The following is a 70,833-nucleotide window of genomic DNA, read 5'->3' as shown; positions in this document are numbered from 1 at the left end:
GCCATTAGCCTGAAGAAACCTGCTGGTAGTATCCAGACTAGGCACCCAGATTTTAGGCTCTTGAAAAGGGAGTGGGACAAGTTTTCTATTGAGGGAGGATTGCTGTATAGGACAGTTAAAAAAGGGGGACCAGCATGTTAAGCAGCTGCTCCTGCCAAAGCGTTTTCACAGTCTTGTCTGTAAGATGCTAAATGATGACATTGGTCACCTGGGGTTTGACAAGTCATACAGCTTGGTGAGGGACAGGTTTCATTGGCCTCGCATGAAATTTGATGTTGAACGGTATTGCAAGTCCTGTGAACACTGCATCAAGCGGAAGACTCTTCCTCAAAGAGCTGCTCCTCTCTCCCACATCCAGAGTTCTGGGCCCATGGATCTAGTTTGCGTTGACTTTCTTTTGATTGAGCCTGACTCTCGGAATGTCGGCAATGTACTAGTGGTCACTGATCATTTCACACGCTATGCCCAGGCTTTTCCCACCAAGGACCAGACAGCTGTCACGGTGGCAAAGACTCTGTGGGAGAGGTATTTTATCCATTATGGCTTGCCTACGCGTGTACATTCTGACCAGGGGAGAGATTTTGAAAGTCGGCTAGTGACTGAGATGTTGTCCATGTTGGGTGTAAAGAAGTCTAGGACGTCTCCTTACCACCCACAGGGTGATCCTCAACCTGAGAGATTCAATAGGACCCTGTTGGATATGCTAGGTACTCTGGAGTCTCATGAGAAGTCTAAATGGAGCCAGCACATTGCACACCTGGTGCATGCATATAATTGCACACCTAATGAGGCTACTGGGTACTCACCCTATTTCTTGATGTTTGGTCGGGAAGCTCGGCTCCCTATAGACGTTTGTTTTGGTGTTTCGTCTGATGACACGTCGTCTGTGTCACATATGAAATATGTGGCAAAGATGAAAGAGGAGTTGCAAACTGCTTATCAGCTAGTGCAAGCTTCCACGGATAGGATGAACCAGAGCAACAAGGAGCGTTATGACCAGAAAATCCGTTATCATAGTCTGAGTCCTAGGGATCGGGTTTTGATTCGGAATCTAGGGTTGAAAGGGAAGCATAAGCTTGCAGACCGGTGGAGCTCCTGTCCTTATGTGGTGGATGGGCGACTGGCTGATCTTCCTGTGTACTGCCTTAAACCTGTGGATGATGGGCCAGTGGAAGTGATGCACTGTAACCACATCTTGCCTTTGGGACAGGAGGTAAGGTTGGGTTCTGTGGCTGACACCACTCCTGCTCCCAGCCCTAGAGCTGTCAGGCGTAGAAGAGCTAAGGATAAGCGTAGGGTCGTTGGACCTGAAGTTCCGACTGCTGTGACTCAGGAATGGTTCATTTTCTCAAATAGCGATTCCGAGTCTGAGTGTGGCTGTTATGCTGAGGATGCAGTGCAAAATGCTCCTCTGTGTGTAAACATCCAGGATGTGCAGCCTGTGATGGAGTTTGACTCCGCAGCACCTTGTGTCTCCATTGAGGGTAGAGGTTCTAGTCCAGTGCATTCACCTAGTAAGAGGGTTAGTGTTCCTGCAGAGATGGAACCTACTGTCAGCTCACACGGTATAGTGGAGGTTGAAGAACATGTTAACCAGCACTATAGTTCTGACACTCCCCTTCCAAATGCCTCTGATGTAGTTTCTTCAGAGTCCTTACCTGCAGTACGAAGGTCTCAAAGGACGAGGAAACCTACTGATAGGTTAGTGTATGGAGGGTTAGGAGTCCAGGGTACGAACCATGTAGTCGCATCACACATAGCGCCAGTGTAGCTTCATGCCTGGTGGTGTAGCCCACATTCCTGTTGCAACACATGCGCACCCACACCTGTGCTTATGCCATGCACTCCTGCCATTGCTCCCATAGCTAGTTTCTGAGTGCTAGACTATGTTTGTTGTTTTGGTAATTTCTTTATGTTCTTTTCTTTTCTTCCTTATTCACCTTAGTAAGTATGTGACCTGGTATGGGCAGGACATGTTATTTATTTGGTGGGTGAGTTTTTGTTTGTTCCTTGGGTTCTTTCTTCTCTTAATGCCTGTGTGACTCAGCATGGGGGCATGCTGTTTATTTGGTGGGGGGAGAGTGTAAGGACCTTTTAGAATCTGGAGATCTTTGGTGCTTAATTTGCCAGCATGCTTGTGTCTTAAAACGTTTCCTGTGTGGGTGTGGTTTCCAAACGTGTGGACCAATGGGATGTATTTGTCTTTGAATTTTTGTTATCGGCCAATGATAGGATGAGGAGTGTTCTGCCCGTGAAATCGCGGTGTCGCAACGGTCGATCTCCTTGTGAAAAGGAAGGAGCTGGCAGATTCAGCAGGACTCCAAGGAGAGAGGTCCCTTTTTTTTTTAATCTCTCTCTCTGCGACCCCGTTTGAGTGCCTTTTTCGCGAAGACTTTGTACACAGCCGTGTACTGGCCCGCATTTGAGGACCCGAGGGTTGCGATTGGCCCACAGTCGTGTGCTTGCTGGTGAGGTTTGTTTTGGGTCTGATCGCTTCGTTTCCCACCGGAGGACCATTGTCTTCGCCGGGGTTTTCGGAACGTTGCGACCTGTGGCCATCCTGCGGGTGGAGGCCCTGCCGGGGAGCCGACAGCAAGCACAGCGCCGACCATCCTCTGGACTACACACCGCCTCCCGGTCGTGGGAGCGTTGGGTCGTGAGTAACTTGGACAGATCACTTATACACACACACCCACGCACTTTTGTCTCGTCGCCTGGGCATCGTAGGGTGTCTGCCTTGCCCTGCGCTCAGAGAACTGGTTTAATGTGCACCAACGGGCCCCAACAGAAAGCGCTGGGTATTTTGTATTCTTTTGATACTTTCTTTCTGTGTATTGTGAACGGTTGTCACACCCTGTGAAATTTTAATTAATGTTTAGTTGATCAACAGTACCACACTCGTGTGGTACTCTCTGTTCTCTCTCTCTCTCTCTCTCTCTCGCTCTCTCTCTCTCTCTCTCTCTCTCTCTCTCATACTCTCTCTCTCTCTCATTATTATCCAATAAATCCTATTATTATTAATTATATTTCGGGTGTATTGGCAGCTCATTTACTTTTGGAGTGCTGGTAATAAGCGTGTACGGTACTTCGGTACACAGCAGGGTTACTCGATCTGCCTTAACCACAAGTTTGTTTAAATTCTGGGAAGATACACCATTCACTAGCCTTAGGTAAGTGTAGTATTTTCTCAGTGGAGGCACCGCGCTACTACACTGATAAATATCCTGGTTAATTATTTCTATTATCATTTATCACTATTATTGTCATGAGTGGCACTAGCCTACTAGTGCACAGGAGGTTTGGCCAGCTCAACATTCCACCGCTGAGAACTCAGGATCCTGTTGCGCCATTGGATTTGCTTGTAACACTTTAGTAACTGGTAGCATTAGGATGTTGTCTTGTTCAAATGTGCTTGGCGTTGCCCGCCAGTGAAGAAGGGGTTACACCTGGTTCTCAGAAGCTTTAACCGCTACAGAATTCCCAAACATGGCAGATAGGTTGGAAATCTCCCCCGCTACTCAGAAAAAAATATTGTGGTGAGCCGGCGTGGAAGAATGAATGATAGAGAGCTCTTATTCGCAATAACTCATGAATGCGTTGAGATATCAACCTGAAATTTGAGACATATGTTCAGGAGTTTTCACTAAGCTTACGTATTAAAGTGCATTGCACTAAGTGCATGGACCCCGCCCATTGCCACTTTCAGCAATATTTATCATGTTGCTCTTGTTTTTTTTTTCTTGTTTTTTTACTATTTTCTTTATTGCTACTTTTCTAAGTGTGTTTTTAAGGTGTCAGTGTTTTAGAGATATTGTCTGGTTTGATGAAACACTTAGTCTCAATTTTACTTAAATTGATAAGCTGAAATGCTTGGTTTTTTATTTTTTTTGCTTTGGTGGGGAAGTAAAACAGTATATCTGAGCATCTGTTATTCCATTTACAAAACAAAAAAGACCAATATCCAGGAACAATGCACAAATAACATTTGCTCCTCAATTCGCTAACTGCAGATGATAAATTCTTCTTTTACAGTGACATTGGAGCCAACATGTGTGCATGCAGATGGGCTGAAAGGGACTTTGAGCTTCCTCCTGGGGTCCAGCAACTGGGTCTTGCAGCGCCACAAAGCAATAGAACCTATATCATGTATCATGGTACCACCAGACAAAACGCTACCCTCATCCTTCACAGTGGGTTCAAGCAGTCTAAGAAGGGGATGTTAGGCCCTGGTGTATACCTCAGCCGGGACCTGGAAAAAGCCAGCCGCTATCCCATTAATGTTGAGGAAGGTCAGAGGGTTGTCATTAAGGTGAAGGTCAATGTGGGCAAAGTGATCGCCATCAACTGCCAGCACCATCCACGTCAGATGACCTGGCATGACCGCAGATTTGGTGAAGTATATGATACCGCCTGGGTGCCCCCTAATTGTGGTATGGTGAAGAGCGGTCTGGAGGAGAATTGTGTCTGGGATCCCAACCGCATCACTGTAATTGACACAATCTGTCCTGAGCCGCAACCATATGCCTACAACTACATTTGAAGGCCTTAAATGTGAGCATTTTGAACTGTGGAAAGAATTTATCAGAATATATTATATATGTGAATTACTTTAACATTTGAATAAGAAACCAAACTGGATGCAACATGAGGCAGCTGATTGTTTTAGTCATGAATTAATAACTGCTTCTGCTGTTTGTTTTTTTTCTCCAACCAGCAGACTTCTGAAGGCCATCCCAATCCATCCCTCCAGTAAAGAGCAGCTGGGCTTTGCTTTGGCCTGCCAGGGAAGACAACTCTTACTTTTGGTTTTCTTATATTCACTGACTTTATTTTGTTGGGAATAAATCAGCTTCTGGTCTTTGAACTGGTGGTCTGTGGTTTCTTTCACCTGCCACCTGAGGCTCCTCCATCTCCCCTGAAGCCTCACGGTGGATATGGTAATGCATCTCTGCTCGCCCGTCCAACACAAATGATTAAACACTGGCTTCATTGCAGTAATCTGCATACAATCCTGGTCAGAAATGTCAAACTTTAAAAGGAAAATAGTCTTTTGCCGCATGGTATAATGTTCTATGTAATCATTAAAACAGTCATTACCCCAACTGTAAGACCCCATCGATGGCGGACTGGCCATCTGGAGTTTTCCCGGTGGGCTGCTTGACAATTGGGGTCGATGCAATGCAAAATATAAATAACCCTAGCCCCCATTTAGAATGGACCGGACCAAAAATAATTGGCTGGAAGAGAGAGGCTGACAGACGTTTCCTGGGCCCCGCCCCTTTCCCCATCTCTGTTAAGTGGCGACATTTGGGTTAATAGTGGAGCAGAGCAAGATGGACAAACAAAAAGAAAAAACGTAAAGGTGGTTGAATTATTTCGTTTACGGTTCCAGAGATTCTTGCCACTTTGCTGCGCCATTGTGCCAAAATCTGCTCCTTCTAGCCAGCCTCCTCCTAAGAGCAACACGTTCCCCTTGTTCTATTTTACATCTATTTTGCTAAAGTTATTGTTATAAATATTCTGTAATATTGTTTACATAAGGTGTGGCCTGGTTTGTGTGGGTGGGGGAGTATCGCTGAATCAAAAAGTCCAGGGCCATTTTTCATTCCCAGTCCACCCCTGGATAAAACTCTAAAATCCTCTTCACCCCCCCCCCCTTCTCAGATTCATGGAGGTTTCAAGAGCTTATTCAAATTTTTGAGTCTAAAATCAAAACGTGACATGAATTTTAAAAGCCAGTCGGCCTTGATGCCCTGTTTATTCCCGTGTTTCATCAATGTGAGATTATCAAACTGTACAGTTCTTCATTTTGAAAGGAGTATTTAGTGTTTATATTGCCATCATTAGGGAATAATATAGAGCCCTACCTGTTTTTCTTACGTAACACCATATACCTGATTCAAAACGAACTCAGGTTATTTCAACTTGCCGGCAATTTAAGAGTCACTGGGTGTTTTTACACAGATATTCTGCAATGATGGCGCAATGAAGACTCGTCCTTACGTTTTTGTTTTTTACAGTGAGCCAAACAAAGGCAGCATAATCGCGCCCCAGTGTGTGATTGACATGGCAGGCCGGCGTTGCGGAAGCAGAGGCGTCACGACGTGTAACGCAACAGCGTCGGCGGTCCCGTCCTGCCGGCTGTCCCTTTTACACAGACGTCGATGCGGCTCTGTACTGCCTCCGCTGCCGGCTTAACGCCGGAACAACAATACCCCCCCCCCCCATCCGTCTTCGTACCACGGCGAGGCGGCTTAATGGCGCAACGTTCTCGCCCTGAAAAGGCAGTTGTTGACCTTGCTTTTGGGTCGTGGCGAACAACTCAACCTTTCATTTGGATGGGGTTAGTTGTCAAAAATATTCAAACTTTTATAAATCCCCTTTGTTCTCTGGCGGTAGGTGGTGCAATGATGTGGTTTGACGTTGTTGGAATCAGGAACACTTAGTCATTTCATTTACAAGACTACTACTACTACTTTCGGCTGCTCCCGTTAGGGGTCGCCACAGCGGATCATCCGTTTCCATTTCTTCCTGTCTTCTGCGTCTTCCTCTGTCACATCAGCCACCTGCATGTCTTCCCTGACCACATCCATAAACCTCCTCTTTGGCCTTCCTCTTCTCCTCTTCCCTGGCAGCTCCATATTCAGCATCCTTCTCCCAATATACTCAGCATCTCTCCTCCACACATGTCCAAGCCATCTCAATCTTGCCTCTCTTGCTTTGTCTCCAAACCGTCCAACCTGAGCGGTCCCTCTAATATAATCGTTCCTAATCCTGTCCTTCTTCGTTACTCCCAGTGAAAATCTTAGCATCTTCAACTCTGCCACCTCCAGCTCCGCCTCCTGTCTTTTCGTCAGTGCCACTGTCTCCAAACCATATAACATAGCTGGTCTCACAACCATCTTGTAAACTTTCCCTTTAACTCTTGCTGGTACCCTTCTGTCGCAAATCACTCCTGACACACTTCTCCACCCACTCCAACCTGCCTGCACTCTCTTTTTCACCTCTCTACTGCACTCCCCGTTACTTTGGACAGTTGACCCCAAGTATTTAAACTCAGATGCCTTTGTCACCTCCACTCCTTGCATCCTGACCATTCCACTGTCCTCTCTCTCATTCACGCATAGGTATTCCGTCTTGCTCCTACTGACTTTCATTCCTCTTCTCTCTAGTGCATACCTCCACCTCTCCAGGCTCTCCTCGACCTGCACCCTACTCTCGCTACAGATCACAATGTCATCCGCGAACATCCTCGTCCATGGAGACTCCTGCCTGATCTTGTCCGTCAACCTGTCCATCACCATTGCAAACAAGAAAGGGCTAAGAGCCGATCCTTGATGTAATCCCACCTCCACCTTGAACCCATCTGTCATTCCAACCGCACACCTCACCATTGTCACACTTCCCTCATACGTATCCTGCACCACTCCTACATACTTCTCTGCAACTCCTGACTTCCTCATACAATACCACACCTCCTCTCTCGGCACTCTGTCATAAGCTTTCTCTAAATCTACAAAGACACAATGCAACTCTTTCTGGCCTTCTCTATACTTCTCAATCAACATTCTCAAAGCAAACATCGCATCTGTGGTGCTCTTTCGTGGCATGAAACCATACTGCTGCTCGCTGATCGTCACCTCTCCTCTTAACCTAGCTTCTATTACTCTTTCCCAAATCTTCATGCTGTGGCTGATCAACTTTATACCTCTGTAGTTGTTACAGTTCTGCACATCGCCCTTGTTCTTGAAAATCGGTACCAGTATGCTTCTTCTCCACTCCTCAGGCATCCTCTCACTTTCCAGGATTGTGTTAAACAATCTAGTTAGAAACTCCACTGCCATCTCTCCTAAACATCTCCATGCCTCCACAGGTATGTCATCAGGACCAACTGCCTTTCCATTCTTCATCCTCTTCATAGCTGCCCTCACTTCCTCCTTGCTAATCCGCTGAACTTCCTGATTCACTATCCCTACATCATCCAACCTTCTCTCTCTCTCATTTTCTTCATTCATCAGCCCCTCAAAGTATTCCTTCCACCTTCTTAGCACACTCTCCTCGCTTGTCAGCACATTTCCATCTCTATCCTTGATCGCCCTAACTTGCTGCACATCCTTTGCAGCTTGGTCCCTCTGTCTAGCCAATCGGTACAAGTCCTTTTCTCCTTCCTTAGTGTCTAACCTGTCATACAACTCACCATACGCCTTTTCCTTTGCCTTTGCCACCTCTCTCTTTGCTTTACGCTGCATCTCCTTGTACTCCTGTCTACTTTCTTCATCTCTCTGACTATCCCACTTCTTCTTTGCCAACCTTTTCCTCTGTATAATTTGCTGTACTTCCTCATTCCACCACCAAGTCTCCTTGTCTTCCTTCCTCTGTCCTGATGACATACCAAGTACCTTCCTAGCTGTCTCCCTCACTATTTCTGCAGTGGTTTTCCTGCCATCTGGCAACTCTTCACTACCACCCAGTGCCTGTCTTAACTCCTGCCTGAACTCCACACAACAGTCTTCCTTCTTCAACTTCCACCATTTAATCTTCGGCTGTGTCTTCACTCGCTTCCTCTTCTTGGTCTCCAAAGTCATCCTACAGACCACCATCCGATGCTGCCTGGCTACGCTCTCCCCTGTCATCACCTTGCAGTCTCCAATCCCTTTTAGATGGTGCCTTCTACATAAGATATAGTCCACCTGTGTGCACTTTCCTCCACTCTTGTTCGTCACCCTGTGTTCCTCCCTCTTCTTGAAATATGTATTCACCACAGCCATTTCCATCCTTTTCGCAAAATCGACCACCATCTGTCCTTCCACATTTCTCTTCTTGACTCCATACTTTCCCATCACCTCCTCATCACCTCTGTTCCCTTCACCAACATGTCCATTGAAGTCCGCTCCAATCACCACTCTCTCCTCCTTGGGTACCCTCTCCACCATGTCGTCCAACTCATTCCAGAATTCTTCTTTTTCATCCATCTCACACCCAACTTGCGGGGCATATGCGCTGATAACATTCAGCAATAAACCTTCATTTCCAGCTTCATACTCATCACTCTGTCTGACACTCTCTTCACCTCCAGCACGCCCTTGACATACTCTTCCTTCAGAATTACCCCTACCCCATTTCTCCTCCCATTCACACCATGGTAGAAGAGTTTGAACCCACCTCCGATACTCCTGGCCTTACTCCCCTTCCACCTGGTCTCTTGCACACACAGTATGCCTACCTTTCTTCTTTCCATCATGTCAGCCAGCTCTCTCCCTTTACCAGTCATAGTGCCAACATTCAAAGTTCCAACTCTCACCTCCACATGCCTACCCTTCCTCCTCTCTAGCTGCCTCTGGACATGCTTTCCTCCTCTCCTTCTCCTTCGCCCAACAGTAGCATAGTTTCCACCGACACCCTGCTGGTTAATAGTACCGGTGGCGGTCGTTGGTAACCCGGGCCTCGACCGATCCGGTATGTAAGTCTTATTTATGATCCGCATATTTGATTTGGCAAAGATTTTACGCCGGATGCCCTTCCTGACGCAACCCTCCCCATTTGTCCGGGCTTGGGACCGGCACTAAGGATGCACTGGCTTGTGCATCCTCAGTGGCTGGGTTAGTCATTTCATTTACAAGAAATGAAACAAAATATTGTTTCCCCCAGCCCACAGCCGTGCAACACAAAAAAAAACAAACATATCTAAAAACTGCAACACATACACTACCGTTCAAAAGTTTGGGATCACATCGAAATGTCCATATTTTTGAAGGAAAAGCACTGTACTTTTCAATGAAGATAACTTTAAACTAGTCTTAACTTTAAAGAAATACACTCTATACATTGCTAATGTGGTAAATGACTATTCTAGCTGCAAATGTCTGGTTTTTGGTGCAATATCTACATAGGTGTATAGAGGCCCATTTCAAGCAACTATCACTCCAGTGTTCTAATGGTACAATGTGTTTGCTCATTGGCTCAGAAGGCTAATTGATGATTAGAAAACCCTTGTGCAATCATGTTCACACATCTGAAAACAGTTTAGCTCGTTACAGAAGCTACAAAACTGACCTTCCTTTGAGCAGATTGAGTTTCTGGAGCATCACATTTGTGGGGTCAATTAAACGCTCAAAATGGCCAGAAAAAGAGAACTTTCATCTGAAACTCGACAGTCTATTCTTGTTCTTAGAAATGAAGGCTATTCCATGCGAGAAATTGCTAAGAAATTGAAGATTTCCTACACCGGTGTGTACTACTCCCTTCAGAGGACAGCACAAACAGGCTCTAACCAGAGTAGAAAAAGAAGTGGGAGGCCGCGTTGCACAACTGAGCAAGAAGATAAGTACATTAGAGTCTCTAGTTTGAGAAACAGACGCCTCACAGGTCCCCAACTGGCATCTTCATTAAATAGTACCCGCAAAACACCAGTGTCAACATCTACAGTGAAGAGGCGGCTGCGGGATTCTGGGCTTCAGGGCAGAGTGGCAAAGAAAAAGCCATATCTGAGACTGACCAATAAAAGAAAAAGATTAAGATGGGCAAAAGAACACAGACATTGGACAGAGGAAGACTGGAAAAAAGTGTTGTGGACGGATGAATCCAAGTTTGAGGTGTTTGGATCACAAAGAAGAACGTTTGTGAGACGCAGAACAAATGAAAAGATGCTGGAAGAATGCCTGACGCCATCTGTTAAGCATGGTGGAGGTAATGTGATGGTCTGGGGTTGCTTTGGTGCTGGTAAGGTGGGAGATTTGTACAGGGTAAAAGGGATTCTGAATAAGGAAGGCTATCACTCCATTTTGCAACGCCATGCCATACCCAGTGGACAGCGCTTGATTGGAGCCAATTTCATCCTACAACAGGACAATGACCCTAAACACACCTCCAAATTGTGCAAGAACTATTTAGAGCAGAAGCAGGCAGCTGGTATTCTATTGGTAATGGAGTGGCCAGCGCAGTCACCAGATCTGAACCCCATTGAGCTGTTGTGGGAGCAGCTTGACCGTATGGTACGCAAGAAGTGCCAATCCAACCAATCCAACTTGTGGGAGCTGCTTCTGGAAGCGTGGGGTGCAATTTCTCCAGATTACCTCAACAAATTAACAGCTAGAATGCCAAAGGTCTGCAATGCTGTAATTGCTGCAAATGGAGGATTCTTTGACGAAAGCAAAGTTTGATGTAAAAAAAATCTTATTTCAAATACAAATCATTATTTCTAACCTTGTCAATGTCTTGACTCTATTTTCTATTCATTTCACAACATATGGTGGTGAATAAGTGTGACTTTTCATGGAAAACACAAAATTGTTTGGGTGATCCCAAACTTTTGAACGGTAGTGTATATCCTACTACAAAAAAAATAAATCGGTCCGAGAGAACGAACGCCAGGATGACCGTCGGAACTGCCGGTCTGCACGGGCTAGCAGTTAGCTTAGCCTGCCCTGCTTCCGCGTCCTGTCAGACCGCCTGTTACATCCCTCGGTCTGGTGAGGGACAACAACTAGTGCACTGGATAACAGTGAGGTGAGGGTGCAACATAACGAGACAGGTAGACATAAATATAAATATTTATTAACCCCATGACAGGACAAGGGAACCGAACGGTTGTCAAAACAACAAACTACTAACAAAAGTAACCCCCCCCCCTCTTGACAGGGCTCAAAAGCACCAACGCCAGTATTGGTTGTGGTTGCTATAGTTACCAAGCCTCCCTTCCGGTCTGCCTGCGGGGCAGTCTCTGTTGTTCTTCCGGTTTTAACTAAATGGCTGCTGCCGCACGTTTCCATCTGCGTTGTGTGATTCATTGATATCGTCTCTCATTACTGGCGCAAACCTATATACAGAGGGTGGCAACCGCTCCTAATCTAGCGTGTATAACAAGAGGTAAGCTACGTGATGAGGTGTGTGCCCATGGGCATTTTACCTTGATCCCCCTGCCCAAAAGAATTAAACAAACTAAAGGCTAAACATAACTCAAAATACTCAAGAGTGAAACAATGCAAAATTTAACTGAAAACTGGCCAGACTTCACATACACAAAGTAGCTACAGAGACAAAGACATCAACACAAGGTAGCTACAGAACACTAACTACAAGCGCAAGCGCGCGCGCGCGCGCGCGCACACACACACACACACACTAAACTAGCTGGCCAGGGAACTGAAGAGATGTGAGGGTTTAAATAGTAGACTTCACAGCTGATGGAAATTGGTTGATTAGGTGATGAGGAGCACCTGGCGGATACTTGAATGTAGAATGAGAGTGAGGGTTAGATACAGAAGGGAACACAAAACAACTATACGGACATGGACACACTTGTGGCCGTAACACCGCCCTTGGTGTTTCCTCCTCGGGCGCAGCTCCAGGGAGGGCCGTGGTCCCTTGGCCCACTGGACGCAGCAGACCAAGCTCTCCCAGCCGATCCAACGCCAGCTCTCCCAGCCAGACACCTTTGACACACCTCTCTGCACTTCACACGACGACACCAAAAACACAATCAACACTAGATGAGGCCGCCGCCAGACCGCCCTCGGTGGTATTGGAACTGCTGGTCTGCATGGGTTAGCAGTTAGCTTAGCCTGCCCCGCTTCTGCGTCCTCGGTGTTTCCTCTTTGGGCACAGCTCCGGGCAGGGCCATGGTCCCTGGGCCCACAGGACGCAGCAGACCAAGCTCTCCCAACCAATCCAGCGCCAGCTCTCCCAGCCATCAAACGAAGACATGGACAGACGTGGACAAAGACACTGCATGGACGGTACTCGGCCAGGCCGCTGCAAACGTGAATTCGCACCACCATCTTTCCGCCGGTTGGGCCACCGTACTGGGGCGTGGCAGATCAAAGATGGCTGAGTAAACAACCAGGTGTTGTTTCATTCAACAACTGCCGATCATTCAACAACATTGATATTTATGTATATATCATGGTGTCAGAGTGAAATTTCGGATAACTGGAGACGGTGGATTCAGCAATTCAGGCTGTACATGTGCACGAGCGAAAAAGACAAAAAGCCAGAGAAACTACAGTGCTCGCTGTTGCTACACTGCACCGGTGAACAGGCTCAAGAGCTGTTTAACACATTCACTTTTGAGGATGATGATGTGGACAAGATTGAACCACGGATTAGCAAATTCGAGGACTACTGCATCATGTATGAGAGACATGTTTTCAACATCAGAGTGCAAAGGCCGGATGAGACATTTGACCAGTTTTTAACAGATCTCAGAATTTTGTCCAAGAACTGTGAGTATGAACGTTTACTGGATGGCATAATAAGAGACCATATAATTGAGGGCATTAGAGACAATGGCACTCACAGGAGACTTTTAAGAGAAGACAAGCTAATGCTGGAGAATGTATTGGTGTGTGTCGCACTGCAGAGTGTACACACCAACAGATGCTCAGCTTTACAGGCACGGAGGAGAGCAGCGAGTCTACAGTACACGCTGTCACCCAGAACGTGTAGAGGGACAGAGAGAGGGGTGCCACGGCAAGGAAAAGTAGACAAACCAACAGAGTAGGTGAATTCCATGATAATGGTGGAAAAACCCAACAGCAAACTACGAACCTGCCTGGACCCAAAAGAGCTCAATGCTGCCATACGGAGACAACATTTCCAGATACCTACCATGGATGAAATCATGTGCAAACTGGCGGGGGCCACACACTTCAGCACGCTGGACGCCAGTTGTGGATACTGGCAAATACCACTCACAGAGGATTCGTCATATCTGACCACTTTCAACACACCATTCGGAAGGTACAGATACTTGCATTTACCATTTGGAATAAACAGTGCACAGGAGGTGTTCCACAAGAGAATATCACAAATCTTGGAGGACATTGAAGGGGTTGTGGCCTACATACACTACCGTTCAAAAGTTTGGGATCACCCAAACAATTTTGTGTTTTCCATGAAAAGTCACACTTATTCACCACCATATGTTGTGAAATGAATAGAAAATAGAGTCAAGACATTGACAAGGTTAGAAATAATGATTTGTATTTGAAATAAGATTTTTTTTACATCAAACTTTGCTTTCGTCAAAGAATCCTCCATTTGCAGCAATTACAGCATTGCAGACCTTTGGCATTCTAGCTGTTAATTTGTTGAGGTAATCTGGAGAAATTGCACCCCACGCTTCCAGAAGCAGCTCCCACAAGTTGGATTGGTTGGATGGGCACTTCTTTGAGCAGATTGAGTTTCTGGAGCATCACATTTGTGGGGTCAATTAAACGCTCAAAATGGCCAGAAAAAGAGAACTTTCATCTGAAACTCGACAGTCTATTCTTGTTCTTAGAAATGAAGGCTATTCCATGCGAGAAATTGCTAAGAAATTGAAGATTTCCTACACCGGTGTGTACTACTCCCTTCAGAGGACAGCACAAACAGGCTCTAACAGGTACTATTTAATGAAGATGCCAGTTGGGGACCTGTGAGGCGTCTGTTTCTCAAACTAGAGACTCTAATGTACTTATCTTCTTGCTCAGTTGTGCAACGCGGCCTCCCACTTCTTTTTCTACTCTGGTTAGAGCCTGTTTGTGCTGTCCTCTGAAGGGAGTAGTACACACCGGTGTAGGAAATCTTCAATTTCTTAGCAATTTCTCGCATGGAATAGCCTTCATTTCTAAGAACAAGAATAGACTGTCGAGTTTCAGATGAAAGTTCTCTTTTTCTGGCCATTTTGAGCGTTTAATTGACCCCACAAATGTGATGCTCCAGAAACTCAATCTGCTCAAAGAAGTGCCCATCCAACCAATCCAACTTGTGGGAGCTGCTTCTGGAAGCGTGGGGTGCAATTTCTCCAGATTACCTCAACAAATTAACAGCTAGAATGCCAAAGGTCTGCAATGCTGTAATTGCTGCAAATGGAGGATTCTTTGACGAAAGCAAAGTTTGATGTAAAAAAAATCTTATTTCAAATACAAATCATTATTTCTAACCTTGTCAATGTCTTGACTCTATTTTCTATTCATTTCACAACATATGGTGGTGAATAAGTGTGACTTTTCATGGAAAACACAAAATTGTTTGGGTGATCCCAAACTTTTGAACGGTAGTGTAGATGAATTACTGATATATATGCAAAGGACAAGGGCGAACACGACAGTAGACTAAGACAAATGCTGGAGAGAGCCAGAAAAATAAACTTGAGGTTCAACAAGGAAAAGAGCAGAAATAGGCATCCATGAAGTGAAATACCTGGGTCACATTCTAAGCCAAGAAGGAATCAAACCTGACCCCAGCAAAGTACAGGCTGTCGTGGAGATGGAGACACCAGAGGATAGACCTGCACTGGAGGGGTTTTTGGGCATGGTTACATAGCTAACAAAATTCATACCACACCTCTCAACCCTCTCTGAACCATTTAGAGAACTACTGCAGAGAGCGGGGGCTTGGATTCTTAGGTTCTGTAACTCCTGAAGAGAATCTCTCCAGCTGTCGCATAACTTCTCTTTTTCTGCGGGCAGTGGAGCGTCCCAATCAGAAGAGTCTGTGGTGAGTTCTCTAAGACAGTGTTTCTCAACCGGGGGTCCGCGGACCCCTAGTGGTCCGTGGTGTAATTGCAAGGGGTCCGTGAAAATAAAATATCTTTAAAAAAAAGATCCTATTGTGGTTGACACGTATTGGGGACAGAATTCACCCCAGGAACTAAGGGTTAAGTCAGGGTTGCCCTGGCAGGTTAACGCAGGGTTAAGTTATGGTTGTTCAGCCAGTTTTCTGATTATTCTTGCCGCCTCCGCTCAGTCGAGCTGTGGTTTTGTTGTCTCTCTGATTTACCGTGGATTAAAGAAAGTTGCCTACACGGCTAAAGTGTGAACCTACGTGTTATACTACGGTCTTCTCCGTTCCTTCGGCTCTACACTGGTGACCCCGACGTCGGTTTTCGGATAAGTTTTCTGAAACCACACACATTATGGCTACGAACGCCGTTGCAATTAAACTGCGGGAGTTTTGGGAGTCTTCCGCGGCTACATGGTTCGCGCAGGCTGAGGCACAGTTCGCGCTCAGAGACATAACAGCGGACGAGACCAGGTACTACTACGTAGTGGCAGCGCTGGGGTGCGCTACGGCTTCCAGGATAAGCGGTTTCATAACCAACCCACCGGCCGATGGTAAATACGCCGCACTTAAAAATCTCCTCCTTGAAACTTTTGAACTGTCAACAACGGAGAGAGCACGTCGCCTCTTCGCAATTCAGGGCTTGGGAGATGGCAAACTGTTGAGATATGACACCAGTGTATTTGTATGACTATGTGTTACTGTGTACTGTTATTTTGTTTACGACCTTGTTTGTCCACAAGTGGGCGGTGTTGCGCTTGCATGCGCGGATTGATTACGTCACTGAGACACTGTTCATTTTCTTCTTCTCCCAAAACTACCGAATAAACGAAGGCTGCATTTTTTCCCTCCAGCAGAAGTTCGGTAGTCAGTACGATTCTTTATAACGGTTTAATAATCCACTTCATCTGCGCAGAGATATACATAAAGTATTAGTCTAGTCTTCTAACACAAACCATCGGAGCTAATGAGCAGGATGTTAAACCTACTGGGTCAAGAAAAGCCATGTTTCCTGTTTATGGAGCTGTTTCTGCGCTCGCTAACTCCACCATCACTGATCCCCGTGAGCTGGCAAAGGAGGCTGACCGATTCTTCGTCGCTACACAACGTTCCTCCCATGCCGGGGTGTTGGCTCCTACCTTCACTGGCCCCCCACCGACATCGCGGGCGTGGCCCGACGGTGGCGCCACAGCGTCAGACCGCTACAAGCCCTCTGGACTCTGTATGTACCACGCTCGATTTGGTGCGAAAGCTAAACGGTGCCGTTCCCCCTGCAACTACAGGCCGACGGGAAACGAGAGGGCCAACACTCAGTAGTGGCCATGAGTGTTGGCGATACGAGCAGGCTACTCTTCATCCTCGACACCATCTCCGGTCGGCGATTTCTCTGTGACATGGGCGCACAGAGAAGCGTGCTCCCTGCTACTGAAGTCGACATCATGGGCGGGGAGCGGGGCCCCCAATTGGCGACGGCTGACGGCAGCCCTATCCACACCTACGGCGTGCGGTCTGTAGAACTGTGTTTTGGTGGACAACGTTTCACGTGGGAGTTCGTCATGGCCAATGTAACACTTCCCCTCCTTGGAGCTGATTTTTTTGTGCGCTTACGGTTTGCTAGTGGACATTCAGAACAGCCATCTGGTCGACGCCTTAACCTTCTCCTCCTTCGCATGTACGCGGAGGGAAGCGGCCTATGCAGGTCTAGCCAACTCTCTCTCGGAGGCAGACAAGTTCAACCGCCTCCTCGCTGAGTTCCCTGACCTCACCCAGCCTACCTTCTCTGCACCCACCGCTAAGCATGGGGTGGAGCATCACATTGCTACAAAGGGGCCCCCGGTCTACGCCAGAGCCAGGCGTCTCAACCCCGCCAAACTCGCCATTGCCAAGTCTGAGTTCGAGCACCTGGAACGCATGGGGATCATCCGCCGCTCTGACAGCCCGTGGGCGTCCCCACTCCACATCGTCACTAAGCCTGATGGAGGTTGGCGCCCATGCGGGGACTACCGCCGACTAAATGACGCCACCACGCCCGACCGTTATCCTGTCCCGCATATCCAGGACTTTTCTGCAAACCTGTCTGGTAAACGCGTCTTCTCAAAAGTCGACCTGGTCCGTGGTTATCATCAAGTTCCCGTGCACCCCTCGGACATCCCCAAGACAGCGGTGACTACCCCATTCGGCCTATTTGAATTCCTACGAATGCCATTTGGACTCAAAAACGCGGCCCAGTCCTTTCAGTGGCTGATGGATTCAGTGCTCCGTGGCCTTCCTTTCATCTTCGTCTATTTGGACGACATACTCATCGCCAGCGCCTCCGAGGAAGAACACCTGTCCCATCTTCACGCCCTCTTCACACGCCTCAGCCAGCATGGGCTGATCGTCAACCCGGCGAAGTGCCGGTTCGGGCTGACGGCCATTGACTTCCATCACTGGGGACGGGGCGGTCCCCCTGCCCTCAAAGGTGGAAGCGGTGGCGGCCTTTCCGCGCCCCCAAACAGCTCGTGCGCTCAGGGAGTTCATCGGGATGGTGACATTCTACCACTGCTTCATTCCCCGAGCCGCCTTTATCATCCGGCCACTGTACGAGGCACTGAAAGGCATGTCCCCCAACCAGGCGGTCGACTGGACAGCAGAGCGGGACCGTGCGTTCACCGAGACTAAAGCTGCGCTCTCCCAGGCTACCCTGCTAGCGCATCCTTCACCTACAGCGCCTATTTCCATAACCACGGATGCATTGGACTGTGCTGTTGGTGCGGTTCACGAGCAGTGGGTGGGGGGGGGGCTTGGCAGCCTTTGGCCTTTTTCAGTCGCCAGCTTACACCCCGAGAGCGCAAGTATAGTACTTTTGACAGGGAACTCCTCGGTCTCTGGCTTGCCGTCCGGCATTTCCGTTTCCTGCTAGAGGGCCGCGAGTTTACTGCGTACATGGACCACAAGCCCCTCACGTTTGCCATGTCCAAGACGGCCAAGCCATGGTCCGCTCGCCAGCAGCGACAACTCTCCTACATTTCGGAATTCACTACCGACATCCAGCACGTCGCTGGTAAGTCTAACCAGGTAGATGACTGCCTCTCTAGGGCAGTGATTGGAGCGGTCCACCTAGGCCTGGACTATGCACAGATGGCCGCTGACCAGGCCACGGACCCGAGCATCCTCCGTCTCCGGACCTCCGACACGGGGCACCGCCTGCAGGACGTTCCTTTCAGCGACACAGGTGTCACCCTCCTGTGTGACGTCTCCACAGGACAGCCCAGGCCCATCGTCCCGGACAGCTGGAGACGCCCCGTGTTTGAAGCTGTGCACGGCCTCTCTCATCCAGGCGGTAAGCCATCCGTGCGCCTGACCTCTGCTAAGTTTGCGTGGGAGGGACTTAAGAGAGACGTGAAAGCGTGGGCCAACTCGTGTGTTGCCTGTCAGCGGGCTAAGATACACCGCCACATTAAGGCGCCCCTGGAACGCTTCGCAGTGCCGGAGAGACGATTTGACCATGTCCACGTCGACCTGGTTGGTCCCCTACCCCCCTCCCATGGGTTCACCTACCTCTTCACTGTGGTAGACAGGACTACGCACTGGCCTGAAGCTGTTGCCCTGGCATCCACGACGTCTGCTGATGTGGCCCGGGCTTTTATTGGGTCGTGGGTCTCACGTTTCGGTACGCCTTCCGACCTTTCATCTGACCGCGGGCCACAGTTTACCTCAGAGCTATGGAATGCTGTGGGTGAGGCTCTGGGCATCAAGCTTCACCGCACTACCGCCTACCACCCTCAGGCGAACGGCCTATGTGAGCGCTTCCACCGGTCCATGAAGGCTGCGCTTTGGGCTACTCTCAAGGACTGCAACTGGGTCGACAAGCTCCCATGGGTCACGCTGGGCCTGCGGACCGCCCCGAAGGAAGACCTACAAGCCTCCTCTGCGGAGCTGGTGTACGGCACGCCGCTGCGAGTCCCAGGCGATTTCATGCCCAACGCAACGCGTCCCTGGTCAGCTGTGGACCAACGAGCCTCCTTGCTGGACGGGGTCAGAGCTTTCACACCCGTCCTTACCGCCCAACACGGCGCTCCGGTGTCCCAGGTGCCCCCAGGTCTGCAGTCAGCGGACTACGTGTTCATCCGTCACGACGCACACCGCCCCCCTCTGCAACCCCCTTATGACGGCCCCTTCCGCGTCCTGGAACGGGGAACTAAGCACCTGTTGGTGGATTTTGGGGGCACGGCCAAGCATGTTTCAGTGGACCGAGTTAAACCCGCACACCTGGACTTGACGCAGCCGTTGGAGTTAGCCCAACCTCCTCGTCGCGGTCGTCCCCCGGCTCTGCCTCCTCCCCCCGTGGAGGCCCGCGCTGCCTCTTCTGCTCCTCAGGCCGACCTCCACAGGCCCGCGTCAATGCCTCCCAGAGACACTCCGGCCCCTGTTACCCGGAGCCGCCGCGGACAGCCTGTCGGCCCCCGCGCCTGCCTGACTTCGATTACTAGGGCGAATTCTGGGGGGGCTCATGTGGTGGACACGTATTGGGGACAGAATTCACCCCAGGAACTAAGGGTTAAGTCAGGGTTGCCCTGGCAGGTTAACGCAGGGTTAAGTTATGGTTGTTCAGCCAGTTTTCTGATTATTCTTGCCGCCTCCGCTCAGTCGAGCTGTGGTTTTGTTGTCTCTCTGATTTACCGTGGATTAAAGAAAGTTGCCTACACGGCTAAAGTGTGAACCTACGGTCTTCTTCGTTCCTTCGGCTCTACACTATGACATTTATAGAAATAGGATTATTTTACTCAAATGTGACTGAGACCTTTATCTACCTAAACTATAAAGGGTAATAGGACTTTTTTCTCTAATTACGTTTCACAAGTGTAATTTATTGTATTTTATTAAGAGATCTCGCTCCCGTTTGCATTGTTAAAAGTTACTGCATAAAAATTCTGTTGTTACATATATCTGAAAGTTACTGAATACATATTCTGTTTTGTTACATATATCTGAAAGTTATTGCATAATTCTGTTTTGTTAACTATATCTAAGTTACAACTGAAAGCTCTTATTTTTGCCCCAAAGAGTGAATAAATGCTATAATGCAATTTAAAATGCAGTTTCTACTGTTTCTATCAAATTGCAACCCCCCTCCCCCAAGATCAGGTGGAGGGCTCCTCAGGGTAGATCAAAAATACGCAGGGGGTCCAGGACCCAAAAAGGTTGAGAACCACTGCTCTAAGAAGCGCCTTTCTAAGGATAGTCACAGGGGAGACAAATCCAAAAGGATATTTTTGAACGAGAGCATCCTGAGATGTCCTCTCCACAGACCTCAGTGCATGTGTCTTCCTTCCATATTTTGCGCAGCTGATGTGTTCTTCACAGTTCTTTGCTAGGTGTACGGCTCTGCAGCACTTGAAGCAAATCCCATGTTTCTTTAAGAGCGCCTTTCTTTCCTCAGTGGGCTTTCCTTTAAACCAACAGCATTTGGATAAGGGGTGGGGTTTGTTGTGTAGCAGGCAATGTTTGGCTGGGTCTTCACTGCTAGTGGACATACTTAAAGATGGGGTGTCAGTTGACATGGGTGAGGTATTATGAGGGATGGGTGAAGTGTTCAGAGAGACCCCCGTCTTGAGAACGGCAACAGTCCTTTGACTATCAGATTTAAACGTTTGTTTGTCATGGGCAGGCAGCTCATTATTGAATGCTGCCAGTGTGAAGCCAGGGTCATTTTGCATCCTTGCCTGCTGACACACAAAGTTCACAACGAAGCTGAATGGAGGATAGGGAACCCTGTGTTCTTCTTTATAAAACCTAGTGTAAGCCATTTTCTGCTGATAGAACGGCAGCTTCTGCACCACAGGCTGAACACCGCAAGGTGTGTCTAGGTAGTTAAGTCCAAGTAAATTACCATCTGCCTTTGCAGCTTGCATTTCCATTAGCAAGTCCCCCAGCTCTCTTACTTTTCGACCATCTTTATTTGAAATTTGGGGAACACTCTCTAGCCTCTTGAACAAGTTGCTCTCTATGACCTCCGGTGCGCCGTAATATTCATTGAGCCGATCCCATGTAGCCCAGAGCCCATGTTCTGGATGATTCACATACACAGTTCTTATTCGCCTGACGTGTTTGGTTGAGTCTTTGCCTAACCATTTCACGAGAAGATCAAGCTGCTCACTAGCTGAGAGGTTAAGGCCTCTGATAGCATTTGTAAAGGATGCTCTCCAAGCCCTATAGCATTCGGGATGGCCATTGAACTACAGGAGTCCTGTAGACACAAGCTCGCCCCGAGCGATGAATCTGACAGGAGCTGACACACTTTGATTTCCGACCATCTGAGTGAGTAGTGGTCCCTTTTGCTGATGACTGACATCGCATGACAGGTGGGAATTGTCAAACGTCCTATTATAGCTAGTGCCACCATAACAACCGTCGAGCGGCTGCTCTGTATAACCGGTGTTTGGTTCCATTTTAAGCATGTAGTCACCACTATGCCTTGCTTGGGACTCGAGACGTTCTTTTATATCTTCCATTACGGCTGGGTTTTCTGTTTGAGTGTATGGTACACCGGGTGGCCTGAAGTTCTGCTGAAAAGGATATTTGAGTTCTGGTGTGTAGATTTTGTGGTAAGAGGCAATTGAGGGGTCTGTACTTCTGGGTTGCCAGAGGGGGCGTCAATGAGATTGGTTGGAGCTTTTGTGCATTGAGTGACCCCTTCTATGGATTCCTTTGTGCGTGTTTCCGGGTCATCTGCTGGAACATCTATTTTGCCGAGAATCTCATTATAGTCTTGGCTCACTGCTGCCTCTAAGACCTCTGCTCTAGCTTCCGCAGCTGCAGCGCTTTTCTCAATCGTAGCCTATCCAGTGATACTTCCAGGTGTGTTCTTTGTAACTGTGTTGAAGCCTCTAGCTCTGCTTGCTGTAACTTCAGCTCGTTCTCATTTTAAGCAAATGCTGCTTCAGCTTTAGCTGCCTATTGCTCGTGCCCAAACGGCAGCTGCTTTACTGTCTGATGAACTTTTAGAATGTCTAGATGAACGAGATATGTTAGATCTGGTTCTCACTGATCCTAAGGTAGATTTTTTCTTTGACATCATGGTGTTGAGTAGACTGTGTGCTTGTAGAAATAATTCCAGTTGAGCAGAATGCAGAATGGTTGGCTCTCGCCGTGCTGTTCAGTTCTTCAGACGCGAAGGCTGGCCCGCCAGAGGAAGTTGTTTTACTGTCCTCTCGTCTACCTCCAGCGCCTTGCTGGAGTCGACAGTCAGATTAAACTCCTCTCCAAAACGACAACGCTGACAACAGCGCTCAAGATCACTGTCTTTACTGAAGCCAGATGGAGTAGGGTAAAACCAGAGGCGCCAGAATGGGGGGGGGGGGTTGGCCCCCCACTTTTACCCTCTTTCCACATTTTTTTAGAGGCAGGAATCCCTGTATCTCCGCTAATGCCCCTATATTGCACCACTTACGGTAAAAAGACGTTTCAACCATTCCCGTCCACTCTACGAAATTAGGTCAACTAAGCACGCAGACATAAATTAGGAAGAATATTCACATTTTAATCTAATCAAAGGGTACATTGCAACACAAATCAAATGCATTGTAGTCTACATAGCAATCAATAAAATGTGTTTTTGCGTTGTTTGTCTGTTTGAGCTGTTAACTTAGCTAACGTCAGCTCTACTAGCTATCAATATTGCGAACACATGCTTCTGCAAAAATGTCAAAAGAACCAGTGAATAAGAAAGTAAAATACAGCCAAACAAAATTAAACTTTAACAGTAATGTTACACCCCCGCCGTCCACAACTCCATTGGAGCCTGCCGCGGTGCCGCCCCCCCCCCCCCCCCAATCGAGAACCAGCGCCTCCAGAACCCCGAAGCAGCAGCTCCAGGACCGGGACTGCTGAGACTGTTGAAACCGTCAGCATAGAACCGAAACAGGCTAGTGCTAACGCAGACTGCGTGGAGGATTGTTGTCGGGACACAGAGACGGGTAAAGCTACACAGCTAATAATTGAACAAGAAATGTTTGTATCTAATCCCACATGCATTAGCTGGGTTATGTTTGAATTATACCGCAACCCCGAGGGCAGGAAACAGAAGAGTGGGATTTCAAAACGGAATACGATGTATCACTTAAGCGCTCAAGCTCAACACAGAACGCTACATTGAGATTGCCTAACTGCAACAAAGTAAAAAGATGGAGCGGACACGTGTCTTCAATAAAGTGCTTTATTGTATTAAAACCGCAAATACAAGCATACGGAGCTGCGCTCCGGTGCGCTCTTATAGCCCCTTCTGAAATGATTCCGGCGCGCATGGGTAAAACAGAAACAAACATGCAATGCATACAATGAAACACTAAATAGCCACAAACAATTTGACTGACAGGAAAGAAAATATGGTCCATATACAACTTGTTAGCCAAAAGGCAAGGAAGCTTTTTCTTTACAAAATATTCATGCTAAATTAACGTTGAGTTGACATACACCCCGAATACTTAGTTAACGGAAATAAACTCTGCAATTTATATTAATGCCTTCAAATACCAGTTTTGTCGTGTATGAAACACTAATATTGTTCTAAACTGTTTAAGTAGATAACTGGAAAGTGCACACGGCAGACTTATGATAGTAACGTAGTATATTTATTCTTACACTGTAACAACCTAGCTATCCCGAGTAGAGCAGAGTACCAAGAGAACGCCCTGGTGGCGATTCTGCCTTATATACTCTTCAGGAACAACCAATAGCTGACCTCCACCTCATTCAGCACCAATCACATTTGAATGTGCACATTCAAAACCAACCAACCCACACTGGTTAATATTCTGTGTTGGGAACACCACAGCTCCTCCCCTGTAAATTCAAACTTTTTTTTTCTAGGATTCTAACATATCCTTTTTGCTCTTAAGCTCATAACCATGTACAGTATTCTTTTCTTTTTTTCAATAACCAATCTGCATGTCAGTCACAAGTTCAGTCTATCAGGAGGACGTCTGTCTCTCACAGGACGAGTGTTCCTTTCCACAACTGGCGGTGGTGGTTCTACAGGTCGTTCTTCCACAACCTGTGGTTCAGGATGTTCTGACACATCAGTGTCTGCATTGAAATCATCAATCTCCCAAGAAGCTCCATCACAAGAGTCCATTTGAGTCTGATTTGGATTTCCCTTGACACCCAACATCTGGTTCACATGTCTTTTCACACAATTTCCATTTACTTCAACACTGTATGTGACAGGACCCAACGCTTCACTTATAACTCCATTCAACCATTTCTCCCCTCCCCTGTAATTTTTTACCAACACGTTTTGACCAACCTTAAAAGACCTAACACGGGGAAGATTTGGTTCAGACTCGGTCTGCATTCTCTGAGAGAACTTTGGTTTGATAAGACACAACCTGATTCGCACCTGTCTTCTCAGAAATAGCTCAGCTGGGGTCTTTCCTGTCTTAGTATGGGGTGTGTTTCTGTACCCAATCAGAAAATTTGCTACACAGTGCTCAAGCGTCATACCACCAATGGCTCTATTCTTTGCAAGGGATTTCTTAAGATTTTGGACCAATCTTTCAGCTAAACCATTACTTGCAGGATGGTACGCAGGTGACTTGATGTGTTTTACTCCATTTTTAGTCAAAAATGACTCAAACTCTTGCGATACGAACTGAGGTCCGTTATCAGTTACAACCTCTTTAGGCAACCCATAAGCTGCAAATAAATTTCTCATTGCTTCAATTGTCTTAGATGAAGTAGTAGTGGTCATGGGAACTATCTCTGGCCATCTAGCATAGGCATCCATCACTACTAAAAACATCTGCTTGTGGTCCTCAGCAAAATCAAGATGTACTCTTTCCCATGGACTCGAAGACCATTTTCATGTATGTATCGGTGCGGTAGCAGGCATACTACGCTGCTGCTGACAAATAGTACACTGATTCACTTCACGTTCAATACTGTCATCTAATGTAGGCCACCAGAATAAACTTCTGGCGAGGGACTTCATTTTAACTATTCCCCAGTGGTGCTCATGTAATTCCGACAATAGCCTGTCTCTTAGTTTATCAGGCACTACCACATGGTAACCCCATAATAAACAATCATCCTCAATGCTAAACTCTAATTTTCTCTGAAAATAAGGCTTCAGTGACTCATCCTGTACATGTTTAGGCCATCCAGTTAACACCAACTGTTTAACCACTCTTAACACAGGATCTCTGTCTGTTTCTTTGGCTATTTCTCTAGCAGTAAGAGGTAAGTCTTCCAGGTAAGACACTCTGTAAATTGGGTTTGACACCACATCTACATCAGGCTTCACAGGTAATCTTGATAAAGCATCAGCATTGCTATGCTGCTCTGACTTCTTGTACTGGATTTCGTATGTATACGCTGCCAAAATTAGAGCCCACCTTTGTAATCTAGCGGCGGCCAGTGTTGGCACACCTGTTTTAGGCCCCAGAATTTTCCACAGTGGCTTGTGGTCTGTCAATAACAAGAATTTCCTTCCATAAAGATACTCATGGAATTTCATAACTCCAAAAACAAGACCCAGTGCCTCTTTTTCCAGTTGAGAGTAATTCTGTTCTGTTTTAGTTAACATTCTGGATGCAAATGCGATAGGTCTCTCACTTCCATCTTTCATTTTGTGGCTGATTACAGCACCAACTCCATAAGGAGAAGCATCACATGCTAGTATGATATGTAAGTCTGCATCAAAATGTACTAACAATTTATCTGACTGAAGAGACTTCTTTGCACTATCAAATGCACTTTGACATTTTTCTGATTATTCCCAGGTTGCATCTTTATGCGGCAATGCTGTCATTGGCTGAATCAGAGTAGATAGATTAGGGATAAACTTCCCATAGTAGTTTAACAGAGCTAAGAATGACCTGAGTTCAGTTACATTTTTCGGAACCGGAGCCCTCTGAATAGCATCTGTCTTTTCCTTCATTGGATGTATGCCCATGGCATCAATGACATGCCCTAAGTATGAAATGCTGTTCTGCATGAATGCACACTTCTCTCTTTTAACCCTGAGATTGTAAGTTTCAAGTCTACTAAGCACCTCTTCCAAGTTAGTCAGGTGCCTTTCTGTATCTTTTCCAGTAATTAAGATGTCATCTAAATAACAGATGACTCCTTCCATGCCCTGAAGAACCTGATCCATAATCTTTTGAAAAATAGCAGGGGCGCTAACAACACCGTAGGGTAACCTATTGTAGTGATACAACCCTCTGTGTGTGTTGATAGTTAGGTAATGTCTTGAATTGTCCTCTAACAGAACTTGCTGATAAGCCTGCGACAAGTCTAATTTGGTAAACTGCTGACCTCCTGCTAGTTTAGCAAATAAATCTTGGGTTTTGGGTAGTGGATACTGTTCCACATTCAACCATGGATTGATGGTGACCTTGTAGTCTCCACATATTCTCACACTATCATCCTTTTTAGGCACACAAACTATTGGAGCTGCCCACTTACTGTAATTAATGGGTGAGATGACACCTTCAGCTTCCAATTTTGCCAGTTCTCTCACTACGACTTCTCTTAATGCATAAGGCACGTTTCTAGGCTTACAGAACTTGGGCACTGCATCTGGAACTACATGTAGCCTGGCTTCAATACCTTTTAACTTGCCCAGCTCAGGTTTGAACACCGATGCATGTCTGGCACACACATCATCCACTGTATCATGAGCCACTCTGTTGACTCTTGACCAGTCTAGCTTTAATTGACGTATCCAGTCTCTGCCCATTAACGCAGGACCTCTTCCTTTCACGACTAGTAGGTCTAGCTTTTCTGAGCGTTCCTTGCATTTCACCTTTGCTGCGAATTTTCCTATCAACGGCAATGATTCCTCACTGTAGGTTTTCAGCACACAATTTGCAGGACTAAGTTTCACATCTTTAAACCTGCGTTTAAGTAGAGTTTCAGATATCACTGACACGGCTGCGCCAGTGTCGACCTCCATTTTCACCCTTGTACCATTTACACTGACATCCACATAGTAGGGTTTCACAATGTCACCTTTACCCGTGTCCATTGCAAAAAGTTCGGCCCCTCCACTGTCCAATGTCTGACCAGTGTCAATGTTCTGTACAGCATCCACCATGCATCTTGTCAGCACACAGCAGTCGTCTCTGGCACTGCAGAGCTGAGGCTGGATAGGATCTCCATCTGCCCGAAGACTGTGAGCGTTGCTCTGGTCCACGTGCTGGGGAGCGTTGCAACCAAGTCTTCCCTGCTGCTTGATAGCGCTGGAATTTGTACATGTCCCGTGCTGGAGAGCGTGGCAACATTCCAAATGCATGGTCCCTTTCGATTCCTTGCCATAGCTTCCTTCTTTAGGGGAACGGCATGCTTTTGCGATGTGTCCCTTTTTCTTGCACTGGTGACACTCTGCGTCCTTGAACCCGCATCCATCCGGTCTGTGGCCTTTTCCATTGCAGCGATAGCAGGGCTTTCCATTAGCTGTAGATTTTACCGTAGCCTCTCTATACTTTAGGTTAGCCTTCTTTTCTACCAATTTAGCTTTACAGCCTTTCTGTGCAAAGTGTTGCGCACTGTTGCCTTTTGTTACCTCAAAAGAAAGAGCCATTTCAACTGCGAGCTGTAACGTTAAGTCTTTTGTGTGAGCAGCATTGAGTAACCGATCTCTTAGCTCACTGCTCTTAACTCCACAGACAAACCTATCACGCAGTGCTTCATCTAAAAATGTTCCAAATTTGCACGTGGCTGCTAACTTTCACAAACTTGCAATGTACTCACTTATTGTTTCGTTTTCCTTTTGGTTTCTTCCGTGAAACTTGCATCTCTCGGCAATAAAGTTGGTTTTCGGGATGTAGTGCTTTTCTAGCATTCTCACCAGTACTTCATATGTTTTACCCGATGGCTTATCTGGCGCGCACAAATCCATCAGCAAGCTATGTGCCCTTTTTCCTACCACCGTAAGAAATACCGCTTTGGTTCTCTCATCTCGAGTGTCCAATCCATTTACTGCGAAGTACTGCTCTAACCGCTGGCGATAACTATCAAAACTTTCCTCACTTCCCTCGAAGTGGAAATCTTCTGGCTTACCGAATGCCATCTTCTGTTCGACGGTTCTTTCACTCACCGAACGTCTCTCTGGTTGTTCGTCGTTTACTTCTGCCTCGCTGGAGCTGCTTGACCTGCTAACTCTGTGACTTCCAACTTAAACATCCCATCCTCGTCGCCTATCTGTCGTGTATGAAACACTAATATTGTTCTAAACTGTTTAAGTAGATAACTGGAAAGTGCACACGGCAGACTTATGACAGTAACGTAGTATATTTATTCTTACGCTGTAACAACCTAGCTATCCCGAGTGTACCAAGAGAACGCCCTGGTGGCGATTCTGCATTATATACTCTTCAGGAACAACCAATAGCTCCACCTCATTCAGCACCAATCACATTTGAATGTGCACATTCAAAACCAACCAACCCACACTGTAGTCTGGTCAGTTAAGGGCAAATATGGGGTCAAGGCTGCAAAAAGTCATTCACATTTGAGCCAATGTTTTTCTGTTAATTTAGGGTCCAATAAAGAAAAAAATGCAAGGAGCCCAAAATTTTAGGTGGGGGAAGTCTCTGAAATGGCCACGCCCACTTTTTAGGCCTGGAAATCAGTATCTCGGCTCCTGAATGTCGCAGAGAGCTGATCATGGGCTCAAAAGAAGCAGAAGCACCACATTTATATAAGCATTATGAACAAACATATACCCCAAAACCTTTACTTTTTCAGGTATCTACAAAAAACTAATTTTCACTGGTCACATACATGGCCACGCCCACTTTTTAGCCCTGGGACTATATCTCAGGCTCAGCTCTCGGAGGTTGCCCCGAGTTGATATTGGGCTCAAAAGATGTGGAAATAACTATTTATATTAGTGCTCTGAACAAATATACTGTATGCCCTAAAACCTTCACGTTTTGAGCTATTCATGAACATGTTCTTTTTTCCATTGAATTGATCAGCAGCATGCAATCAACTTTAGCCAAATCTGTGCAAGAAGGCTATACAGTTTGTTTGAGTAAAAGTGTTACATCTACTCATGGAGTGCTAGTATTCAAGTTGACTCTTTGTTATAAGAGGAGGAACCCAGTAACCACCAAAGAAACAAAGCAAACCATGTGAGGTCCAAAAAAATCTTTATTTTAACCTCACACATCCCATCAGACTGGATTCAAACACTTGCTGAGGCACTTGCAATAAATGAGACATTTCATCCCTCTGCCAGCACAAGAACATGAGGTACACTTATTAGATCTGCAACTACACACCCCTGTTACTTGAGACAATGTATCTCTTGTGGAAACTGTGCTCCACTTGACGAAGAGTTCCTCTCCTTCGGTAGTCCAACCCCATTCAATGACAGGGGGACAAGGGAGTTGTAGCAGGCTGTTTTACATTGTCCAAACTACCCTTCTTAATAACCCTGTAATGTGCCCCTGTCTCTTTCTGCACTACATTTATGTCCAGACAGCTGTTCGAGAGTTTCTCAGCAAATCGTGTAGAGTGAGATTTGGGCCGGTCGAAGCCCAAATCTTCAACTTTCTGCAGATAAATATTCTCGAGTTTGTGAAGATCAAAAACATTTTCTGAGCTGTCATCAATGAAGTTCCCTACTTCCTCCATGGCGATATATTCAGCATACTGGATCATGTCTGGGGAGTTCTGTGATGAAGTTCTTTCTTGCTTTATCCTGCAGCTCGCTGAACTGTATCTAGTAAGAAGAAATAATCAAATTATTAAAATATATATATATGGCCCGACTATAGCTCAACTTAAGAATTGAACTTAAAAGGGTATGTTGTGCTGGCTCACCTGTTACGGTATCTTGAGTGGCACTTCCTGTGATAGAATAACTCCCGTGATCTAACATCAGTTTCAAGTAATCTGAGTATTTTGCCATCATTCAGGACTTTGGCCATCATCTCTAGATTGTCTGTGAAATCCTTCACATGTTTTGCTGACTTTTCTTTTCCCGCAGCAGCTAACAATGGTTCTGATTTGTCCTTCTTCCGAGGGTTCTCAATGGCTGGCTCTTCACAATAGAAGCAAAGTTCGGCTCCAAACGCAAGACTAGGCCCAGCCTTTGCTCGTGTGTTTGCCCCAATAGTCTGGTGATCTGCAAGGTCCAGTTCTCTTTTCCGTTTACGATCCTTCGCACAATTGAAATGGCTGTTATTATAGCGATCATAGCAACTCTTGTGGATTTTATATCCATCCTGTAAAGTTTCTGCATTGACAGCTGACAGTCTCTGTGAAAGATTGATATCCGCATCATTGGTGATCAGTCCGGATTCCTCAAACAGTTTTACTTGGTGAAGCAGCTTAGGAGCTGTGACAGCAGTTATGTCCCTTCCACCAGATTCCTGTCATGAATTTAGAAATGAAATGTTGGACTCATTGCTGTCATAAACATTACATTACTGAAGGAATACGCATGAAAACTAACACTGTTGGACTCATTGATGTCATAAACATTATACTACTGAAGCACACACGTGAAAACTAACCTTGCAGACAATGCACAGGGTCTTGTTCCCTAGTTCCATAGTTAGGATGGGGGATCATCTGATCATGGAAAATCAGAACTAATTTAAACTTGATTTTTCTGTACACAAGTTTGTAACAGAGTGATGTTTCACTGGTATGGCACAATACATCCACCCTCCCACAAAAATAGCATGCAATAAACAATGTTATTTATTCTTCTGCATAGATATAAAATATAGTCCAATAAAAGTGTGTCCAAATATAGCATAATAAAAGTGTTGTTACTACAAATACTTTCACCCTTTCATACCAGCCAACTAAAAATGCCCAAAATTAACCAACATGTGTAGAGCAAGCAGACACACAAACACCAACTGTCCAAAAGTAGGTAATGCCTTAGCCAAATACTACAACTGTGCAACTGTGCTGTCGAGTGTATCGAGCAAGTCATGCTTGCAAGGCTAGTTAGGCCTACACATATGAGCTAAGGTGAAAATAATGTTTTACAAGGTAAACATACAAAAATAAAACAACACTGTTCCTTACCATCCGTCCACGAGGTCAGGAACAAATTAACTCACTGATATGAAGGCCAGATGAGGCATGCATGTCATATTTTGGCAAATGTTTACAGTAAACTAGCTTTACTGAAACATGTGCACTTCTGCTTCCTTTCCTGTAGAATCAACCACTTGATAAACAAACAGCGCCAATTTGTAATTGTGGTCAGAGGCGGCATTACATCCCAAGTGATAAGAAGAACCACAGACAACTAAGATATTTTCTAAACTCATGATTCGTGTGTGTATTGTGCTTCATGCTTTATAACATAGGCAGCGAATGAGATTCATGTCAAATATAGCTTTTTACAACCTTCAGGAGCTGATACGTGAAACGTGACCAGTAAAAATTAGTTTTCTTAAAATATCTGAAAAAGTAAAGGTTTTGGGGTATATGTTTGTTCATAATGCTTATATAAATGTGGTGCTTCTGCTTCTTTTGAGCCCACGATCAGCTCTCTGCGACATTCAGGAGCCGAGATACTGATTTCCAGGCCTAAAAAGTGGGCGTGGCCATTTCAGAGACTTCCCCCACCTAAAATTTTGGGCTCCTTGCATTTTTTTCTTTATTGTACTCTAAATTAACAGAAAAACATAGGCTCAAATGTGAATGACTTTTTGCAGCCATTTTTTTTTTTTTTTATAAATTTATTTCTGATTTTTCCCCTTTTTCTCCCAATTTAGTGGCCAATCGATCCCTATTTTAATTCAAACACCCACCTTCGTACTGCATGCGTTCGCCAACTGCATCTCTCCGGCCGGCAGTCTCGAAGGAGACCGCCTCCCCACTTTCGTGACAAGGCGACTCCAGGCCGAACCACTGCTTTTCCGACACATACAGAGACGCATTCACGTGACGAACACAAGCCGACTCCGCCCCCCTCCCGAAGACAGCGTTGCCAATGATTGCTGCTTCATCGAGTCCGGCCATAGTCTTTTGCAGCCATTTTGCCTTAACTGACTAGACTACTGGGTAATATTCTGTGTTGGGAACGCCACAAGTTTAAAGTCGAAGAATTTGTAAAACACAAAGAGCCGCGTGCTTACCAAAGAGAAACAATACGGGACTCTACTGATGACGTCATTAAACAAGGACAGATTCGCGAACGTGTTGTTGTGAAACGGGCGTCCGGGTAGCGTAGCGGTCTATTCCGTTTCCTACCAACACGGGGATCGCACGTTCGAATCTCAACGTTGCGTCCGGATGTGGATATGTGTCCTGGTCGCGACTAGCGCCTCCTCTGGGCGGTTGGGGCGCCTGATCAGGGGAGGGGGAACTGGGGGGAATAGCATGATCCTCCCACGCGCTACGTCCCTTGGTGAAACTGTCAGGTGAAAAGAAGTTGCTGGCGACTCCGTATCGGAGGAGGCATGTCTGCAGCCCACCCCGATCGGCAGAGGGGGTGGAGCAGCGACCAGGTCGGTTCGGAAAAGTGGGCCAAGTACAATTGGGGGTAAAAAGGTGGACCCCCCAGCCTCCCCAAAAACAAACAAACAGACAAAAACCGTGTTGCTGTGAATAACTAGTCGCCAGGAGATGACGTCAAAGGATAAACTTCCACTAAAGAACACAGTCAGCCTGCAATAAAACTGCATTGGAAACAGAACAGGGACTTTTTATTTCACGTTTTTGTTTTGCTCTCTTCACGGCCAAGGCACTTAAAGGATCGACTGCCCGTGTTGAACGTCTTCTAGCCTCTTCCCTGGATTCCCTAGATTGGGCAGAGGGGACGATAGTCAATTGTCAAATAATCAATTTACTCGATTTTGTCACAACAGCACCATTAAGCAAAAATCAAAAGAAATGGTTGATGAATAAACTACGTGTGTAATATAGCATGTGCTTGCATTACTCTGATTTCCTGTTTTTTAAGCACCATCTTAAATTCGTGTTAAGGTGTTTCTTTTTAAATACGGACACACCAGCGCAACCTGTATGCCAGGCTGAATACCCATGTGCCCAGTTGTCCTTGTTTGTTTACCATTTTTTTAACACTTCCGGGCTTCCCCTGGCAATCCCTACGGTTGACGTCACAACGCAATGAATTGTGGGTAACTCAGGGAAAGTCTGCAGAAATACGGATCTACGGGAAGTGTCCTGAAAGGACTCAAATAAATGTCTGCAAGAGATCCCTCATACGCATGAGGATTTGCCAGTGGGACAGTCCTAAACCCTCACGGATTTTACCGGGAACGCACCTCAAAGTCCGTGAGTGTGGACATTGGGATTGGGCCAACGAAATAGTACCGGAATCGAGAAAGAAAGTCGGCGGTAGTTATTCGTCAGACAAGTCACTGAGTAATTGTTTGCTGTCCTCGTATACTGGGCCGTGATGAGTAGACTGGGGAGGTGATTTGGGCGTAATTGAATAAAAGGAGCAACATGGAGCAGAGGAGCAGTGTTAACGCAGATGCCGGTCAACATAGTGAGCCCTCCAAATGGCGTAATTGGAGTGGATTTTGGTACGTAAGAAAGTGTTTTAATTCAGCACTGTCTGATATGATGATGATGATGATGATTTATTTCCAACATGTAAATAAGGAGGCTATAACATACAGATAAGCCATTTGCAATACTGATCAACAAATCCACACATCAAACTCAGCGAACAAATCCCCGTATGCATCGGATTATTTGTCACATGATCGAAAAGGAGTAGGAGGAAGTATAAACTTACTTTTTTCCTACCCCTTGTATGTCACAGCATTATTACACGGTAATACTTATACGCGTCTCTTGCACGCATGCCATATGGAAAATATTCTATAATACATGGCATATTCGTCCACATTTCTGTCTAAACTGACTGCACACGTCTTAACCTTTGGATACTGACACTCCCAAATCAATCTGATCAAAAATATTGTCTTTTTGGACCTCTCCAGGCTCATAGGATTGTGCAACAATTTTGCATATGTGGTTATGCTGAGTGCAGCCCACGACATCCTGAAAAAACAAATATCAGACAATACCACAGTACCAGTAAGTAAACAGATGTATGTACATGTTGTATGAGCAGCTACCAGGTGACCATGCTCACCAGCTCTGATGACCATGTTCTAAAACAGTGTCAAGGTTCTTAAAGCATATATATACGTATATATATAAGACCAATATATAACCAGTTTCAGTACTTTGCTTTCTTCGATCCAGACTCCAGCATCTGACGACCTGAGAACCTTGGACTTCTCAGTGACAAACAGCAGTAACAGTAGCCGCTATGACTGCAACCCTGTCTCCACAGCGGTAAATGGCGATTCATCAAAACACACTGGCACCCACTGACACCTTTTTTTTTTCTTCAAGTTGAGACAGAAAATGTTTGCAGGTATGCTTGTAACCTTACTACAGCAGTCTTCTACACATTCATTTAGAAGTTGTGATCCCTCAATGCTGGAAAATTGACATCACTGCCAGAAAAGGTGGCATATCATATATTGTGATATACACTACCATTCAAAAGTTTGGGATCACCTAAACAATTTTGTGTTTTCCATGAAAAGTCACACTTATTCACCACCATATGTTGTGAAATGAATAGAAAATAGAGTCAAGACATTGACAAGGTTAGAAATAATGATTTGTATTTGAAATAAGATTTTTTTTACATCAAACTTTGCTTTCGTCAAAGAATCCTCCATTTGCAGCAATTACAGCATTGCAGACCTTTGGCATTCTAGCTGTTAATTTGTTGAGGTAATCTGGAGAAATTGCACCCCACGCTTCCAGAAGCAGCTCCCACAAGTTGGATTGGTTGGATGGGCACTTCTTTGAGCAGATTGAGTTTCTGGAGCATCACATTTGTGGGGTCAATTAAACGCTCAAAATGGCCAGAAAAAGAGAACTTTCATCTGAAACTCGACAGTCTATTCTTGTTCTTAGAAATGAAGGCTATTCCATGCGAGAAATTGCTAAGAAATTGAAGATTTCCTACACCGGTGTGTACTACTCCCTTCAGAGGACAGCACAAACAGGCTCTAACCAGAGTAGAAAAAGAAGTGGGAGGCCGCGTTGCACAACTGAGCAAGAAGATAAGTACATTAGAGTCTCTAGTTTGAGAAACAGACGCCTCACAGGTCCCCAACTGGCATCTTCATTAAATAGTACCTGTTAGAGCCTGTTTGTGCTGTCCTCTGAAGGGAGTAGTACACACCGGTGTAGGAAATCTTCAATTTCTTAGCAATTTCTCGCATGGAATAGCCTTCATTTCTAAGAACAAGAATAGACTGTCGAGTTTCAGATGAAAGTTCTCTTTTTCTGGCCATTTTGAGCGTTTAATTGACCCCACAAATGTGATGCTCCAGAAACTCAATCTGCTCAAAGAAGTGCCCATCCAACCAATCCAACTTGTGGGAGCTGCTTCTGGAAGCGTGGGGTGCAATTTCTCCAGATTACCTCAACAAATTAACAGCTAGAATGCCAAAGGTCTGCAATGCTGTAATTGCTGCAAATGGAGGATTCTTTGACGAAAGCAAAGTTTGATGTAAAAAAAATCTTATTTCAAATACAAATCATTATTTCTAACCTTGTCAATGTCTTGACTCTATTTTCTATTCATTTCACAACATATGGTGGTGAATAAGTGTGACTTTTCATGGAAAACACAAAATTGTTTGGGTGATCCCAAACTTTTGAACGGTAGTGTATATTTCATATATTGCAATAAAAGTATTCCAAAAATCCTTAAAAAGTCAACTTGAGACTTGACCCTTCAGCAAGTAGTTGGGTAATTGGTGAAAGAGTGAAACAGAGATCGAGCTTTGTAAAGCAATCCCTTGATGTCTTTGCCTCCTCTCTTCAGAGTTTCCCCAGCTATAATCGAAGCTATACTATGTGCAATGTAAATGTTGCCAATGTACCTCTCTGTCTTGTGAAAGTACAAGTTAAATGTATTCATACTTTTTTTACCGTCATCTGAGGATGGTTTGCTATTTCTGTGTCAATGCAGAGCTAGCACATTTTACTGCCAATTCATTACACATCGGGGGGGGGGGGGGTAGCATTGCAATAACACAAGACTGGATGAAATATATATTTATATTTTTTCATCACACTTTCACTGGCCTCACTTTGGTGTCTTTCATTCTTGTTCCTTGTTCTGTTGTTGTTCTATTGTTATTCTATCCCTTTTTTTCCTCTTTTACACTTTTCACAGGCTGTGCTATTGGCTGATATCCTTCCCACTCTCGTCATCAAGCTGGCTGCTCCCTTTTTTATTCACAGACTGCCCTATGGGTAAGAACAAGGGCAGTCATTTCAATCTTGTGCTAAAAAATCAACATCTCTCTGAATATGAATAAAGACACATTGGGTAATGAACATGAAATGACCAGCTTGGGGTAATGAATTGTCACATCAATATGCAGTGTTTAGGTGTTCTGTTGAACTGAGTAGTCCTAATTATGAATTCCTTGTTTCTGTGATCGAATGGTTTTACTTGTAATTCTCAGGTTCAGAGTGTTGTTCTGCGTTGGTGCAGCAATAACAAGTTTTCTCCTAGTGTCCTTCTCCTCGGCCATGTGGATGAGCATTTTGGGTAATGAAATTAAAAGCCTCCATCTCTTGAGGATACGAGGTGGTTTTTTGTGTTTCATGAGCCATGTTGTAGTCTCTGATTCTGCACTTTTTATGCCTTCCATTTTTGTATGGCATCACCTGGATCAAAATGAGAATTAGGGTTTTGTCCAGTAGATAAGCTATATTTAATAGATTCATTTCCCATCATATGAAGTCCAAGAGAGCAGCTGTGGTTACTTCCCTCAAATCAGATGTGGCTTTACTTTTTCCATGGAGGCCTTGATAACAGACTTATCAGTTTATTTATTATTAATGCAAGCATATTAGCATTTCTTACAACTGAGAGGTAGAGAGCAAGCAGACTGACGTTTTAAGATCATGCAGAAATGTTCAAATGAAACAAATCATGATTTATTGATGAATAACTTTGAATCAATCATTTTGTTATGTGCATGAGTGTTTTTTTCCACATAATATAAGCAGAACAAACTATTTTATTAATATATTCAAACATTTTTTATCAAATATTTGATAACAATCACATTCTACCTTCTACTGCCGTCTTTCCAGGTGTGATCTTTGCCAGTATGAGCTCTGGGATGGGAGAACTCTCCTTCCTCTCTCTCACCGTCTTCTTTAGCAGGTAAGAGTTGGTCGCTCCATTTTTAAAGTTGTGCTTCACAATTCTCACGAAGTCAGACAAAAAAAAAAAAGGAACACTCATCCACTATTAAACCACATTTAGGGTGTCCGGGTAGCATGGCGGTCTATATTCCGTTGCCTACCAACACAGGGATCACCGGTTCAAATCCCTGTGTTACCTCCAGCTTGGTCGGGCGTCCCTACAGACACAATTGACCGTGTCTGCGGGTGGGAAGCCGGATGTGGGTATGTGTCCTGGTTGCTGCACTAGCGCCTCCTCTGGTCGGTCGGGGAACCTGTTTGGGGGGGGGGGACTGGGAGGAATAACGTGATCCTACCATGTGCCACATCCCCCTGGCAAAACTTCTCACTGTCAGGTGAAAAGAAGCGGCTGGCAACTCCACATGTATCGGAGGAGACGTGGTAGTCTGCAGCCCTCCTCGGATCAGCAGAGGGGGTGGAGTAGCGACCGGGAATTGCTCGGAAGAGTAGGATAACTGGCTGGATACAATTGGGGAGAAAGGGGGGGGCACATTTAAAACTTTTCTCTTCAGATGTCTCTCTGTCCAACATTAACCGATAAACTTTTTTTTTCTTTCAAATTGATATTGGCACATTTCATTTTAAATCTCCCCTTCTTTCTTTCTCACTTTTGTCTTTCTCTCTTTGTCTGTCTCTCTCACCAAGGAATGTACTTGGGGGCTGGGGTTCAGGCACTGGTGGTGCAGGCGTGGCTGGTGCCCTCCTCTACTCGGTTCTGACCCAAGCAGGCTTGTCGCCTCGGGTTACACTGCTCATCATGCTGGTGATCCCTGTCGCCATGTTGATTAGGTAGGGGAAAAAACATGATAGATAATGTCATAAAAAAGTATTCACGTGAAATGGCGCTGAGAGTGACTCAAGGCTAATCTTTGCCATCTTCCTTTCTTCTCTTCCTTCATTTTGTCTTGTGGTCAGATACAACTCTGCCTAGTTCTGTTTTTTTTTTTTTTTGTGATTTATCTAATATAGCTGGCCATTTTAAGTGACAAAAGATTAAATGTTCCATCTATAGACTAGGAGCTGTGTCTTGACCTTATGCTTTTCTTACTGTTAGGGACTTGTAGTGCTGCTGATCCAGAAATTCATTACCCTGTTGCACAATACCTGTGGTGTAAAACAGCTTTCCCTTAAAGGATAATTCAGTTCTTCTACCACATGGATCTTATTTTTGTCGTTTTTACCATCATGCATATGAGTTATGATATCATTTAACTCACTGGCTTATTTGGGACAAGAGACCACCTCTCAGCACAGCTTTATAATGGCGTCTCATGGGGCAAGTGAACACAAGCCTTAAACCTGTCCTTTAAACAATAACAAAAAAGTCCTAGCCCTAATTACACAATTAGATTGTGTACATGGTTTTCCGTTATTTTTAACTTCTTTATTGGGCTGGCCGGGTAATTGATGAGTACTACTCATTCCAGCAAGTTGAACCTGGAAATAACTCAGCAATGCAGGTGACCTTTAATATTGTTGGACAATTCTGGCAATAACTTTTAACTTGTACTTTCGTTTTCACTTTCAAATAAATGGTTTATATAAATTGGACTTGTTGAAACGTGTCTCTGTGGAACATGTGTTGCGTTCGTTCTATTACTCTATAGGTACCATTGCAAAGCTGTGTCCAGCAGTGGTTCCTTATCCAAGATCTCCACAGTGAAACCAGTGATTAAAATGATAACCTAACCGATATGCAAAGATGCCAAAAAAAAAACCAACATGAAAATAAGACCTTGGTTGTAAAAATCTAGAACCATTCTTCAGGTCCTTTTTCTTGTCATCTCCCCCTACTGTCTTTCACTTCTCCTGTTTTATACTGCTTCCAGCTATTTTTCCCTGCTGGTCTTTCCACCGGATTTCCGTCAGTGGCAATGTGGAGAGGCAGGGTCTGCAATGAGGGGCGACAGCTCAGAGGAGAGACGGGGGCTCATGGACAGCTCTGATGCAGAGCAGGAACAGCTGGAGAAACGGACCCCAGGTGGGTGTCCCTTCATTATGAATGTGACTGTGATTTTGATTCCTCAAATGATATACGATATATCTGCAGTACTTTTAGTTCCCCGGCGTTGGGGTAAGGTGGCAGCAATAAAGCCACTACTCATTAAAAATGTACATCCATCATTGTCCAAATTATGCTTTGGATGAAAGGTCTATGCATGCCTTCTGTTTGGGGAAAATGTCTTTTTGTCTGATGAAGATTATAGAACTTGTTTGAGATTATACATTTGGCATTTTAGTCTTTATTAGCGAGGACAGCAGAGTCAGACTGGAAATACAGCTTGTAGAGAAAAAGACATTTAGTGCGGTCCTGAGACTGGATTCAAATCAAAAACTCTGCATTCAGGCCTGAGCCTGGGCAGTATATCGATATTATATTGATATCGTGATATGAGACTAGATATCATCTGGAAATCTGGATATCCTAATATTGTGATATGCTGTAAGTGTTGTCTTTTACTGGTTTTAAAGGCTGCATTACAGTAGTGATGTGATTTTTTTGAGCTTACCAGACTGTTCTATTATTTGCCTTTACCTACTTAGTTATTATATAGGCATTACTGATGATTATTTATCGCAAATCTGATTGCGTAAATGTTTTGTGAAAGCACCAATAGTCATCTCCACAATATTGTCACAATATCAATAGAGGTATTTGGTCCAAAAATATTGTGATATTTGATTTTGTCCATATTGCCCAACCCTACCTGTATGGTATGTTTATTCTAGTTTAGTTTGTTTATTTGCACAATTAAAAGAAAAAGATAAGCTGCAAGAAATCATGATAAAATAAATGTGGGGGGGGGGGGATGAAGGAAGCCTGAAGGCCTCATTCGAGATCCTTCCCTCGGGTTGACAAACAGAATAGATACAGAATAGATTTTAAAAAAAATGAAATAAAAAGAGAAGAAGTCAAGACAACAAACAATAAAAAAAGAAAGAAAGAGAGAGGAATAGTATGATCATGATATGACAGGTGTCGATGAGCATGGACTTAAACCTGTATTTAAGATTTGAGAGGGATGTGGCTGAATGAAAGTTATGTCACGTATTTATTCCCTATGCTCGTCTGTACTGAATTGAAAAATGACACTGTTGTGTTTAACTGGCTGAGCAATCAGCACACAAGGTAAAAAACTGTTTGGCTTTGACTTTTAGAATAAGCCACGGTGAAAAGAAAATGAAGCCCCAAACCCAAGAAACACAGCACCCACTGTTGGCACTATCTAGCTATAGGACTGTCAGTTGGAGACAGAAGTCTGGTCAGGCTAGAGAGAAAGAAAAAGCGCGCATACCAGTGTATTTCAGAGAAATGTCTGCTGACCTCCTCATATAGAAATCTCAAGTCAAAGGGAATGTTCACATTTCCACACAGCAGCATTGTAAATCATCAATCAATCAACCAGTCAATGAAAATGGCCTTTCAACCCAGGGCTGGATAGAAAAATGGAAGGTCAGTACCCTGAAATAGCCCAGTCAAAACTCAGTCTTTTAGATAGCATGCTGGCTGACCAGTAGAGAAATACGTATTAGATCTCCCCTTGCTTTTTAAGGCAACGTCAACCCTTCATCAAATGTCCAGAAGTGTTTAAGTTGGTAGAGACCAAACAGACTTACTGCCTTTTTTCAAAGCAATCAGTGCATTTATTAAGTAGTATTATGTGTGCACATTTCAGCAAGTGGGGGGCTTTAGATTGTAATTTTGATACTTTTACCTTGGTTTTGCTGGCTAGTGCAGTATGATGTTAAAGAATTTATATCTCTGCATTTTATTTCAGTAAAGACAGTATACCAGTCAGTACATGATGTAATTTAATCAAACATGCAGCTTGGGAAGAAGGCACAAAAGTTTCATATGAGGTTTTTCAAAGAATGTTGAGATGATAGATGTTTATATACCATGGCACAAACATATCTGCAAAAGGTCACGAGGCGTCTCTGTCTTAGAAAAACCAATTGAATTACCAAAGTCATATGGGTTTCATCTTACTAGTTTGCACCAGATGTTGGAATAGTTGAATAGATGCCTTACTCAAAGTGGACATTTTACAGAGAACAGAAAAGAGAAAAGAATAGCACTGGTTGATACAGTTTACAGTATACTTCAGTATTCTTCCACAGTGGCCATATGAATGTGAAAAGGTCTGTTTGGGTTTACCTCAAGGCAATAAAGGGTGTCTAGACTTGATATCTGCTGTACTCAATACCATACGTTATAAATTAGATTTGCTTGAAGGTTTACCTATTAATATTAATTTACAAGCCAAATAGCTTAATTTACTTTATTCTCCACGGACAAGATCATTAAGGTCATTTAGCTTCTCTACACTGGTTGCTTGTTTCATAATTCAAGATTTCAGTGATTACTTTAAGAATTAATCTACTTTTGACTGGCATTACAGATGTCTTAGTCTTGCATTGCCAGACCTATCTCCACACTTCATTTTAGCGCTGTGCCAATGCCGGAGAAAGGTCTTGCTCATAGGAGACTTCGTATTTCTTTAAACCAGTCACAATCGTCTTGGGCGGCGCTAAGCCCAGTATGCAGTGATGGTGCCCTTGCAAATTAGTGTGTGTGTGTGTGTGTGTGGGGGGGCTTGTCATTTTCAGCATGTCCGTTGCTAGCTTGGAGGTTGTTGTTGTTATTTCATGTAGCAACGGGGACATTGAAAAGGGTAACGTGCAGCTAGTGGAAGGGGAGGAGAATTCCGACTGAGATAGTCAGCCAATGGCAGGCTTATACCAACAGCGTAGATCCAGTGAGTCAGAACACAGATATCTTAACTCCATTACTGATGGTAATTGGGCCTTTGCCTTGATTTTGATTGCTGTCCCATAGGTGTTTAAGCTAGCAAAATCAGCATCATCTTTAAAATCACTGCTTATGGGAGATTTTTAGAGAGGAGTGCTAATAACATGTTTTTTACCAGTGTTTTCTTTACATTTTTCACCTTCCCCCTTTTTTTCTCCCCCAATTGTACTTGGCCAATTACCCCACTCTTCTGATCTGTCCCGATCGCTGCTCCACCCCCTCCGCCAATCCGGGGAGGACTGCAGACTCCCACATGTCTCCTGCGATACTTGTGGAGTCGCCAGCCACTTCTTTACACCTGACAGTGAGGAGTTTCACCAGGGGGATGTAGCGCATGCGAGGATCATGCTATTGCCCCAGTTCCCCCTCCCCCCTGAGCAGGCACCCCGACCGAGCAGAGGAGGCACTAGTGCAGCGATCATCTGGCTTCCCACCCGCAGACACGGCCAATTGTGTCTGTAGGGACCCCCAACCAAGCCGGAAGTAACACGGGGATTCGAACAGGCGATCCCCGTGTTGGTAGGCAACAGAATTGACCGCTATGCCACCCACACGCCCCTACATTTTTCATATTGTTATTTTAGTTTTAGCTGGGACTTTGCAATAGTTAAAACTTTTGCATGTTTTCTATTGGCTTTGGTTTGGGCTTTAATCATTAATCAGGTAGTTTGTAAGACAGTTGGGAATAGTACTCTACAAATGAAAGCTTAGTCATTTGTTAACATTATACAACAAAATGTAACAGAAATTGTCAAGCTGTTCAATTTAAAATAGGTTTGTTTGTAAGACAAGTCAGAAGCGCAGCAGTAGTACTCCATTGTGTTCATCTGACAGGGGTGGGCAATTTTATCCAGAAAGGGCTGATGTGGGTGCAGGTTTTTGTTCCAACCAAGCAGTTACACACCTGATCCCACTAATCAACCAGCAAAATCTTTGCTGAGGAACTTGATTAGGAAACACAGGTGTGAAACTGCTTGGTTGGAACAAAGACCTGCACCCACATCAGCCCTTTCTGGATAAGATTGCTCACGTCTAACGCCACTGATCTGCAGCGTGACAGTGTACTGACTCCAGATCTCCCTGGTAAAAAGTTTTCTTTCTCAAATATAGAATATGCAGAGAGAGAATAATCTATTGCCCTGTGATGTATTGCACTGTTATTTTTGGTTTTGTCGTTGAAACATCGGCAAGAAGTTTAATTTAATTTAACATTTTTACTCTTTGCAATTGAATAATCAATCAGGACATTTTCTCTCCCCCATGAATGTCACAGAGGACAGAACCACTGGACCCCTCACCTTAACAGAGAAACTTCATGTCATTAAGGTAGACGCTCTGAACCAGTGGTCGCCAACCCTGCTCCTGAGGCGCTGCCAGTTTTCACTCCAACCCTGATTTAACACACCTGATTCAATTAGTCAAGCTCTCTTAAGTAGGTAATCAGTAGAATCAGCTGTGTTGAATTAGGGTTGGAGCAAAAACCGGCAGGACGATTGTTCTCCAGGAACAAGGTTGGTGACCACTGCATCTTGAATTAGATTAGATTGATTTGAATACTCATTTAATATCTTTAATTCCTCTTGTTTCCTCCGATCAGAGTTTGGTGAAGTTTGTCGTTCCGCTGGGGTTGGTCTACTTTGCAGAGTACTTTATAAACCAGGGTCTGGTGAGTTGTCCTTTGCCCCCCCCCCATCAGCACTTTCATCATATTGCTCTTCACTTAGCCACAAATGTAGATTTTTTTGTTTTGTTTTTTGTGTGCAATGTCAACAGACTAATATGGGCTTGTGCAGCTTGATCATAAAACGAACTTCACAGTAACTATTAAAATGAATAGTTTCATGGTAGATTCCAGGTTTACTGTGGACCTATGATCATTTTGATCCTAAACTAGTCCTTTCTTTTCCAGCTCGAACTTCTGTATTTCCCAGCATTTTATCTGTCTCACGCAGAGCAGTATCGCTGGTCAGTAACTCTTGTTGACATGTTATTCCTCAGGAATTTGTACATAGGATTACTTTATGGTGCAGACCCTAAGGTGTGTGTGTGTGTGTGTGTGTGTGCATGTCTGCTCCTTCAGGTACCAGACTCTGTACCAGGTTGGTGTGTTGGTGTCTCGTTCCTCCCTGTGCTGTGTGAAGATCAGGAGACTGTGGGCTCTCTCTTTGCTACAGGTGAGAACCTAAAACAAAGTAGTACAGATATTTAGAAGGTAACTCCTACCTTGGATAAATGTTATAATGAAGAGCTTTTCCCTCCACATTAGTGAGTCTACTCCATATTTCATTGGTTATTGTACTGCACCATCACACTTCAGGACATTCAGCTTACTCTGCGTTGTCCTGCACAGTCCATTACTTGAATAAAACTAGAGTTAATAGGCTATGGTGCACCATCTATCCTTGTGTGCTGGTGTTTAGATTTCCTTCTGGTAAATATTTGAGATGATAAAATGAACTTTGATAGATAATCCATTCCCATCTTTGCCCCGTCTTTCGCTTTTTTGTTCAAATTTTGCTCCTCCCTCCATCTCCTGCTGTGTCTCCTTGTATAATAATCTCTATCTTCATCTCATCACTTGCTTATCTCCACCCCATCCTTTTCCATCATGCTCCCCCTCACTCTGTCTCCATGTCAATATCTTCCTCTCTCTCTTCTTCAGTGTGTAAATGCAGTGCTGCTGCTCTTAGCAGTATACTACCAGTTCCTGTCTAGTGCCGGGCTGGTGTTTGCTATTGTACTGTATGAAGGCCTGCTGGGAGGAGCTGCCTATGTCAACACCTTCTACTACATCAGCAAGGAGGTCTGTCCTTTGTCAGTTTGGTTCAAGTAGTAGAGACACACCAACAATAATGTTACATTTTGTTCACTAAAGCAGCAGCCTTTATGCACCCTGTGTATATTTTTCAAGGTATAGCTCACATTTTTAATTTCCTACCAAATCCAGGGGGTTGTAGATGCAAGTGTATATGCATGTGTTTACAATACAGTGAGAATAATATTTAACACATTAAAATCTATGTCACTGTACATTGTTAACCATTGTTTGTTGTACAGTATTAGTCTATAATTTTTTGGCACTTAAATTATTAAAATGATTAAAAACTTGAGTATTTATCAATGTATTTATTGTATGAATTCTGTGTTTCAAGTGCTTTAGTATGTAATGTACCAGTTAACACATTCAAAGTGCCTTCTGTGAATCAGTGTTCTTCTAAACTTGCAGTTGGTTACCTGCTGAATCAGCTAATGAGTTGTCCTTCGACAGACTGTGTATGGGCATGTGTTCCACCTGACTGTTGGTTTTCTCTTTTTCCTATGCATCCAGACTGGAGACAGACAGAGGGAGTTTGCCATGGCTGCTGCCAGCGTGGGAGATAGCCTGGGTATTGCCTTGTCCGGCCTAATCGCTTTCCCTGTCCACAAATACTTCTGCTCCCTTTGACATGGACAAGGCACTCACGAGGAGATAGACTGGGCAAAATTCAAGCATTTTTGGCTTTTTAAATTCTCTTAACAATGGAGACAAGCTCATGTGGCATGTCATGAAAATTGCAGACTGCAGCTTGTTGCTTTACAGCCTTCAAATCATTTTCTTCAAAGCTATATGTTTTTGCTTTGGTACTAACATATTTTATCCCAGTATGTGGTACTATTGAGGGATACTGCTAGGGAGTGAAGAAGGGATGAGCACTTTCACAGGACCATCCATCTATTATCTATAACCTTTTAAGCTAATTCACGGTCATGACAAGCTGTTTTCCCGGCAGGCTTTGGGTGGAAGTCGCTACTCACAGCGCCCCACATGCAGTCACTCACACCTTGGGGCAATTTAGAGATTTCAGTTCACCTGACGTGTATCTCCGAACTGTGGGAGGAAACTGGGGCACCTGGAAGAAACCCACTTTAACACGAGGAAATCATGAAAGTTCCACACCGTAGGCATCGATTTGGGGTATGGATTGTAGGTACATGTCCCTACCACTATTGTTGGCGATCTGAAATGACTCTTGTCGTTTTAAGTCCACAACCGCTCCATCCATCAATGTTGGGTCTATACAGACTTGCAGGTTTCCCGTTGACTGTGTTGCACGGAGTTATACTGTCTGAGGCGGTCAGCCCACGTGTGTGGCCGCAAGGGCTTGTGGTCTGAGGCGGACAGCAGCATGGTGAGTGCCTGGTGGTCGGTCTGGAGTGTGAACTGACATCCGTACAGGTAAAGATGCCATCATTCACACGCCCAGATGCAAGCCAGTGCCTCCCGTTCACCCACTGAGTAGCGTTGCTCTGTGGGAGTCAGGGCCCTGGAAGTGAAGGCGACGGGTCTCTCGACACCATGCTGCTCCTGAGAGAGTACGCCCCCCACTGCTCCAGCAGAGACATCGCAGGTGAACATAGTAGGGCATGATGGGACAAAATGAGCCAGCAAAGGTGCAGTGGTTAGTTGTTTTTTTTAGCCTGCAGACTGCCTCCGAATATGCTGCTGTCCAGGTCCCCGGCACGTCCTCCCTGAGGAGCTGGCGGAGGGGTGCTGTGGTCTGGGAATACCCAGGGTGAAAATGGAGGTAACAGGCTGTCATAACCAAGAAAGTTTTATTTTGTTTGTTTTTTTTAATCAGACTATTGGATCTGTCCCCAACAGGGCCAGGGGGCTTTTATTGAACTAAATTAGGAAGAAAATCATCATCATCATCATATGTGTACATGGTAATGCATTGCATTTCTAATTTCTCTACTCAACTCATTTTGAGGTTCAGGAAATGCCACAACTGGCGCTGCAGAGTAATGTGACTGTAGCCTTAATGGTGTAGATGCAGCAGGCAAGTCATTTGCAGAATCTCACAGCATTCATTTTTATAAGCCAGCATCATTTGCAGTTTTTCAGTTTTTTTTCTTAAATGGACGCCACCCAACCTAGATCAAACCAAGAGAAACCGTTACAGGATGTATGTATGTGTGCATGCATGTACATCAGTAGATTAATGTGTACATATCTGCATGCATACACACACACACACACTGCTGGTTTCTGAGTAGACAGCTGTGGTCGGATGCTCAGTCAGCAAACAACCTTACCACAAGATGGGCATACACAAATGGGCTGTCCATTAGCTAACATTCCTCACCTTAACTATGTCGTTCCACCACAACACGATGAACCTCTTAACTCCAATATTAAACCCAATTACTCGCCCTAGCATATATGGTTTTTAGTGTAAGACTTGAAAGTCAAGTCCTTTTATGAAATTCACTCTATAGTTTTCTTTCTTTACATTGTATTCGAAGTTGAGGGGACACACAAACATACACAACGAACACCAACAGTCTATGGCCTTTTGACCTCTAAAAGGCAAAAGTCCATTTCATCCAAGAAGGGTGTGGCGTCTCTGGCTATGGACATGGGCATGCTCTCAATCATGGGATCTAAGCAATGGCTGTGGGGTCATCCTTGGTGTCTTGTGTCCCTCAGCTTCTTAAGCCACTGCTCTGCCATTTTTCCCTAATCCACTGCAGAGCTGCTGGGCTTTGGCTGCTGCGGGGTACATCCTCTGGATGTAATGGAGGAGGGTGTGCCAGATGAGTGGGCGTTGTGTCTGCTGCGGGGGCCATGGTGTGATGAGTGTGCCTTGTGCAAGTGGGTGTGTCCATACGATTGTGAGGACTGCAGGGTGGAGCCCAGGGTACTGCAGTGTGCCCAGGGTCTGCTGGCTGGGTGTGGTGTAGGAGTAGCTGGGTGTCATCATTGGGCTACTGGGCGATGGCAAACACATGGTAGGCAGAGGAACTGCCTCCTCCTCCCCCAGTGCTGCCACCGTATCCATACTGGCTCGGGCCCCACTGTGCTGGTGTAGTGATGGGGTTCTGGCCCGGGCCCGTGACTGCCACAATGGTGCTGAACATCTGTGAGGACTTGTGTGGGAGAGAGTTGACTGCACGTGTCAGATCTGTGATGTTAATGTTAGCTGGGGTGGCATTGAGAGACGTGTCCTTGTTCTGCTGCTATTGGTGGGTGTGACACTAGGTACAGGTTCTTGGTAGTGGTCCTTGAACCAACGGCACAGTCCTTTCACCGTAGGAAATATCTGAGAACGGTAGCGGAAACCATCTGGGGTGATGGTCACATATTCAACCCATGCTTTTCCATGAGGCTGGTAGCCCAGTATGAACTTCTCTGGTAGATCTTCGCAAGCCAAAATAAAGTAAGGAATGAATGTGGGCTTCTCCCTCTTTGTCCTGATTAACAACTCCTCCAGTTAACACACACAATAGATGGATAGTTATACTTAATTGTCCTACAAGAGGATATTTGTTTTCACCTTTTGTACAGAGCCTCACATACAGTAAACACATGTACACATACTATATAAACCACAGGACATGCATAGAGAGCAGGGAGACAACAATACATTAACACAAGTGTTTAGCAGTTCAGTGAATTTAGATCTTAAATGGTAAAAGGAACAAAGCTCCTTTTATAGCAGCCCGTTTCCAGGTGAGGTACCTGCAATCTGAAGAATGGGTTAGGGGGTGAGTGGGTTCTCGAGTTATTGTTAGTGCTGCACTTACCATGGCTTCGCGCTTGAGCTGTGATAGGTTGGGTCGGGAATGCACATTGTTAGTCCAACAAACGACTCAAAAATGTCCCTACCAATGTTGAAATCAAACCAACGCCATTGCTCCACACAGATGGGCTGAAATTGAACCCAGGACTCCCTACTGTGAAGTGACAGTTCTAAATACTAAGCCACTGTTGCACCACTTTCACCAGACCTTAAATGTCAAGTGGCCTTTTGTGCAGCCATCATGATTGTATACTTAAGTAGAAGCATCAAGGTTTGGGACCCAGCCTCATAGCTTTGTCAGTGGTAGCAATAATTCCCCCCCAACACCCCAAATGCTACCCAAACAGGTCATAGCTAAATTCCTCATGGGGCTTTTATCTTTTAGCCACCACCAGAGGAAGGAAGCTGTCTATTCTCAGAAAGGATAACCTTTTACATTTTATTAACTCGACAAACAGTAACATATGCTTTTAAACACAAACTGTTTACTGCAGCTTCCCACTGAAATTTTGACCACTGACGTGTATGTGTATGTCGGCTCTATGTGATGCCTACGGCGTGTCCAGGGTGTCTCCCCACCTGCCACCCAGTGACTGCTGGGATAGGCTCCAGCATCCCCGCGACCCTGAGAGCAGGATAAGCGGCTCGGATAATTGATGGATGTATATTTAAGGTGCTGCAACTGTTTTGTTCTCCTAGTATAGCTAAGTATTCGGATATGGTGAACTTTTCTGGTTATTCGTGCATATGACGATCGAAATGTTATTTCTTCGTCAGCAATTGTCAAATGATGATTTTTACCAATGACTCAGGGAGTGAAATTTTAATCTGCTATTGCCATATATAATTACAAAAACGAAAGATGATCTTTGATTGGCTTGTTTAAAGATATTCATCAATAGGATTGCTGTCTCCACCTGAACTATGATCAGCTGGTGGTTGTGTTGTCAGATCGTGTGAAAGACCTTTTTGTTGTGCCTCACTAAAAACTACAGGATTTTTTTTACGTTTTTCTTACACAATAAATTGCTTTGATTAATTTAAAAACGTAATATTTTCAATCGGGAATACTTTATCTTTGGAAGTTTTACAGGGGGAAGTTGTTATTGCATCTAAATAAATAAGAAAGCCCTTCTTCCGCTTTACTGAAACTGCGCAACGTAGGTCTCGTCTCTTACACCGGAAGCCGTCATAAAGTCGCTGGTGTTCACCAGGAGTGAACCGGCGAAGAAGACAAGGAAGGGCCCCCGGACGAAGAAAATATAACCCACGGCATGAACCATTTAGACGTATGTATCAAAAAGTTGTACTTTCATCCTATTCTTGGTATCTACTGATGTTTTTTTGCTTTTGGGTCAGGCTATTGTTATAGTGAAGATTCGTATCTGGCTTGCTAGTGTTAGTTAGCCCGCTAGCCTACTCAGTGGCTAAATTGGCCGTGCGCAGCTGCATAAAAGTTAACCAATGTTAGCCTGTTAGCCGGTGGTTCAGACAGCTCCGTTCCGTCCCCGGTTTTTCATTTCGTAGGCGCAGTGTGTCGGCGTAACTACCGACCATCTAGCCAATGCTAGTGAAAAATGCATCCCTAAAAACCTTAACAGTTGAAATAGTTTGCAAAACATAATGCAGAGCTATTACGCTAATTCTCCGACGAAGCCGCTATTAAACATTGTTATGCTCGCTATTTAGCTAGTTACGCCCATGGGCCTTACTGGCGTTGTATAAACCAGTCTTACAAATATTGCTTAATGTATTTGTATATAAGTCGGCAAGGGTAGCTGCCAAACCTTGCTGCCAATCGATACTTGTCATAAATTAAACTGCTGGATTCTTAACAACGCAAAGTTGGCTTGGACATTTGTGAAACCTGCGTAGCTGTGTGACACCATAACACCTTTGTTGCTGTGATTGTCGATACCTTCTTTGGATCCAAGTTGAAATCGCTGTTATTTCATTAGTGTTTTTCCTTTATAGCTTGCCCATCCAATCATCTTCAGTGCAAACGCCTAAAAGTACCAGAAGTGTGGTTGCCTGCCCTGCTACAAGGAGAGAGTCTGCTGTCACTTAGCACCTGGAGTTGAGGACAAGGACCCTGTTGGTTGTGTGGCACATCTGTATCACTGTGGGGGTGAAGAGGAGAGTGTGTGTGCTATAGTGTAAAGGTGTGTGACCAGCTCTCCCTATGTGTGTGACAATGGGGGACATCAGTGACCTGGACCGACAGATAGAGCAGCTCAGACGCTGTGAACTCATCAAGGAAAATGAAGTCAAAGCACTGTGTGCCAAAGCCAGGTAATAAACAAGCTCTGCTTTGGCTAAACTGATGAAGGCAAAAGCATTTGAATGTAGACAAAAGTCTGAAAATCTGAACCCACTGTTGACAGCTGTGAAAGGGTTTATGGTCAATACACTACAGTAACTTTTGCTGAAATTCAAGTCAAGTTTGTCAAGTCATGTTTATTTGTATAGCCCAAAATCCCAAAGGGCTTTACAGTCGGTACAATATACAACACATGACACCCTCTATGCTGGGACCCAAGAACAAAATGAGGAAAAACTCCACAAGAAAAACCTTATCTTATTTATCACTCAATATTTATTTTTAATAGGGATGCAAGACATTCGATTTTTGCCAATATCCGATATGCCGATATTTTCCAACTCATTTTGACCGATATATGCAGATATATGCACATATTTTTTTCTGCCTAATTGCAGAGAACATAGTCTCTCCTGTAGTGGACTAAACTGAATCTTCTACACTGACCACAAAAGCCATGTGCACCTGCATGGGCATCACACTGCTGATCTTTATTTTTTACGCAGCTTGTCTCCTTTCCTTTTTCTTCTATTTTTTTTATCTACATGTGGCTACACAGCCCTCCAACAGAGTACAATCTGTTTAAACATTAAAATTGTACCAGAGGCATTGCAACACAATAATGCAACCTTGTGTGTGGGGGGGGGGGTTGTTTTGTTTTCATTGCGAATTTAAATACTAAATCACATCAATGGGTATCCATGATCCTGTAGTTAAAATGATCAAGTTAATTAATTCAGTACCAGTTAAAGCATTTGCCACTTATCCATTTTCCAAAGTAGCCTACTTGTAATCTCACAAAACACATCTGGCATGCAACACAGACACAGTTGGTGTAGCAGGTAAAAAAAACCTGCTCCACCCCGCCTACGTGACATGCCGCATTCGTGTTGGGTCAGTGGTTCACATCACATGCACATAACTAAAGCGTCATCTTATCAGCCTGTCATATCGGCATTTGAGGCCGATGCCAATGTTCCATTTTAAAGCCTTTACTGGCAGATAGTGATGATGTGCCAATATCATCGTGCATCCCTAATATTACAACAGGTTATTTGTTTAATGTTTGTATTTTGTAAGCAAGAACTTTCATTAAATGATTGGTAAAAAATATTCCATAGTAAGTTGGTGAAAGTATCATATATATATATATAGATAGATAGATATCCCCCCCGAAAAAAAGTTAATATTTGTTACTCTGGAAAACTTTGATCTGTTGGTAAGCAGTACTAGAAAACATCTTGTTCCCCTGTGAATAATGTGTGAATTGTAAGACTGCAAAATATTCTACATTATATTTAATTTCTAACGTCAGTCAATTTTTTCATTTTCAAGCTCGAAGTACAGCATGCATAATAGTCACCAATGCTGAAATGCATTCTGACGGTCTGGCTGTTCAAGTTATGACCAGCCATTACAGAAAAGTTGTCTTTTAAGTACCTTTTTTTTTCTGTCTAAGGTATCTGTCATCTAGATACTCCCAGTTTAAAATCTTAATTTCTGAGAGGTTAATTTGTATGTTTATTTTTCAGAGAGATTCTGGTAGAGGAAAGTAATGTCCAGAGAGTAGACTCCCCTGTCACAGTGAGTAATTCAATTCTAATTCAGTCGCTTATTTTTTGATAATATCTGATGTATAGATATTTGCTTTCAACTTAAATGAACATGACACTCTCTTGACAATGGTCCCATCTTACCTTCTTCTAGGTCTGCGGGGATATTCATGGGCAGTTTTATGACTTGAAAGAATTGTTTAGAGTAAGTTTTTCCCTTCAAAATTTTGTTTTCCCCTCTACACATTGGTCAGTTGTATTATAAGTAACCTATTTTCCTAAAAACTATATAATAAGTTCTGTTTTCAGAGGACAGCACATGTTTTTATTTGTGAGCAGACTAATCACAATAGGTTTAATGTTCTGTAGCCGCCTGACAGATTTTGACATCAGTCACAATGAATAGAAAAGTACTGGAAAAGAAGTTAAGCTAATTACCATTTGGTAATTTACTGTAAGTACTGTTTGCTGTTAGTGGGAGCTACACAGTTGGCTGTTATGGGCAAAAACTTTAAAAAAAAAGAAGTTTAAATATGCTTGTTTGAATTTACAGTCATAAAAGTGTGCATTTCGGGAGTATTGTATCTTTGATAGGATGGTTCAATTATCACCACAAGTGTAAGTTAAACAAAAACGAAACTATTGGTTTTTTTCCCCCTCAACAAAAAACTGGATGGTGTGAACAAGGGGAGTTTTGCAGCAGTTCATTTTGATTCTTTTTTTTTTTTTTTTTTTAAGAAATGCTTGGTTGGGATATTAAATGTTTTTGGCAGTGGTTGTTGTCTTTTGCTTATGATGCTGATTGTTGTTGTTTAAAAAGTTGTGCAGGTCGACTGACTATCACTAAAGTTTGACTAGCCATTTCCACTTGCCATTCTGTGTAATTTTTGCGTGTCTCAGGTGGGTGGAGATGTTCCCGAGACAAATTACCTCTTCATGGGTGACTTTGTGGACAGAGGTTTCTACAGTGTTGAAACCTTCCTGCTGCTGCTAGCTCTTAAGGTAAGAGAACATTCTGCATCCTTTGGTCCTTTAGGGGCTGTTCACATGTTGCGTCTTTTGCACACACAAATTCATTATTTTCAATTGAGACGCACAACAAGCATGCTCAAAACCGAAAGCGGCGCCATCGTGGCCCACATTTGTTGCAACGCACTTGTTTTTCAGGCGTGTCCGCGGCACACCAAGATGGAAAATCTCATCTTTTTCAAATGCAACAAGCGCACTACAGGTCATGTGACAAGAATTAACCAATCCACTCCACAGGACACTTCAGCCTTTTCTGTCAAAGGACAAATCTAGCAATAAAGCTGTTGTGAGGGATTTACGGTTCTGGAAATACGTTTATCTTTGTTTTGACTTTTTTCTTAGTTTAGTCAGTGAGGTTTACGGCTAAATTACCACAACTTTATCTTTGTTTTGACTTTTTTCTTAGTTTAGTCAGTGAGGTTTACGGCTAAATTACCACAACTTTTCTGCATGAAATCAAAAGACTGCCACAGACCGCTTGTAATTTGGACCAATTGTCACATGTCAGGTGATTCGGCTGTACTAAATTGTCCCTAGGTGTAAATGTGTGTGTCGGCCCTGTGATGGCCTGGCGGCCTGTCCAGGGTGTCTCTCTGCCTGCTGAGATAGGCTCCAACATCCTGTGACCCTGAGAGCAGGATAATAATGATAATAATCATTACAGCGGTTTGGACAATGGATGGATGGATGGACTTTAACCTATTTCTTTGAAAAGGGCATGTCTCATTCTGAACACAACTAGCTGTAAACTGTTATGAAATATTTTGCATGTATATGGTAATCATTGGTGGCACGGGGGCCCAGTGGTTAGCGCTGTCGCCTCACAGCAAGAAGGTCCTGGGTTCAAACCCCGGAGTTGTTGAACCTTGGGGGTCATCCCAGGTCATCCTCTGTGTGGCGTTTACATGTGCTCTGGTTTCCCCCACCATCAAAAAGACATGTATGTTAGGCTTAGTGCTCCTGTCTGTGCCCCTGAGTATGGCAATGGAAAGAAGAACTGGAGTTGGTCCCCGGGTGCTGCATGGCGGCTGTCCACTGCTCTTAGCTACACCGCTAGGATGGGTTAAATGCAGAGCATAATTTCCCCACGGGGATTGATAAAGGTCAGGTGAATCGGCCATACTAAATTGCCCCAAGGTGTGAATGAGGGTGTGTCTGGGTTTGTGTTGGACCTGTGTGATGGCCGTGTAACCTGTCCAGGGTGTCCCCCCACCTGCCGCCCAATGACTGCTGGCATAGGCTCCAGCATTCCCATGACCCTGAGAGCAGGATAAGCGGTTCTGATAATGGATGGATGGATGTCACGTTTCATGTCGTGATAAATTAATGTCATCGCAGCGGGCAGCTTTCGGTTGCTTAGTAACGTCAGGTGCGACAGTAGCGCAACCTCCCTAGCACCTTGGATAAAAGAATGAAAGTGGCACGGGTGACGTTTCCAACATTTTTAGGTGCAACATGTGAACGGCCCCTAACACACGACGTTTGAGAACCCTAAAGTCACATGCACCCATGTAAAACGGTTCTAAACTGTTTTCTTTCATACCTGCTTTTTTTGCACACTATTCTTGTTTCCTTCAGATGTTAAACCAATTTTGTGAAATGAATAAAAAATAAATGCAGTCAGTTGCTTTTATATTAGTTGGTTTTAAACAATGTTAATTTCAAAAACTACTTAATAACAGTTCAATGGAAACATTACTGTGGTTTTTGCCAAGTCTGCGAGCTGTAAACTCTGTTTAACTGTTTCTACTGTGATTTATTGGGAAAGGTGCTGTCACTTTCTTTAGTTGATGAGCTACCCGATTGTCCAATGGGCTTATTAGCAGATAAAGGCTTGGATTATAAGTTGTTACTGAGAACCACACAAACACATGCCAGGATTTAAGACCAGTAATAACATCATACATTTTTGATTTTGTTAGAACATTTTTAAGACTGGGAAACTTGTATTATGTCACCATCTCAAATGAGACACAAGCTAGTGATGATCATACTGCTCCACAATGAAAATTGGTTCAGGATAGCAAAATCTCATCAAATGTTGTTTTGATATGGCTGTTGCACCTCTTTTCATGTAACTAGACACACAGTCTGTCAGTATTTCAACTCCATTTCTCACCACCACGTTTTTCTTAAGAAAAATTATTGTTTCCTTGTGACCACTAAATGTTATCATCCTATACTTTGCTCTTCTGTGTTCCCCCAGGTGCGGTATCCAGACAGAATCACCTTGATCCGGGGAAACCATGAGTCCCGGCAGATCACCCAGGTCTACGGTTTCTATGATGAGTGTCTCCGCAAGTATGGTTCAGTTACCGTCTGGAGATACTGCACTGAGATATTTGATTACCTGTCCCTTTCAGCCATTATTGATGGCAAGGTTAGTAGTCTGGCCCCCTGTTCCTTTTACTTTACTAGGTTTAGGGCTTTCACTCTAGAAATTTAGTCTGCTTTCATATTAGCGGGCATTCACTTTTTGATCTCACACCCAGTGTAAGTCTAGCAGTTGGACTGACATGTTTCTCTGACTGTTCTTTAGATCTTCTGTGTGCATGGCGGCCTGTCTCCATCAATTCAGACATTGGACCAGATCCGCACTATTGACAGGAAGCAGGAGGTCCCCCACGACGGGCCCATGTGTGACCTCTTGTGGTCGGACCCTGAAGGTGCATGTGCTCTCTTTTAAACCTCAGCACTGGTTCAGTGCCTCCATTTTACTGTGAAAGTTGTGCTCTGTTTTTCCACGTGATCAGTCTTAAATGTTCAGGGATGTTATTTGTTAACTATGAAGTAGAGTGTAATGGCTGGTTTCTAGGATTGCAATGATGAAATTGATAAAGCTGTCCCCTTGAATGCCCACATTGAATTTCCTCAATCATCAGATTTGTACTTATTTCAATCAAAAAATCTGGAATTTTAGTGTAATCAACTATCTGCCAAATGTTTTTTTTCCCCTCAGTTTTCTGCCATTTGGCTCATCTGTCCTTTGGCCGATTTTATTAAGTCTAGAATTATGGGTTTGTTTTTTCTTGAAGCACTTGGTGAGAGGGCAGATAAGGGGCCATTGTGCATGACCGCAGGGTATTGCACAATGACCCTGCGGTCAGTTACACACTGAGGGAGTAGATTGTTTAAGTCTTCATAATGTCTAGATCGTACTCAATGAAATGAACTCTGAAAAATGTCATTTACAAAGTCTGTGATTAATTAGGTGAAATCACCCTCAGAAAGGGGACATGTCAGTGTTGCTTAACTAAATTTTCTGAGTAGACTTCTGTGAAGCTGGGGCATGGTGTTCCACTACAGCACTGCCCCCCCCCCCTTAATCCTTTCGCCTTGCTTTCCACCTCTTTTCTTCATTTTTTTTTCAAAATGTGAGTGAGTGGACACAGACCAAAAGTGTTCACTTGTGTAAATCAGGAGAGAATGTACTTTGGTTTGGGGATGGTATTAAGTAATGAGATGTCAATAATCCAGCCCTCGCCAAGTTTTATTTTAGTTTCATATATTTATTTATTCAAGTCTCTCCCACCTGGCCCTGAACTTTACATAAGAAATTCACGTAATTGTAAAGCACTTTGAGTGGCTGTTGCAGCTAGAAAAGCGCTATATAAAATGCAATGTGATTGATTGACCCCCCCCCCTCCTGAATTTCTCTCATTTGTCTCGGTGTGTGCACCTTGTTCTGCTGGACCCAGAAATTTAGCTGAAAGCCTTTCTCTCTGATCTCAGACACCACAGGTTGGGGAGTAAGTCCCAGAGGGGCTGGCTATCTGTTTGGAAGTGATGTGGTAGCCCAGTTCAATGCTGCCAATGACATACACATGATCTGCCGAGCCCATCAGCTGGTCATGGAGGGCTATAAGTGGCACTTCAACGAAACGGTGCTTACTGTGTGGTCGGCACCCAACTACTGCTACAGGTGGGTTGAAGTGGTTCTGTGGAAAACCCCACACACTTAATGAGTATTCATCACTACTCAGCCCTCACATTCAAATAACGTTCAACTGTTTTTCCCCCCCAAATTATCTTAACTGGTGCCATTAATTTTGTCTGTCATTCTTTCATCCTCCCTGCTAATGCAACCCTTAAGAAATAATTCTCCCAAACAAAAAAGATGCAAGTACAAACGGACTGGTTCAAACCATATAACTGTAACATGTTTTGATAGTTAAGAAATTATGTTAGTTTGAATACTGACCATTCCTCATTTGTTCTGTTGGTAAGCAGATGTGGCAATGTGGCTGCCATTTTGGAACTGGATGAGCATCTACAGCGGGAGTTCATAATATTTGAAGCTGCACCACAGGAGACCAGGGGCATCCCCTCCAAGAAACCAGTGGCTGATTACTTCCTGTGACCTCCTCCTCCTCCTAGGAAAAGCTCAAACCCCCATGTGTTAGGAAAGCCGTGTGTCGACTTTTGGGTACCATTTCACAACAGCCCGCTCTACACCTTCCTGTTTGATCACTCTCTGTCTCACCTCCGGGGCCAAACTCTGTTGACGCAGTGAGGCCGAAACCCTTTTCCACGCCTTACTGATTTAAGGCTTAAGGAAAAGTTTATGCTATTCTGCCAATGCCTGACAGAGTGTGCAGTGTTCAGTGCGCGAGGTGGATACTGGGCCTGTGACTGTAATTTCACATCACTTCGTTTTTCCTCTCCACCTTCCCTCCCTCCCTCAAACCTTTTAGTGTTTTAGATAATGAACATTGTTGTCTAGTTTGAGGGGGTACATGGAAGTTGTTAGAATTTTTTGAAGATATGCAAATTTTAGAAATTTAATTTTCATTAGGGAATTTTCTTTAACACATACATTCTTACACTTATTTCTTTATAACTTTTTATATAATTGTTGCTTTCAGGAATAATTACAAAATGGCCCCTTTCCCCCATGCTTGACTAATATTTTCTGTCTGTTTGGATATCCTGTCATATTATTTAATGTGGTCAGGGCTTCAGCTCAGCACTGTCGACTGGAAACGGATGAAATAACTTGTCAAGAGGAGTCATCCATAATTGTTCCCCCTTAATCCCTCAAATCTAACAACATCTGACAGTGTCAATTTTGATATTGTAAGAATAAAGTTTTTGTATCAATGAATGCCATGTTATTTAAGTTGTATGTTTGTTATGCGAATGTGAACGTTTACAAAATGATTTGTTTAAGTCCTTCAGTCGAGCTGACTTGGTCATTTTAAAATAGTTGTATGAATATGATTAGCGTAACTCATTTAGAAATGAAAAGTGAGACAAGGTTGTTAAAATGGTTTTGCTTTGTTTGATTCCAGTTTGACTGCACCTTTCATTACATTCCTATATTCATATGCCTTATGTAGTTGTAGAAAACAAGCTTTTGTGCTCACACAGTCATTGTTTCAGTGCTGAGTGAGATTTTGTGTTCAAAATAATTTAAGCATAGCCCACTGCAAAGTTCACTATTTCAGTACCCCACTTTTTGGTCTTGATCTATTGTATAAACAAAGCCTCTCTTGCAGGAATGTACCTTATGGAAGAGGTTTTGATGAAGATGCAATTAAACACCGTGGAGGAATCGGGCCTGATGAAAGGTCTACCGTACAGTATAAAGAGCTCTTGCAAATGTGTCATAATTCTGGATTGGTCTTTGACCTGTTTAGATTTTTTGTTTCCCCATTTCATTTTAGGTTTAGAAGTTACCGAGCTGCTCTTCGTCTCCACTGTCAAGTTTGTGATTTTTTTTTTTTAAATACTGAATTTCTCATATCAACAGTATCGCAAAAGAGGTTAAGAGGAGCTATAACTTAACAAACGGCAGATTTCTCATTTGAGATTGAAGCACCTTCAAAACAAACACCTTGAAGCAGGTTGGCAACTTTTAATCAATATGAAGCAGGCTGGAACATCAACATGAATCTACAGTGTGTCGGGAAGTATTAAAGCACCCATCTTCCTTCTTTTCACCAGTCTTGTTGACAATATTAGCTGTTACGCTTCCAGTGGTCTGCAAAAGTGCATTGACCATCACACCTCCCCCAAAAGCTTCATGTACATACTTACAACAATTTTGCCCTTGACACTACAGATTAAACAAATTTTTTTAATTCATTATTTTTTTTAAGACGAGACCTGGTTGAAAAGGTCTTAATATTAGTTTTATAATCTTAGGCCCAAGTTAATTTCCTCTACTATAAGATTATGAAAAAAGTTAAGTCCTCAGACAATTCAACCCCCCCCCCCCAACCACAACATACACATCACATACACAAACATGCACAAATACAAACAGCACTCCCCCTATTGGCTCGGTGCCTTGACTTCCTCTTGCTGGCAAAAGGAGTACTCAGCTTTGTGGTGCAAGATGAGCTTGTTATTGGCGAAGTAAAAGCTGTCGGAGCGCGTCTCGAAGGGGTTGGCAATCATCTCCTCAACTAGTCACAGGAAAAGAGAAACAAGGCATCATGTAAAACTTGTTGGACTTGGTGAAGACAGGTGTCAGTGTGGTGGTGTGTCTGTTGTGTATGTATGAATGACATTTGTGTTAAAATGTTTAAACATCCCACTTAAGAGTAAAAAAAACAACCTTGATCTAGTCAAATTCCTACCTCACTAGGAAAAGGGTTATTTGTCACAGAGTTGGGGTTAAGGCAGTGGTTCTCAAGCTTTTTCTGTCATGCCCCCTTTGGAGGAAGAAAAAATGTCATGCCCCCCCCCCCTCGCCCGACAAAATGGTGACAAAATGGGCCAAGTTTGACTTTGTTTAAATAACATCAAGATCATGAACATTCCTTTCACTTTTCTTTGTAATTTCTTTTGTGTAAATAACAAAACGCAAGTTCCACTTCAACTTTATCAAACCTCTTTTTGTGACATTTGTCACTAGATTGCCCCATCAGCCTGTGTGCTTTTTCAAAAACAGAAAAACGAAATGAAATTTAAAAATCACTTTGCTAGAACAATAACAATTAAGTTCAATCCGTGCAAAAAACCAAAACAAAAAAATGCATATATTCTGGAAAAAACGATGAGCAAGTCAATCAGAGTGCTCAAGTCTTATCACTGCATTAGTGGCTGCAATGAGCCTGTTTTGCACCGCACATCTTCAAAACAGGTTGCAGGCTTGATACTGCCACTCTCAAGTCATGCTCAATGTTGAGCTTAGATCTACTTTGTTTTAAGTGAGGCAACAGCAGAAAAGCCTATCTCACAGAGATAGGATGTGGCGAAGGGAAGCAGAATGCCCACAGCCCTGTGTCCTGTGAGTGGATACTCCCTCTCCACACCAAGCCAGAATTCACCCAGTGTCTGAGCTGTAAAGCTCAGCCTCAGGGTGGAGTCAGATGTCTTCTTGAAGAACTGGTCCTCTCCTGCTGAGCTGAAATCAGCAGGTGTTGCTGCATTGAATGGATCTGTCACCCAGTCATACTGAGCACTGTTGTTTGGGAAGTATTTTTGAAAGAATCCTCTCAGGGAAGAGATGCGCTCCTTAAGACATGAAATCACTGTGGTGGCTCCAGAATCCCTGGCTTCAACACATTCACTCAGATTTCCAGTTATCTGTATTTCCTTGATCAAATCGCCTGCCCCACATCTTAAGCTTTCGAGTGAATGCACTGATCTTGTCCGACAGGTGAGGGAGGTGCTTGTCTCTGCCTTGAAGCTGAAGATTTAATTCATTCAGCTTTCCTAATATATCGCTGAGATAGGCCAGTTTAATCAAAAATTGTTCGTCACTAAACTTGCTTGCAACTTCATTCATGCAGACAACACTTTACCTCGAGAGCGCCACCTAGCCTCGCTGTGAAACAACACAGCTGAATGTTCGGCTCCCATCTCCTCACAGAGTGCAGAGGACAGCCGCGCTCTCAGGGCTCTTATTTTGATGAAATCTGCCACGCAAACAACATCGGTCAAAACCTCGTTTAGGTCAGGGCTAATCTGCCTTCTCTGTGTATGACACAGTGCGTCCACTTGTAAGGCGAAACGTTTGTCTTGCAGTTTTTCAATGAGTTGTTCCTCAAAGTCATTGGAAATGCCGCATATACGTCTTGCGACTGTATCGTTGGACAGAGGGACAGTCTCCAATTTTGCGGTGCTTGTCTCATCAAACATAGTTGACACCGTATCTAAAGCCGCGGGACGTATGTATGAGCTCCTCTGCTACTGTGTGTGGTTTCTTGCACTGGGCAATTCTCCATGCGACTTTGTATGACGCCATTAGTGCTTTGTTGTTCACTGATGCAGCTTTTACAAAGCAGTGTTCCTGCTGACGGTATGCACCAAGTTTTCACTGAAAGAACTCGAGTGGCTTATTGAGGTGACTGGGGTGTAAAGTCTCTTAAGTGTCTTCTTAATTTGTTTGGTCTCTTCTCATCTCCCACCACATTCACTGTGAACCCAAGAGCAAGAGGCGTCATCATATTTTCTTAGCTTGGTTTTTGGTTGATTGTCGTCACGTGGTTAGCCCCGGGGTAGTCCAACCTTGGTGGGTCATCCCGGGTCGTCCTCTGTGTGGAGTTAGCATGTTCTCCCCGTGTCTGCGAGGGTTTCCTCCGGGGGCTCCGGTTTCCTCCAACAGTCCAAAGACATGTAAATTAGGTGAATCGGCCATAATAAATTGTACCTAGGTATGAGTGTGTGCGTGTGTCGGCCCTGTGATGGCCTGGCGGCCTGTCCAGGGTGTCTCCCCGCCTGCCGCCCAATGACTGCTGGAATAGGCTCCAGCACCCCCGCGACCCCGAGAGCAGGATAAGCTGTTCAGATAATGGCTGGATGGATGCCGCCAGCTAAGACACTTTGTCTTGTTTGTCTCGGAAGCATCGCCTGCCCCCCCGTCCCTGTCAAATATCTCTCGTCTGTGAACCTACAGACTCTGTCTCATGAAAGCACGTTTTGTTGATTGTTCCGCCGTGAAAAAGATTCAGACATCAAAACAGTAGTTCCGCACTACCCTCCCCCCCGTCATGCCTCAGTACCCCCCAGAGGGGGGGGGGACACACACTTTGAGGAACGCTGGATTTATCTTGGGGTTGCTTTACTTCGATGGTGTGTGCAGTCAGTTGCTCCCAAGCATTGTGGCATACCGTGTAGAAGTTGACAAGATCCTTCACTTCAGGCTCTGCACTCGGTGTTGTGGTGTAGTCTGTAGTGTAGGAAGATGGTGGTGGCTATACAGAATTGTCATATGATGACTGCAACAACTTGTCGGGATAGTTCAAATGCATTAGCGGTTTTCCGAAGTCTTCCCTCGTCACTCAGGCAATACAACGTGCATGCTACCTTTGTATGTACGTCCACGGCGCCCCCGTTTTTGTTGTTGCTCCTTCCACATGCGTACTTAAGTCTTTCAGTGAGGTTGATCGGGGCCGACCTGGACATCCTAAAGTTTTCTCATCGTTCCTCAGGAACCACAACTACGTTGATAACATCCGGCGCCTGGTGCCGTATTTAAACCGTTAGCTCCCGCTATCGCAGCAGCGATAACGCCGCTGGACACGGGAATTTTGTCGCAAACGGCTTGCATGATAGCTTGCCTCCTGCGTATGTAGGCAGTAGTAGCGTTATAAAATGTAGAATTTAACTGCACAACAAGTACTAGAATAGACAAGGTCAGCAGTGTGTAATTTGTTATCCATGTTGGTATTCAAGGCTTACGTTTATTTTCATCCGGAAGTGGGTCGCGTGATAGAGGCGTGACGAATCAGGGACGGACACGTCGTGGCTGATAGGACCCAATCGCGAAGTGAACGTGGGTGCTGCGTCATCGTTTTCAAAAGTCTCTGTTTCCGCCTGTCCAGACTAAAATGCAATACTGAGTTACGGTCAGAAGAGCAAATATCAAACGCGAATTTCATATCTGGTATGTATCCGTTTCTTACACAAATAAGTACTGCGATTAAACATACGTCATAGCTCTAAATGTGATACTGTCCTAGTAGAGCAACTGCCAAACCGAAGTTTGAGTTAATACCGAGCCTTCCTCAAGTTTGACAACGATTCCATCAGCTTTCTTGTGTCATTAAGTTTGAGGTCATAATTTCATTCCAACCTCGATCTCATAACCGTACAAAAATTCAACTTTCTGCTGGAGACATATGACAAACTTACACATGTGACCTAAAAGGACCGGTTAAACTACGAGGGCTTACCTTTGATTTGATGGAGCAAAACTTGCTTTCCTTCGATAACGGATGGTAAAAGCAGTCTTGGACATGTCCACCGACAAATTAATCGTATGCTTCTAAAGACTTGTATGCCTTCATTGATTCTTTCGTAATGTACTTGGTGTGTCTAAGAGGTATTCAGTCACGTCCCTGCAGCCGATGTTTGGCAACTTCGTGGTATCACTTGTCCACTGAGCTTCAGCAAGCATAAACGGATCGGGAAGTTTCTCTCCAGTGCTTAGCTTTAAGTTTCGACTCGTAATGCTTTCTGTCTCCCTTGCTTGGACCTTCAACATATTCTGAGATTTCCATTTTCTCAAATTTTTAATTTTTCTCCGTTTAATTTTAAGTTTTATACGCTTTCGTCTGTTTCATAGGTACGTACGTTGTTTCTCGGGCCATATTTTGCCACACGTTCTACGCGCGCATCTTGTTTACGTCACGCGTTAAGGAGTCTGTATACACGATAAGAAAGCTGAACGTAGTGTGGCTGTAGCCTTATCTATTCTAGACATGCTGTTCAAAAAACACCCTCATTCTCTCGGCTAAGCTACGTTTCCGTTGTAGATGACGCCCCATAACGCTAGACCACTAGGGTAGAGGCTAGCTCCCGTCGATGCAAAGAACGGTCAACTGAGCATGCGCAAGTACTCGTTGCCTCCGTTGTTTGGGTAGGTTACACTAGCGCATAGGATCTTAAGGACGATGATACCGAGGCTTCCGCACAATGCATTCCGGTATGTGTAGGCGCTGTGGGAAAGACCGTGAGCAAGACCAAACTGGTGTCTCCATCAATATAGTACACAGTGAGGACCTTTTTTGCGTCAATCGACAACATTACTCTTCATTACTGATTGCGACCACACAAAACCATTGGTGAAATTCCCCTTTGAGTGTATGTTTCTGAATTGGGATTAACATTGGGTTAGACTTGGTCCACGTTATGTTCACGCAGGTTTACATCAGTGTGTATGTTTGCATACATACATGTGTGTGTGTGTGTGCGTGCGCGTGCGTGTGTGTGTGCGCGTTTACACACCTGTGCCTGGCCCCAGGTCGGGTAAGCAGTAAATGTGCTCACAGGTATTTCTACTGTATGGGATGCAGAAGCCAATCTCAAAGTCAAAGGTTTTGAGCAGAAGGTTTCTGAAGTAGTGCCTCTCAATCAGTCGGAAGTGGTTCACTGCTTTGCTGCCCACCGTAAACTCCAGCCTGGGGGATGGTGTATTGATGAGGTGAAAGTGGTGAATCTAATAAAACACACTACAATAGATTTGGTACTTGTGGGCCGTTTAAGGCCTTTGTCAGATGTACTATTTTTGGTGGCCCTGGGACTCAATAGGTTCGAATCTGGGATGGGGAATGGTATAGAATCCACCATAGGAGTTAACAGAGCCCCCATAAGAGAAAGAAGTTTCAACATGGGGAATCCCATTTCCTTTTTAATCCTATCAAATCTGAACCTTCAGCCAAAATACATGGCCTGATGCTCAGTAAGTGTTTCATATTTTCCGTGTTTCCCTGACTACACAGCTGCCCCAGCAGGTTGTCAGAACGTCAAATATAGATAGATAAATATTTTAACTGAATACCAAATTGTTTCCTCTCTTTAGCTCATATCGTCGCAATCATATCTTGTAAAAGTTTGATATGTGAGGGAATAACCTACGTAGCTCCGATCTCGTGGAGGGACAGGAACGCAGGGGAGAAGTGATACCGTATGAATCGTCCTGCATCCACTTCCTTGAAATCTTTAATTTCTGAAAACAAAGTCATAGAGATAAAATACAATCATTTTTTTTCTCACAGACCAACACCAAACAACTGTCAGTGCTGATGTCATCAGACTAAAGATAAAGTCCCCTGTGGTCTGTCCAAACCTCATCTAAAAAGACTGACTGACCTCTTGCGACCTTTGACAGTTTAATACATTGAGTCTTGCTTTCTCAGTAAGACAATTTTTTTTAATAACTTTGCTTTTAAGATTTGCTATTTTTTTTCTTACAAAGCAACATAAATTACATCCTTGGAAACGTTACACACATTATTTAATTAGATTTAGATTTGGGATATTCATTTATAATTAAGCGATATGCACCATATGAATTCTTCTTAATTGATCTTTTGTATTACACTCGTTTCAAAGACTTATCCACCGAATATTTGAATGAGTGGTGAAAATCCTAGCGTGTAAAACTGAAAAAACACCTGCAATCTTAAGCTTTCCCATTTCTTCTGAATGAGCAGTGAATAGTTAGCAACAAACCATATTCTCTAACATAAACCCATTTTTCTGTAGAAATCTGATTTATCATCATGAATTCAGTGTTCAAGCTTTGCCAAATTGTGAGTCCAGCAAGAAAGCCAAATTACTCAGTCCACATGTAAGTCGCCTTCCAGTGGTAAACTTATATTGTAGTTAACATAACTTTAATACCATTTCTCTTGATTCAGTTATCATTTCAAAAAATCTAATTTAAAAAAGAAATGGGGGTGTCAGTCTGGAAGGTTTTTTTTTTCTTCCCGTTTTTCTCCCCAATTGTACCTGTCCAATTACCCCACTCTTGCGAGCCGTCCCAGTCGCTGCTCCACCGCCTCTGCCGATCCGGGGAGGGCTGCAGACTACCACGCTGCCTCCTCTGATACATGTGGAGTTGCCAGCCGCTTCTCTCCACCTGACAGTGAGGACTTTCACCAGGGGGACGTAGTGTGTTTGAGGATCACACTATTCCCCCCAGTTACCCCTTCCCTCCCCCTTAACAGGCACCCCAACCAACCAGAGGAGACGCTAGTGTAGCAACCAGGACTCATACTCGCATCCGGCTTCCCACCCGCAGACATGGCCAATTGTGTCTGTAGGGATGCCTGACCAAGCCAGAGGCAACACAGGGATTCGAACCAGGATCCCCATGTTGGTAGGCAACGGAATAGACCGCTATGCTGCTTGGTATGCATGCTTGGTAATAGAAATTTCCCAGTGCAAGCAGGGTAGGTTTCCTAATTTTTACATTGTGGTCAGTATGTTTGGCTGCCTCCATATTTATTTATCCTGTTCCTGCTAAAGTGAAAGCACTTTAGAAATGTTTCAAGAGCCTTTTTGCAAGGCGGAAAACGAACAGATCTTCGCTGCGTCTTCACTGACTACTCTGATAGACATGAACGTATACATTCACACACACTGCTCAGAAATGCTCAGACGCAAATATGCAGATACAGACAAACAGTTTATTGCAACACAGCCCTCATAAACGCAGGGACTCCTACTGCCACATCACACTGTGAACTTTGTCACCAAATGAGTTTTACTTGAATTTTCACTCTTGTCAGGTGGGTTTGAGGCTGGAAAAACATAACGGGTGTGAGCTAAAATAACTTAGTAACAAAGTTGAGGAACAAGATCTGTTGTTTCTATATTAGAAATATTGTTTACAACATCTCATAAGTCATCTTACGAGCTCCTGAAATCATCTGCCAACCCCCCCCCCCCCGAGTGTTCCTGTCCCAGTTCGAGAACCATTGTGTTAATTCAACCCAAAATGGTCTCTTAAGTGGTCCTAAACTGGACCATTTAAAATAATATTAACTTTTTTCTACCTTTGTGAGCACATCTAAGATCATCTACATAGCTGAAAGTATAAAAATATGTGTACTTATACATGCTGCAGTACCTATCGGGCATTGTTTCTTGATATCCAGGATAACAGTCCCACCTTCCAAGTCCCTGATCTTGAAGCGAGAGAAGTTGATGTTGTAGATGTTGTCCTCAGGTGAGCACAGGTACTCTGCAAATATCCAGCCATACTGAGCACAATATTAACTTTTTTCCCCCAAAATGTTTTGTATGACATTTCTGCTTGACTTGATAGGGAATTATAGATAGTGTCAGGAAAGGTTTGAGAGAGAATGACACATCCATCCATCCATCCATCCATCCATCCATTATCCAAACTGCTTATCCTGCTCTCAGGGTCGCGGGGATGCTGGAGCCTATCCCAGCAGTCATTGGGTGGCAGGCGGGGAGACACCCTGGACAGGCCGCCAGTCCATCACAGGGCCGACACACATTCACACCTAGGGACAATTTAGTAAGGCCGATTCACCTGACCTACATGTCTTTGGACTGTGGGAGGAAACCCTCACAGACACAGAGTGAACATGCAAACTCCACACAGAGGACGACCTGGGACGACCCCCCAAGGTTGCACTACCTCGGGGCTCGAACCCAGGACCTTCTTGCTGTGAGGTAACCGTGCTAACCACTGCATCATCGTGCTGCCAGGGAATGACACAATTCAATTCATTTCAATTCAAATAGATTTGAGCCATTTCAGCTTTATCTGATTGAATTCAGTGCAGTTTAATCATCATTCCACACTACAAAAGTTGAAGAAACAATGTTTTCTTGGGATCCTGGCACAAAATGAATAAAACCAAGTGCAAAAAGGATGATATCTGACCAAATCGTGCAACAAAACAACTTAAAAAACAATGCTAAAATAGATCAGGCATCATGTATTTAAGTAATCAGAAAGGGGAACTAAGTGCTGAGGACAAAGCAATTCATGTGAAGTCTTTATCTTTCAAATCTACAAGTACATATAGATCCTGCTCACCAGCCCATGATCTGGACTTTTATTCACAAGAGTGAGCATTACATTGAGCTGGGACCAAGCCTAATGCAGTTTTTTTTAATGTCCTTCTGATTTTTGCACACAGTGTTCTGAATTTGCTGGGTTTGCATTCTGTTTATTTTCTTTCATCAGAAAACCAGATGCAACAAAAAGTAGGATACTTCACATTTGCATTTTCCAATTTAGCTGTCACTTTTGTTCCAAAGCAATTTACAAGCGAGTGAGCAATTAGCAGATACATTTGAATGTTGCTATATTCAATAGTCATATCATAGCCAAGGGTGCATGTCAAGTGCATTTAGTTTGAGTGCATAATGGTTTGTGAGACTGTGCCTTTGTGTGTCTGTGGGTGCATTAGCTAATTGAGTGTGCCACCTGCACTGTGACTAATCCTGAGTTTTAAACAGACGTGTAGGCATAGCGCCCCCTGCTAAGAGTGAAATCCTAGACGGAGAGACATGAATGCACACTTGCAGATGTAAACCTGAGTGCAGAGAGGTAGCCAAATGAAAGGTATATGGGGGACTATGTAGTATTTCTACTTGTCCTGCCACATAAGGAGTATTCATCCCTGAGCCTGATTGTTACTGATATTCAATAGTGGTGTTGTCTGTGTTCTGGTCGCCTCCTCTACCGCTACATCACAGCACACACACAACCTTGACACTGGCTTAATGTCAGTATTGCTTCGGTTCTCACACTTTGCAGACTTATACCTCCATGCCAGAGAAACTGATTGTAGATCTGTGTCTGTGTAAAAGCAGCGTTGGTGGGAGTTGGACTCACCTCTAGTGTACCCCTTCAGCCTGAGGATGTGCTGAGGGGTCACCGGGTCACCGGGCTTCCACTCCTCCTCCTCCACCACCACTCCAGCTACTCCCACATCCCCTGAAATAAAACCGTTCCACTCTTCCATGCTTCTGTCATCTGCCATCCTCCCATCTTGCTCCACCACCGCCTGCTCATCTTCCCCTTCTTCCTGCTGCTCCTCTTCTTCATTTTCTGTGTGCAGCTCCTGGCCCACCTCCTCCTCACTCCCTGGCATGGCTTCTTCCTCCCTCTCCATTTTGCATGCCCCTTCCCTTTATTCCTTTTCTTTCTGCTCTGGTTACACTCGGCCTCGTCAAAAAGGCCTTTTAGCAAAGCAGCAGTGCAGTTAGTAGTGCAGTCAGACAGGATATTATACTACATGTCAGCTGGCATGCTCAGGGTGTCAGTGGCTCAAACAGATTAAGTCAATCTGGATTTGGTCAAACTGAGTCAATCCCTAATTAAAACTGGATGCGCAGGCTATGGTATCACCAGAAGGCCAAAACACTGAGAGTGCATACCCAAGAGGAGGAAAAGTGTGGACCTATTATGGTGCAAAGCAAATATGACTATGTGGGAGGTATAGTGCACCTCTTCCTCATTGTGCCGTAGGAGAAATGATTAATCTATCAGATCAGATCTATATGTTATGCACCGTCCTGATTCCAAGGTGCTGACTTCCTTTCTGTTCCCATAGACAAAAAGAAAGCAAGTTCAATGTGTGTGGCATCCTATGTCCTCACTGACGAAGGCCTTGGCCTTTCTGGAGACTCCCATCTGCCTTCTCACTCTGTCTGTGTGAGTGTCGTGTCTAGGTCTGCCTGCTTGCTGTATATATGCACGGTTTATCATGCCGCTCTGTAGCAGCTTGACATCTGAATGTTATTTTGCATTTTTTCAACCATTACAAAATTTAGCTATAAAATGCTAGTGAGTATGAGTGCAAATTGAGTGTTTATTTGTTATTCCGCTACTGCTTGTCTTCTCTGCCTGCTTGGCACCTATTGCACACCAATCCATACTGGGAGAGGGATCCCTCCTCTGATACTCTTCCTGATGTTTCTCTTTTCATTCTCTTCTCCCGAGAAGATTTTTTTGTGGGGGGGGGGTTCCCCTCTTTTTCTCCCCAGTTGTACTTGGCCAATTACCCCACTCTTTTGAGATGTCCTGGTCGCCGCTCCACC

The 70,833-nt window shown here is 44.3% G+C and overlaps 4 protein-coding genes across 4 annotated transcripts; 2 read left to right on the top strand and 2 right to left on the bottom strand.

Moving 5' to 3' along the window:
* Positions 1–29,692: 29,692 nt before the first annotated feature.
* On the bottom strand, positions 29,693–31,647 carry LOC130120075 (uncharacterized). Its single transcript, XM_056288693.1, has 4 exons — positions 31,573–31,647; positions 31,047–31,104; positions 30,352–30,902; positions 29,693–30,250 (listed from the first exon to the last, which is right to left on the bottom strand). Exons 2-4 carry the CDS (start codon positions 31,083–31,085, stop codon positions 29,893–29,895), a joined length of 948 nt encoding a protein of 315 aa, XP_056144668.1. The 5' UTR covers positions 31,086–31,104; positions 31,573–31,647; the 3' UTR covers positions 29,693–29,892.
* Positions 31,648–33,662: 2,015 nt separating this feature from the next.
* Positions 33,663–50,254, top strand: cln3 (CLN3 lysosomal/endosomal transmembrane protein, battenin). The gene is made up of 14 exons (XM_056287912.1): positions 33,663–34,049; positions 34,473–34,569; positions 34,741–34,833; positions 36,743–36,822; positions 37,038–37,123; positions 37,675–37,747; positions 38,434–38,577; positions 39,618–39,769; positions 43,875–43,927; positions 44,199–44,267; positions 44,511–44,566; positions 44,682–44,775; positions 45,264–45,404; positions 45,930–50,254. Exons 1-14 carry the CDS (start codon positions 33,970–33,972, stop codon positions 46,044–46,046), a joined length of 1,335 nt encoding a protein of 444 aa, XP_056143887.1. The 5' UTR covers positions 33,663–33,969; the 3' UTR covers positions 46,047–50,254.
* Positions 50,255–50,349: 95 nt separating this feature from the next.
* On the top strand, positions 50,350–59,643 carry LOC130120090 (serine/threonine-protein phosphatase 4 catalytic subunit B). Its single transcript, XM_056288708.1, has 9 exons — positions 50,350–50,453; positions 51,139–51,456; positions 53,017–53,068; positions 53,192–53,242; positions 53,938–54,039; positions 56,273–56,446; positions 56,606–56,732; positions 57,799–57,988; positions 58,297–59,643. The coding sequence occupies exons 2-9, from the start codon at positions 51,347–51,349 to the stop codon at positions 58,424–58,426; spliced, it is 936 nt and encodes a 311-aa protein (XP_056144683.1). The 5' UTR covers positions 50,350–50,453; positions 51,139–51,346; the 3' UTR covers positions 58,427–59,643.
* A 699-nt stretch (positions 59,644–60,342) lies between these two features.
* On the bottom strand, positions 60,343–69,905 carry unc119.2 (unc-119 lipid binding chaperone B homolog 2). Its single transcript, XM_056288358.1, has 5 exons — positions 69,626–69,905; positions 67,877–67,990; positions 65,878–65,968; positions 65,248–65,420; positions 60,343–60,476 (listed from the first exon to the last, which is right to left on the bottom strand). Exons 1-5 carry the CDS (start codon positions 69,903–69,905, stop codon positions 60,343–60,345), a joined length of 792 nt encoding a protein of 263 aa, XP_056144333.1.
* Positions 69,906–70,833: the final 928 nt, after the last annotated feature.

Source organism: Lampris incognitus, chromosome 10 (assembly GCF_029633865.1).
Source record: "Lampris incognitus isolate fLamInc1 chromosome 10, fLamInc1.hap2, whole genome shotgun sequence".
Taxonomy (NCBI): domain Eukaryota; kingdom Metazoa; phylum Chordata; class Actinopteri; order Lampriformes; family Lampridae; genus Lampris; species Lampris incognitus.
Note: the sequence above shows the minus strand (reverse complement) of the source record. Positions and strands in the feature narration are given on the sequence as shown.

What these genes read in the sequence shown, in the direction of transcription:
- cln3 (XM_056287912.1), top strand. Translation starts at nt 33,970, where the DNA reads ATGGAGCAGAGGAGCAGTGTTAACGCAGATGCCGGTCAACATAGTGAG. An exon ending in GCAACCCTGTCTCCACAGCG is followed by an intron (nt 34,834 to 36,742) that starts GTAAATGGCGAT and finishes CACTTTTCACAG; the next exon opens with GCTGTGCTATTGGCTGATAT. An exon ending in ACTTTATAAACCAGGGTCTG is followed by an intron (nt 44,268 to 44,510) that starts GTGAGTTGTCCT and finishes TTTCTTTTCCAG; the next exon opens with CTCGAACTTCTGTATTTCCC.
- unc119.2 (XM_056288358.1), bottom strand. Translation starts at nt 69,905, where the DNA reads ATGGAGAGGGAGGAAGAAGCCATGCCAGGGAGTGAGGAGGAGGTGGGC. An exon ending in CAAGAAACAATGCCCGATAG is followed by an intron (nt 65,969 to 67,876) that starts GTACTGCAGCAT and finishes CTTTGTTTTCAG; the next exon opens with AAATTAAAGATTTCAAGGAA. An exon ending in CGACCTGGGGCCAGGCACAG is followed by an intron (nt 60,477 to 65,247) that starts GTGTGTAAACGC and finishes TCCTGTGACTAG; the next exon opens with TTGAGGAGATGATTGCCAAC.
- LOC130120075 (XM_056288693.1), bottom strand. Translation starts at nt 31,085, where the DNA reads ATGGAACTAGGGAACAAGACCCTGTGCATTGTCTGCAAG. An exon ending in CCCTGTGCATTGTCTGCAAG is followed by an intron (nt 30,903 to 31,046) that starts GTTAGTTTTCAC and finishes AATTCATGACAG; the next exon opens with GAATCTGGTGGAAGGGACAT. An exon ending in CACTCAAGATACCGTAACAG is followed by an intron (nt 30,251 to 30,351) that starts GTGAGCCAGCAC and finishes TCTTCTTACTAG; the next exon opens with ATACAGTTCAGCGAGCTGCA.
- LOC130120090 (XM_056288708.1), top strand. Translation starts at nt 51,347, where the DNA reads ATGTGTGTGACAATGGGGGACATCAGTGACCTGGACCGACAGATAGAG. An exon ending in GCACTGTGTGCCAAAGCCAG is followed by an intron (nt 51,457 to 53,016) that starts GTAATAAACAAG and finishes TTTATTTTTCAG; the next exon opens with AGAGATTCTGGTAGAGGAAA. An exon ending in CAGCCATTATTGATGGCAAG is followed by an intron (nt 56,447 to 56,605) that starts GTTAGTAGTCTG and finishes ACTGTTCTTTAG; the next exon opens with ATCTTCTGTGTGCATGGCGG.